The following is a 72,089-nucleotide window of genomic DNA, read 5'->3' on the forward strand; positions in this document are numbered from 1 at the left end:
GGAGAAGGACATGGCAACCCACTCCAGTGTTCTTGCCTGGAGAATCCCAGGGACGGGGGAGCCTGGTGGGCTGCTGTCTATGGGGTCGCACAGAGTCGGACACGACTGAAGCGACTTAGCAGCAGCAGCAGCAACCGAGTTGTGGTGAGGAGTGAAAATCATATCTGTAAAACGTTTAACACTGTGCCTGGCCCCCAGGAGGTGCTCAGTGAGGGGCAGCGTTCATGAAAGGGTAAAGAGCACAGGTTTAAGAAAATATTTTTCTTCTCAGATGCTCCCTCTGCCTACAGAAATTCCTCCTCTCCCTCCCAGAGGGTAAGACTGAACTTCCTCCTCCAGCTGACATTAGGAGTGGCCGTGTGACAGACTCTGGCCAACAAAATGAGCAGAAGGAACACGTGTCGCCAGAGAGCACTCTGCCACATTCTCTACTCCCATCTGCCGCAATAACCAGCCGCTCCCATGGAGGGGCTGCTCTGTCTGCCCGAACCCCAGAGTGAGGAGAAGCAGAGCCTCCAAGCCACTCCACAGACATGGAGCCTGAGTGAGGATAAACCTTTCTTGTTGTCAGCCACTACAACTTGGGTGCTGTTTGTCACAAAGCCTGGTTTAACTCATGCTGATTGACAGAGCCACTGACTGGCTTGTTTCCGGACCTTAGGAAAGTTAGTTAACCTCTCTAGGCTTCCATTTTTAGCTCTGTAAAATGTGAATGTTAGTACTTCCACTGCATAAAGTGGTTGAGAAAACGAGTTAATGTCTAAACCCTTGGCCCCTGGGCCTGGCACCTGGGAGGCACACATGCAACGAAGGGGCTGTTGTCTCACCAGGAGGGCTTATCATCCGCAGCTACGAAACGGGATCGGGCCTCTGTGCCAAGGGAATCAGTTGACACTTGGCACGTGGCCTTTCTAGCATTGGATATGCTCTTACTGTAGCCATACAAATAAAGATACGCATAAATAAGAGATAGAGCCGGTGCAGGTAAGAAAACTCACTCAGATGTTATTGGTAACCTCCTTTCCATCCTTGGAAGACATGCCAAATGGTAAGTCTTAGTAGTCAGCAGCCACATCGCCACTAAATCACTCTCCCATGACAGTCAAGAGAGTCCTTTGGGGCTTAGGAACACTGAAAGGGTCCAGTGACCCTCAGGGTCACAGGTAGTGAGTGACTCATGTGAATGTGACTTAGAGGAATGGCTATAAGGATAGTGACCGCCCCCAGTGTCTTATCCTCTCAGAGTCTTAAAAACACAGTAGTCTCTAATGCAAGAGAGAAAAAAAGAAAGCTATGTGTCTGGATTGTTTTAATGCTCTGCGTTCTTCCCAGCTTCGACTGGGAAGTGAGAAGAGCATGTGGCCATAAAAAATATTTGCTTTTCAGAGCATAGAAAAGCTTTGTTTCCATTGCTACACAATCAGGAAGGCTTACGGTTCTGACCGAAAGTGAACAGTCCTCTGAGGCATGTTTGGGCAGGAGGCCAGTCACCTCAGAGGGCCAGGCGGAATGTGAAGAGTGGCTCTTCTCCCCCAGGGGCTCAGCGGGGGTTCTGGGAGCACCTTCCCACTTTGGAAAGGGATGTGAGTCCGGTAAAATTCTCAGGCAGCACACAACGGAGCCTCTATTACCTGGATTTCAGTTCCCCAAGGCTACTGTGAATGAGGCACTCAGAAACCTCTCCACTCTCTAAGGAAGAGTAGTGAGCCACAATAGAGTAATGAGGAATGAAGAGTCTTGTCTCCCCATCTGCTTTATATTTAACCAAGTGGTTCCCCATCCATTTGCTCATTCCGTGCTTACAATGAAAGGATCAGCCGAACAATAGGGAAGTGTCACTCCCATTGTACCTCTAGTTGAACAACAGAAAAGCATAATGTCTTTCTGGACATTAAGTATTCCACCAACACAGGAGGCGAGGCAGAGTTACTTCTGGGACTTAGCGGCCCACCTGAAAAGAAGGCCGTTGAGCAGTTGGCACACAATTTAACTATAATACAGGACTGAGATTTCTGTGTCCTTCACAACCAACAAGCAGCTGCCTCTCCATTTCCAAAGCCGTTACACTGATGTACTCATTAACAACCATGCCCTTGGATGACTTCCTGCTTCCTAAATTCTGCAAACAGCCTCCCATCCTCTGTGTTGACACCCAACTAATCTTCCTAAGCATCACTTTCATCATGTCACTAGCTCACGTAAGAGTCTCCATTGCCTAAGAACAAGCTCCTAGACCCATAAGTACAGGTCCTGTGTAGGCTGGGTCCACCCGACTGAGTCGTTAGTTCAGTTGGAAGTCCATTCCCCAGGTGCGTCCACTCTGGCTAGAATGCCCTTCCTTCTCCTTTCCACAAATCAAAATTCTATGCACAAGACCAGCAGATGTCATAGCCTTCATGAAAATGTCATCAGCACCTCCGGCTGACAAAAGTTTTTCCACATCGCTGAATTTCAGTAGGTTTTCTACAGTTCAGCACAGTCATCTTCAAAGTAGGCACACTTACTCCTCTGGGGCTGAATAAGGCTTTCCAAAGAAACTCGCGGACAAGAATATTATGAAGGAAACAGCCTACCGATCTGAAATGCAGTATATGCTTTTTATTAAATAGCCCTGCCTCACTTCTTGCAATGGTCCTTCCCTCAGTTTACAAGAGAAAGGGGGCCCTCTCATTATTAACAGTCTTTCTAGGGTGCTTTGCTCTTGAGTTTAACCTCCTGCCCCAGGAAAGGAAAAAGTGAAAATGTTGGTGTTGGTGTAAGTGTAGGGGAGGTGAATGGGTCTAGGAACTATGTATCAGTTTGTTAGCCTCACTGTGACAAAGTCCCACAAACCAGTGGTGTGAACAACAGAAAGGTAAATCCAAAATCTAGGTGTGGACAGGGCTCCTTCCCTCTGAGGGCTGCGAGGGAAGCTTCCCTCCCAGGCCTTTCTACTTGGCTGGCGGCCTGCCGGCTTCTCCCCAGTGTCTTTACATCCTCCTCCCTCTGTCTCTGTGCCCTGGTTTCCCCTTTGTATAAGGCACAGTCCTAGTGGACGAGGGTCCATTCAGGACCTCACCTGAACTACTTGTATCTGCAACAACATTGTTTCCAAACACAATCACCTTTGGAGGTACCAGTGGTTGGGATTTCAACATGTGAACTTTGGTGGGTACACAGCTCAACCCATAGAGACTGGATAACAAATCTTCTGCACGTCAGGTGGTTTTTCAAAAAAAACTGAAGGAAAAAATGTGAAGACGTCAGGTCATTAAAACCATCATTTGATAATGGATTACCATGTGATCTGGGGCAAATGAACCAGGAGTTTCAAAAATTGAAGGACATTTATATAACAAAACTCCATTTCCAACTCTTTAAGAACAAGGACTTTTCATCTCTAAAAAATGAAAAACAGAATGGCTGCTAAACACTTTGTCTTTCTAGTGATAAGTACTATTTATCCATACTACATACAATGTTTAAAAAAGGACAGCATCATCTATTGCATTAAGTGCAAGCTTCCAATAAGACTTTAATTTTCATGTTAGTGTGTATCAAAATGTTCTGTTCCTTTAGGTTGTTTTGAGCAGTTGTGTAATCCTACTAGTCAATGCAATGATAGCCTGATCCAGAAATCACTTAGACCCTATGGTTGCAGGAATTTTTAAAATGTATGAATTTAAACTTTTACACAAATGTTTGATAGATTAAAAATATGATGGGATATTCAGTAAAAGATGTTCAATCATAAACATGACACTAGCGTAAAATGTTGACGGGGAAGTAGAATGGTAATAAAATTTCAAACATGGAAGGCATGGCAGAGATAGAGGGAAGGCAGGAAGTTACATATAGTTTTTGCTTGCTAAAGAGAAGCTTGTGGGTTTATTTCTTAAATGGATGATAGTGGATAGCAAACCGTTACAAGATTTAAATTCCATTTGGATACATTTAAAACTGATGTAACCATTTAATTTTAAAATGTCAATGTTTACAATATGCTGCAAATTATATTCTTTGCACCTGTTTAAATTATGATAAAATTATAAATATCAAATTTTAAATATGCAAAGAAGAGCATAGTTTTCTGAACCATTTCAGGCTCTTTGAGCCAAGACTTTAACTCTTCTAAAGTGCCAAATTCTGTGCTGTTCTTTAGGTGTCTGGGTGATTCAGAACGTGTTCTGCTGCAGCTCGCTGTTAATCCAGAGACGTTTACTGAGTTTGGGTCTTAACCTGGTGCTATCACCGTTTCCAGCCACAAACGGAAAGGTGGAATTGGATGCATGCCGGCCATCTTGAGTTCCTCTATGACTGAGAGACAGCATGGCAGCTTGAAAAGTTGCCACAGTCTTCAAACCACAATGGGATACCACTGGACACCTGTTAGGATGGCTGTATCAGAGAGAATGAAAAGAAAGAAAGAGAAGGAAGGAAGCAAGGGAAGGAGGAAGAAGGGAGTGAGGGAGGGAAAGCAAAGAGAAGGAAAGGAAAGTGCTGGTGAGGATGCGGAGAAATGAGAGCCCTTGGGCAGCGCTGTTGGGAATGTAAAATGGTGCAACCACTGCGAGAGACAGGATGGCAGTTCCTCAAAAAACTAAAAATAGAATTTCCATGTGATCTAGCAATTCCATTTCCAGGTATACACTCAAAAGGATTGAAAGCAGGAGTTCAAACAGGGATTTGTATACCAGTATTCCTAGCATCATTCACAATAGCCAGGAAGTGGAAACAACACATATGCCTATCAACAGAAGAGCAGATAGACAAATGCAGTAGATGCAGACGTAGGCGTGTTTTCAGGCTGAAAAAAGAAGGAAATCCCGACATGTTACCACATGGATGAACTGTGAAATCTTTATGATAAGTAAGCTAGTCACAAAATGAAAAATATTGTGTTGATTCTACATATATGAGGTACTTTGAATAGTCAAATTTACAGAACAGGAAGTAGAATGGTTTCCAGGGGCTGGAGAGAGAAAAATGGGAAGTAATGGCTTAATATCAATATTATTGTTACAGCATCTTATGGTTTAATAGGTAGAGAGCTTCAGATTTGCATGATGGAAAGACTTCTAGAGATGGATGGTGTAATGGTTATATAATATTAATGTACTAAAGGCCACTTTTAAAATTGCACATTTAAAAATGGCTAAAATGATCAGTTTTATGTCCTGTGGATTTTACCACATTTTTTAAAAGTACATGTTCTCTGAACTCAGAGGGACCTAAAGTCAAATCCAACATCTGCTAGGTGTGTGACCTTGAACAAGTTTCTTAAACTCCCTGAGTCTCAGAAAGGACACAAAAATGCCCAAGTTGGGGAATTGTTACGAGAATTAAAACACGAACAGATCTGTGGTGACCCTGAGGTGTGCCGCAGAGATGGTGCATGACCGTGACCCTTCAGGGGTCCTTCAGGGGTGACCGTGCCAGTGTCACTGAGGCGTCACTGTTCCGATGCGATGGTGGTGACTGCGGGTGGCCCACAGACGCAAGCCTCTTCAAGCACCGCCCGCAGTGGAGCTGCCTCGCCCAGAGTTCGTAGCCCCTCTTGGGAGGCAGCAACTGATGCTGGCTTACAGGGTCCAGGCCTTCGCCTCAGTCTGGGAGCACACTGAAGGGCCATCCCAACCCCACAGCTCCCAGCAGGACCCGCGAAGTAAACACACGTCTGCCTCTCCCCAGGCCTGCTTCTCTCACCTGCTCACAGTCACGGGACAATAAGTCTCCAGCATGTAGAGCTCCACCTCGGGCTCTGTTTCCAGGTGGCCCTCCTTGGCCCAGAGTTTCCTAAGAGCTTCCCCTTGTCCTCAGAGTGAAGCCCGAAACGCTCATCGTTGCGTGTCTGTCCCGCTGCTTCTGCCCCTCCTTCTCCTTCAGCCCATCCCAACCACCCTGGGCCTGCAGTCTGCGTGCCGTGCTCCACTCAGTCCGGCCCCTGTATGCTTGCTCTTCTCTCTACCTGGGACACCCATCCTCACAGCCGTGCACAGCTCATTCCACTCCTCTAGCTCACATCTTCAGAGCTGCTTCCCCTAAAACATCCCCTCAGTTCAGTTCAGTTGCCCAGTCGTGTCCAACTCTTTGCAACCCTATGAATCGCAGCATGCCAGGCCTCCCTGTCCATCACCAACTCCCGGAGTTCACCCAAACTCATGACCATCGAGGCAGTGATGCCATCCAGCCATCTCATCCTCTGTCGTCCCCTTCTCCTCCTGCCATCAATCCCTCCCAGCATCAGAGTCCTTTCCAATGAGTCAACTCTTCACATGAGGTGGCCAAAGTACTCTCAAATCCCTCTCTGTCCCGTTACCTGCTTTCCTGGTCTTCACCACACGTAGCATAATGTGAAGTGATTTTGTATACCCACATGCTCATAAGCACCAGAATGTAGGTTCCCCAAAGGCGGGAACCTCTCCCTCCTTCAGCCTGAGGTGTTCCCAGCAACCAGGATGCCTGGCACAGAATCGGCACTTTGTGAAAAGCATTCATGAATTAGATGATGTACTATAAACACATCAGTCCTAAAGGAGATCAACCCTGAATATTCACGGGAAGGACTGATGCTGAAGCTGAAACTCCAATACTTTGGCCACCTGTTGTGAACATTGGAAAAGATCCTGATGCTGGGAAAGGTTGACAGCAGGAGGAGAAGGGGACGACAGAGGATGAGATGGTTGGATGGCATCACCGACTCAATGGACAGGAGTCTGAGCAAACTCCGGGAGATGAAGGACAGGGAAGTCTGGTGTGCTGCAGTCCAGAGTCAGACAACTGAGTGACTGAACAACAACGGGAGTGCACAGTGCAAGTCAGGGGCTCGACAGGTGGTGTCTGGAGTTCTTCTTTTTGTATTCCTTTTTATAGTACTAGCACAAAATCACTCAATAAATAAATACTTTTCAGCTGGACTTGACTTGTTCTAAAGCCCACAGTGAGGGGGAACTGAGGTGATTCTTGTCCAAGCTGGCTGGCTGGCTCCACGTTGTTTGAATGGCCAAGATTCTAGCACATCGTGTCAGGTCTTCATTAAAATTAATTATAGTCAGACTCCACCCATCACTTCCAAGGGAGAGAAGAAAGCAGCTTCCCACAAAAGTCATCCTGGCCACTGTTGGGGGCAGAGGGTCACTATGAGGCCTATGTGACATCCCTTCACGCTAATCATCGAATACCGTAAATATGAGATCATCTTCTAGAAACTACAAGAAAGGGGGTAATAGATAGGATCTCTGCCCCGAAATCGCTTAAAACCCAAACTTATCAGAGCATTAGGGAGGCCCCCTTACTTCTCCCTGTTCCCTACCAGGTCTCCACCGCCTTTGACAATGTCCCCTCTCCCCTCAAGACTGGCGGGAACATACTTCCTGGCATTCCTACGTGGCTGACATCCGTGTTCTTGCCTGCAATATGACAGTGCATTTTACAGATTATCTGGGACACAGTGTCTCCTGCTTTGCCACAGCCAGGGAGACGCACATATGTGCTTTAAAAATGCCTGTTTCCTTACTGTAGTTATCATGTATCTCTGTACCGCAAAGCCAGCCCTCAGGATGCTGTGTAGAAACTGGTGATAATTCTTGGCTCTTCTTTTTGCAGATGCAAGAAAATCTAAGAAAGGGAAGCTATGTCCACTACCACTAGGAATGCATACGAAGGAGGACTGCCTGCCAGCACGGCATTAGGGAAATCCATCTCATTTTGTAATTTAATCCCCAGCACAACACTCTGAGGTAGTGGTGGTATTGTCCATTTACAGATGAAGAAAGAAGGTTAGAGGTTAAGTAATGTATGCTGGGTCACCCAGATGGTAAGTAACAAATCAGGATTTAAACTAAGCTTTCTCTGTTTAAGAAGATGCTTCTAAGCCTATGCCATACCACTGTGTGCCCTCAGGCTGGTTACTTAACTTTTTTTGGGCCCAAGCTTGGTTAACGACCTTAATAGCTCCCGCTCTACCCTGGATACCATTAAAAAAAAAAAAAAAAACATAAAAAGTTGCCCAACCAAATTACAAATATTACAAAGCTACAATAGTCATAAAGTTAAAAGAGAATGGTAAGGAAAGGAACAGTAGAGTTCAGAAATAAAGTCAGGTATATGATGAAGGGACCATTTAGAATCATTTCAAATGGAAGAAAAATGGATTATTCTATAAATGGTGTTGGGAAACCTGGTTAGTAAAACAATTAGTTGGCGCCCAATAAGTGATTGTAATCTGTACATTGAGCAGTTATGATCTAACACATGTTGTCCAGCTCCTCTGTGACTGTGGAGACAAAAGTTTGGGGATCACTGTTTGAGTTCTGGACTCTCTAAGTATCTTGTCTATACAGCACTCTGATCTTAATCTGTCACGCGATCTCACAAAATACTTCCAATTTACCAAGTGTTTTCACTACCCTATTAGTGCAGGGTGGGTGCTGTTATTTCCATTTTCTATGTAAAGTCACTGAGGCTTGGAGAGGTTAGGTTCACAGCCGGCGTGCAGGGAGAAACTTCAACACCGGTTTACTGATTCCTTGTCTATTATTCCTTGTGTCACTGTCTTACTATCAGAGTCAGTGTATAATCTCTCCCTCACTTTCACACCCACACAATTTAAACCCTGGAAAACAAATAACATCACTTCATTAACACAACAACTATGTTAATTTCTCTGGATTCCTGATCAGTTGTTATCCATAACACACATATTTAACATAATTGCAGTCATAGTTTAATTACAAGTTAGTGGCCCATTTTCCCACTTAACACTGTTATCCTAAGTCGTCAGCGCTGTTTACAGTTTTGAGTAAGTGACTGATGCCCATCTTGACGGTCTCTCACACGCTCCCCTCCATTAAACCCATCCATGTAAATCTCCATTTCTAACCCAATTGCGTTTAAATGAATTTCTTTCACAGGAGTGAGTGCGTGCAGTAGTGTTCCTCAAACAGGCAGCCGTTTATCTCCCTTCCCTCAAGGACAAGTCCTGTTTCTTTTCCCAGTCCCTGGGTCACTCCACATGCTCAGTGTGTCTGGTTCCCTCTGCTTTCAGAGTTTCTCTCCAGGAACTCCTCTTCTGCAGACTCTCGTCTGGGTATAAGCAGCGGAAGGGGGCGTCTGTTTGCCTTCTGGGAGTTGATGACCGTTGTTCACTCCTGTTAAGGATTCTCTCGCCATTCCTTTTTTAACCTGTGGCTTCCCAGTTTAGCTTCCTCAGGACAGTCATCACCAAAACTGTGATTCACCCGCATGGTTTCCTCCCTGGCCAGGGAGAAATTTCACACTGAACATTTTCATCACCATTATGTATACAGTATGATTCATGGAGAACAGACTCTGCTTAGAGTATTAAATAAATCATTGTTTTCAATCAGCCACGCTGGTTGTTTAAAGATAGACACATTTCTCATACTTAATGCTCTATTCTCCCCATTTCAAGAGATGAAAATGGCCTCATGGAAACATACCCTGAGTTGACTGGTCTCTGTTTAAAAACAAGTATATACAGAGAGACATGGGGAAAAACACATTTTTTGATCAGTGCCTGTCCTAAATATTCATAAGGTCAAGTTCAGTCTACTTAAGGAGTTATAAGGTCTCAACTAGGCACTATTTAAATAGGTTGTCATCAAATACCTATGGAATGTCTGTGCAAAAGTCTTTTAGATCTTGAAAGGACATATACAGTCTCTGCTCTCAAGAAGTCGAATCTCTACCACCAGTTGTCTGGCAGACACACACACTGGCAAAAATCTGCCAAAAGAGGGTGAGATAAAAAGAAGGTTGTAACATTTTTACAAAATGTTGATTTAGACCAGGGTTGTAGCTGTGAAGTGCTTTTACTCAATTGAAATGGAGATAATTAAGCTACAGAATAATAATAACAACAATAATAACTGGGACAGATGCTGTTGTGATTTGGTTTTGCTTTCGGACAGTTAGTTGTAAAACATTTGTGCAAGACGAATAGTCAGAATTGTTTTTTTTCCTTTTTTGTCCTAAGAACATATGCAGTCAACAAAAGCAACTATTTTCCTTTTCACCATTATGGAGCCTTTCCTGGAGAAAGGAGCTCTAATTCCATTTCAGGAGCAAAGAAGGAAGATGTATGATTTAGTATACCCCAGACTGATTGTAACTTTTCATGACTCAGCAAAGATGGGTTAGGAATGTCCAAGTATATTGGAATGTTATGCTTCTGTGAGGCATGAGCATTGCCAGTAGTTGAAAGTTATGGTAGCTGTGATTCAACAGGGGAGCAGCAGCCTCGACCTGAGAAAAATGTAGCACTATAGTAACAAGCCAAATTGCTGGCATTGTCAGTAGCTGTGATTTCACTTTATTGATTGTCTCCTGTGAAACATGAGGCTCTTTATTTGAATCATTTGTATAGGTGTCATATCAGGTTAATTGCAAAGCAATTGGATTTAATAATAATATAACTGTGTATCCATGTACATCGATTCCTAGAATCATGAGATGTGAATTACACTTGATCATGAGGTATTGTGATCCAATGTGGTGGGATGAGCCAGTCCCAGGCAGATCGTGTAAATGTAAGCAGCCCAGAGTGAGCTTTAACTTCTATGCCAGCTTGGATTGTTGCTGCAAATATTTTATAGGTCTGGAACATGATTAGTTATAAATGGGATGCCCTTGAACTTGAATTGTTTTAAAAAGCATAGCTTTAGGTTGAGTTAACGGTGTTCTGTTAAGATTGGTACCAGCATAAACACAGAGAATGAAGGCTTTCTGTTGGCCACACTTTCTTACACATTTTCAAGGTTGTTGAAATTATTTTGCTCTTAGTTGGGCTGCTTGGTCCTTGTTAGTCCACTGAGTAAGGAATGTAAGGTGGTTCTCAAAGTGGACAGAAGTTCTCTGAAAAGCAAGGTCACATACCAAATAAACATAGCAATGACCAAGCTCACCATTTCATCACAGCTAAAGAAACAGCATCATTATAGATTTGCATGATTATATTTATGTTTAAAATTAGTGGGTATTTTCCACTTTTTCAGTTGAAGGACATTCCTTTCCAAGAGGGTTGAAAGAGAGGAAAAAATAGATTTTGTGGGAAAACTTCACATTCATATGTTGAAAACAAAGCTTGAGGGAAAAAATTAAGACAAATCTAAGTAGGAAAGTTTAAGAGGTCTCGAGATAGAAGGAAAAGGAGGAGGAGGAGAATGAGGAAAGAATACGTCAGAAAGCAGCATGCAGCGGCACAGAATACATGACCTGTCACGGTGTCGGCACTCAGCCAATGGTTTTGAATCAGTGACCTGATTAAACCAAGATATTTTAAAAGTTGTGAGGAAAGTTAGTAATGAATCTCAATATATTGCCTAGATTGCTGTCTTTAATGCACTTAAACAGGAGCAAGAAACATTTTTGTCTAGGCCAAACTTCGCTATGTGAAAAGTGGAAGTATTAGTCGCTCAGTTATGTCTGACTCTTTACAACTCCGTGAACTGTAACCCTCCAGGCTCCTCTGTCCATGGGATTTCCCAGGCGAAAATACTAGAGTGGGTTGCCATGCCCTCCTCCAGGGGACCTTTCCGACCCAGGGATCAAACCCAGGTCTCCTGCATTGCAGGCAGAGTCTTTACCATCTGAGACAACAAGGAAGCCCTCGGTACGTGAATTTACATTAAATTATTGTCTTCAGCAGTTATATTCACTTTGTCTATTGTTTTAGCTGGCACACTTGCCACAACCTTTTTTTCCTGTCATTTGGCATTTTGTGGCTCAGCTGGTAAAGAATCCACCTGCAATGTGGGAGACCTGGGTTCAATCCCCGGGTTGGGAAGATCCCCTGGAGAAGGGAAAGGCTACCCACTCCAGTATTCTGGCCTGGAGAATTCCATGGACTGTACAGTCCATGGGGTTGCAAAGAGTCGGACACAACTGAGTGACTCTCACTTCACTGGCATTTTGGAGAGATCACTGACTGCTGCAGTTCATCCAAACCAGAATGTAGAACCATTCCCCTAAACCTAAATACATCCCATTTCCCTTCTGCTTCGGCGAAGCCAACTTTCTCACCAGCTTAAAGACAATTTAGGGGAGGGTGGTACCAAATCAAAAACAAAACTAAATATATTTAATAAGTGTATTTATCTAAGATATAACTATGTTTATTAGTCCCCACAGGTTGCTCTATGAGCACAAACCCTACAAAGTGGTTTTTAACCATTTTTCAGAAACAGGTTTGAATGAGTGTGTGAATTGGCTGAGACACAGGTCCTGTCTAAACACTAATGAATTATATGACCATGTGTTCAGAGCTGCTGTGACCCACAGTCGAAAGCTGAGTCCACTGAAACGAACAGCAGCAACAGGAGACGAGAAAAGAAGCCACTTTTAGCTGTCACAGATCGCTATTTGGTATGAAGATAGTGATAATACTGCAGACTTAGGAGGACTCAAAGAACTGAAAGTGAAAGTCGCTGAGTCGTGTCCGATTCTCTGCAACCCCACGGACTATCCAGTCCATGGAATTCTCCAGGCCAGAATACTGGAGTGGGTGGCCTTTCCCTTCTCCAGGGGACCTTCCCAACCCAGGGATTGAACCCAGGTCTCCCACAATGCAGGTGGATTCTTTACCAGCTGAACCACAAGGAAAGCCCAAGAATACTGGAGTGGGTAGCCTACCCCTTCTCCAGTGGATCTTCCAACCCAAGAATTGAACCAGGGTCTCTTGCATTGAAGGAGGATTCTTTACCAACTGAGCCATCAGGGAAGCCCTAAGGAAGGAACATAGACAATTCTAACAGTGAAGTGTGAGATTACACACACTATCAAGAGGAAGACTTCATATTTAGGAATAAAATTCAGTGCATGGTATTTTTTGGCGTAATGAGGATAACAGGAATCAGAATCCTTCTGTCATGCCCACAGTCGCATCTCTTTGGCCTGTGATTTCACCATGTCGTTGCCAGATGCTGGATTTTCTTAATTAAAGCGAGACTCTTGTTGAATGAAAACAATAAAATGAAGAGATTCAAGTAAGAATCAACAAAAGAAAAATAACACTAAAGCAATGAGTCTTGCCTTACTGTTCACATTTTCATGTAGCTCCTCCTAAATGCTCCCATATAGTACAGCAGTTTTTAACTGTTATGATGAATTTTGGACCCAAGAAAAGTTAAAAGTGATCAAATGTTTTCCTTCTATGGAGATGCTTCCTCTGAATGAATTCATGGTTTTACATTCTATGTATTCCATAGGCACCTTTTTATTTGTTCACAAACATTTTATTCATAGCCTAGAAACACACACACACAAAAAAAAAACCCTGAAAATCTAATTTGCTTTTAGTTCTTGCTGGGAAAATCCCATGGACAGGGGAGCCGGGTGGGCTACAGTCCACAGGGCCACAAAAAATAGGACATGACCGAGCAACTGAACACACACACACTCTCTCAGTCCCCACTCCCTTTTTCTACCTTATTTCTAGTGCCTTGTCATAGGAGTAGAGAGAAACAAGGAGTCTACAGTTTGAGCAAAATCTCACTGAACTGCTCTACCCTCCAAAACCTGTGTCCTGTGCCCGAGGGGTAGACACCAGCTGGAAAGATGAGGCTGGGGAGGTGGAAGGGGGAGGGGAGGGGGCACCACGTGACCTGGCAGCCTTAAGCTAGAGTTTCTATCTTATGAAAGATTTACAATTTTTATCCTGTCCAGAACAAGTAGTACCATGACTGTTTCACAATCTATGCAGCTGATTGCACGTACTGATTGCGTGTTTCTTGTTCTATCACATTTCCAACTGTTGCAAACGTTTTTTCCCCTGGGACGTCAGGATGTCATATGAGTTTACCATGGGGCTGGGGGGTAAGGAAGGATCTGACACCGTGGACAGATAGCCGTCTATCGGACGATGGGAGGTGACGCTTACTTGCTGCTCTGCCCCAGTCCCAATGCCTGCTCTGATTAAGCACTGATCCACTTGACTCATTGCTTAGCCATCCCCTATTTCACTTCCATGCATTCGTTCATGTCCACAGTGACCGTATTTCAAACCCACCAGCTCTAGCAATTATGAACATACTTGGAGGATCATGCTCATATTTGAAATCAAAACTGACTCAGAAGATCTAGAACATGATAGTCATATACACTGCATTTCTTCCTGCTCATCCATCCATAAAAACCTACCCCATTTCTAGGGACTCACTTAAGTGCTCCTCCTTCAAGAAAACTCCTTTTGACTATTCCAGTGTCACCTGATTCCTGAACTAATAGTCTGTAAAATGTTGCCTTATATTACAATGGTGATTTATATCTACTGAATGTATTACAATGTTATAACCTCATCCACTCTTTTTTTAAACCATGTAATATAAGCCATGCACCTGTTATTCTGATAAAAACGTAAAAGAGGGAAGTTTTTAAAAGTATGCTACATGTATGTCATATGTATGTATATATATAAAAAACAGCTTTTGAAAATGAAATTAACACATAGCTTTCATGGTATGTATAACTGTTTGCTATTATTTAAGCACTATTCAGCATGGCATGATATATAGTGTTGTAGTTTTTCATAATCTAAGGCAGTTTCTGTTCATAAATTATTTTGCCTACCCGCTTGGCACTCCAAAAAAGACACATCTGTAATCAATTTATTTAAGCAATTATAGATGAAGGCATAGATTAGGGAGGATCTACCTGAAGATCCTCTGTGTCAGTTAGAAATTTCAAACCCAGATGAGAACATTTATATGGTGCCTATTTCCTGTGCCACTCTAGAGGCACAGTTATATTACCTGATAATCAGTGCCCTATATTTTTCTTGCCTCCTTGTTTATGATCTCTGTTTTCTAATAGCATTATGCCACTTTGGAGTTTGGGGATCAAGTATTACCTTCCATTACCATCTAGATGGTAGAATGTCTTTTACGATGTCCATTATGATCTAGAATGTCTTTTGACATTTTCTACTTGAACAAATACAAAGAACAAAGAATTTCTAATATCAATACTCACTTTATCAAAAAGTTCATTTTTACTGTGAACTGAAATCTGATCCATTGCCTCTAACTTCTTTCTTTTTTATACTGGAGTATAGTTGATTTAGAATGTTGTGTTAGTTTTGGGTATATAGCATACTGATTCAGTTGTGTGTGTGTATTATATTCTTTTCCAGATTCTTTTCCATTATAAGTTATGACAAGATATTGATTACAGTTCCCTGTGCTATACAGTAGGTCCTTGTTTATCTATTTTGTATATAGCACTGTGTATATATTAACTCCATGCTCCTAGTTTACCCTTCTCCCCCTTTCCCCTTTGGTGACCATAAGTTTGTTTTCTATGTCTATGAGTCTGTTTCTGTTTTGTAAATAAGTTCAGTTGTATCTTTTTAAATATTCCACATATAAGTGATATCAAATGATACTTGTCTTTCTCTGTCAGACTTACTTCATATACTATGATAACCTCTAGATCCATCATCTATGTTGCTGCAGATGACATTATTTCATTCATTTTTATGGCTGAGTTAATATATATATTACTCAGGCATAAAAAGGCAATGGCACCCCACTCCAGTACTCTTGCCTGGAAAATCCATGGACAGAGGAGCCTGGTAGGCTGCAGTCCATGAGGTCACTAAGAGTTGGGTACAACTGAGCGACTTCACTTTCACTTTTCACTTTCATGCATTGGAGAAGGAAATGGCAACCCACTCCAGTGTTCTTGCCTAGGGAATCCCAAGGGCGGGGAAGTCTGGTGGGCTGCCGTCTATGGGGTCCCACAGAGTCAGACACAACTGAAGCGACTTAGCAGTAGCAGCAATGTATATATATATATATATGAAAGTGAAGTGAAAATGAGTCGCTCAGTCGTGTCTGATCCTTTGCAACCTCATGGACTATACAGTCCATGGAATTCTCCAGGCAAGAATACTGGAGTAGGCAGCCTTTCCCTTCTCCAGGAGGTCTTCCCAACCCAGGGATCAAACCCAGGTCTCCCACATTGCAGGCAGATTCTTTACCAGCTGAGCCACAAGGGAAGCCCAATATATATATATATATATATTTATATATATACACACACACAAACACACACAGTCTTCTTTATCCATTCGCATGTCAGTGGATATTTAGGTTGCTTCCATGATTTGCATTTTCCCTAACTTCTACACTTTGGACCTAGATATGCTCTCTGAAGGAATAAAAATAAATGTACTCCCACTTTCCCATGAAGCCCTTCACCTTCATACATGTGTAGCTTTTAGCCTGTTCCACAGGAGTATTCTCGTCTCCAAGCTAAACATACTCAACTCTTCTTGTGGTTCTTCTAAGCATTTCAGCTTCCTTCTCCTTCATTCATTCAATCAAGTGTCATTGAAGATCTACCATGTTTAAAGCATCATGTTGGGTGCTGTCTACAATGATGAGCAAAACAGACAGAGTTCTCTTTTGGAACCGACATGGATCTCGGAGTCAGGACCAGGAAGACAGACATTCATCACCTAATCACACCAGTGGGTTGATAATTAAAAGTTCAGATTAGTGCTCTGAAGGAAAAGAATACAGTTCTCTGCATGCATAGGACAAAGGAAGCCGACCTAGGCTGGGGGGGGGGAGGGGCCAGGAAAATTTCTGGGTAGAAGTGACAACCTAGCTGAGACATGAAGAAATAGTCTTCATGGAAGACGGGTTGAGAACAGATAGAAGGATCCGCATGTTCAAGGACCCTGAAAAACAGAGTGTGTGGCCTGTTCAAAGAATGGAAGAATAATGTGTTAGAGTACAGGCAGTGAGCGGTAGGGAGGTGAGAGTTCAGACATCACCAGGACTCTTGTAGGCCTGCTAAGTTTTTTATCCTCAGAACAATAGGAAGTGAATGAAGAGTGTGGTAATTTGCATTCTTGGTCACCAAATATTCCGGCTTCACCTCCTCCAGCATTTCTCCCTGAGAAAAGATATAGCATCCCTCCCTACTGAACTCAGAAGAGACTTTGTGGGACTTCCCTGGTGGTCCAGCGGAAAAAAACTACCTTCCAGTGTAGGGAACACGGGCTCGATTCCCGGTCTGGGAAGATCCCACATGCCGTGGAGCGACTAAGCCCACAAACCACAACTACGAAGCCCACATACCCAGAACCTGTGCTGCACGGGAGAAGCCAGCGCACCATGAAGAAGAGGAGCCCCCGCTGGAGAAATGCCAAGCACCGTGACAAAGACCCAGTGCAGCCAAAAATGAAAAATAAATAAAATTATTTTTAAAAAATAAAAAGAAGAGACTTTGTGACCTGCCTGCCAGTGAAATGCGGGCAGCGGTGACATGTGTCCCTTTCAGACAGAAGCTTTAAGAGCCGGCAGCAGATCACACTTTCTCTTTGGTCGCTGTCATTGCCATAGTGACCAGCAATGTCCACACAGAGCCTGCATCCTCAGCTTGAATCCCAACGTGGGATTTCCACGGAGCAAAGCCACAGATATGTTGTGAATGAGCAGTAAGCTGCTGCTGTTGAAAGCTAACGAGATTTCTGTGGTTGTTACTACAGTATTACCTAATTTATCCTGACAGATACAAAGGATTTTGTGAGGCCCAAGGGAACGTGACCAAACTTGTGTCTGGAAAAGATGGACAACTACTATTCAGAAAGCCCAATAGATTATTTAAAAGAAACAAAAATAGGTTCTGGAAAACAAATCAGGCATTTATTACATTAAGCCAAGTAATTGCACAATGGTGAACACAGAGATACAAAAATGTAGATATAGCCGAAAGCTATTTAGGAGGTAAAATTTTGAGGGTTTGGGGATAGATTTGGATCCTTGGCAGAAAAGCAGAATGGAGAGATGAGGGTATTGGGGAGGATGCCGAAGTTTCTGGCTAGGTTTCCGATGAACACTGGTGACTTACGATGAAAATGGGCAAAGCTGAAAGAGGACAATACTCGAGGGAAAAGACCGCGTGGTTTAGAACGTGCTGAATCTGTGGCGCCTTTGAGACGGCAAAGGTTGTTGAGTGAGCAGTTGGCTCCACGTTTGGGATTCAAAGGAAAGGTCAGGCTGGAGAGAGAACTTTAGGAATCACTGGCATAGAGGTGGTAACCATGGGAAGCAGTGAGTTTGCCAGGTGGAGAGTCAACAATAACAACAGAAAGAGAGAGAGAGCACAAAGAGAAAAGGATTTAGGAATAAGTGTTGAGAGTGCCAACATTTAACATCCGGGTGATAAACTTATCAAAAAGGATTAGCCAGAGAGCAGGGAAGAGAATCAGAAGGATATGGTGCCCCACGAGGTAAAAGGAAAGAGTGTTTCTTACAACAGAGAGAGTGATCCAATGTCCAGGCTGCTCAGAACTCAGCAAAGATGGGGGCCAAGGACTCTCCACTGGGTGGAGCAGCGTAAAGGTCCCCAGAGGCCTTCGCCACAGTCAGCTGTTGCCAGAATGGTGGGGTGCCACACACACCCCAGTGTCGCTGATTGCTGTTGCTCAGGACGCGAGCGGGGCCGGGCAAGCATTCCACACACAGCCTCCCCGCAGCAGGGCCAACCTCTAGCATCAGTCCTGCTGACAGGCAGGCACAAACATTCACTAACACACTCCTGTGCTACCCAGTTTCGTGTCCCCTTTCTCCACCCTCTGCAAAGGTTAAGAAAAAAATTCTAGCTCCAAACCATGATAAAACCATTATTTAACATCATATTGTGGGTATTTAGGAAAATAAGATTAACTACACATGCCATGACATTCAGTTACAAAACTCAACAAACACTCAAAAACTTTATTCCTATTAACTTAATCTAATTAAAAGTAAATACCAAAACCCGCATGGAATGTTTTAAAAAAAACTTTCTGCTGATTAAAATATACATTTAAATTAGAATAGTTTTGTTTGCTGGGGGAGGATCTAGGAGGTAGGGATAAAGAAAGAATCTCCCTTATTTTTTTAAATTTAAGTAATAGTTAATTTACAATGTTATGTTAGTTTCAGGTATACCGCAAAGTGATCCAGTTTTATGTGTGTATCTATTCTTTGTCAGGTTCTTTTCCACTTTAGGTTATTACAGGACATTAAACAGTTTCTTGTGCTATACAGTAGCACCTGTTAACCTCAAATTCTTAATTTATCCTTCCCCCGCCCCTCTTCTCCTTTGGTAACCATTTCTTATTTTTCTTAATTCCTGGTCCAGATTACTCCTCCAAGTGTCATGACTACATATTTCTGGCTTAATCACTTATAAAATAATCTTTTTCTTTTTGTCTCTTGAACTGCCTCTCAGATCCTTTCTCCCCTATTTCTGCCACCTCTTGCTTCTGTCTTTGCCCCCTCTCCAATGCATTTTGCCTAAGTGCCTGCCTGCCAGAATCCTATTCTTAAAAATTCCACTTTAATAATTTCTCCACCCCTTCAAGAACTTAGAGTGGCTCCCTTAGTTCCCATCACGTGAAATTTAAAGTTCTCTGCTTAGAACACTGGACTCGATACAATCTATCCTCATCCGCTACCCTATCCCCCCCACACAGTACAGTTTCTGCTCCATTCAGGCTAGCATCAGAACCAGGGCCCACACTCCGATTTGCCTCTTCTCTGTGCTTTGGGACCCGCCTCCCCTTTGGCTGAAATGCCCTCTTTCAGTCCCTTCACATAACCAGACAAACCCATCTTTCAAGGCCTTGTAGGAAAATCTGCATGTAGAAATTGCTTTCCTTCTTTAAGAAATTTGGCAGTTTTACCACATTTTATGGAGACTTCACGTGAATCATGTCATGGAATACTCAGAATAGCCCCTTCAGGAGACAGCATTTTGCATATGATGAAAGTAAGGATTAAGTTCATCTGTGGAAAAGCACCCAGCATAGTGTCTACCCATGATAAGGAGTTGGTAAATGCTGACTGTCGTTACGCTTACTAGAGAGATTTAGTCATTCTTCCAGGTCACACAGCTGTAAGTGAAAGAGCTAGAACTCAAACTCTGGCTTCAGAGCCCACTCTTGCACTTTGACAAGTGCAGCAATGCTCTGTCTGCCCTGCTGCTACCTTGCCAGCCTTCCTCAGCTGTTACAGTCAACAATGATTCCTGCTGTCTGAATTCCTTAGCATTTGGAGTGTCTGGTTTGTACTTGATGGCTATCTTGCTTGGAATTCTTTTTCTTCAGTATATGTCTTATGTTACTAAAGACTGGTGGTGTACAGACAAACGTCTACCAACCAGCTCTCAGAGAGGTGAAGGGGCTGATTCATAGTATTTGCTGATTTCAGTGGTATAAATACCACTACCATGGTCAATTTCAAGATGTCAAAGCAAAGTCAACCAAGTCATAAAATTCTTTCAATTTTATCCATTGGCTCTTGCGACTTGGTGAAAGCTGGCTACAGCACACCGCTGGTGCTAAGGATTAGGTATTATACTGTATTCTCTTGTTTCACTTAGTGCCAGGCTTAGTGCTGAGCAAATAGGATACATGACCATTATATTTGGAGATTCAAGGTTGCAAATCGTCTATAAACATTTCCTCAGTCTACTTCCCAAAATCAAGTTGAAATGATGATACACAAAAACTAGTTATTTCCATAACAGTGCTTAAGCAAGAAAAAGTGCCAACAGTCAATTAGAAAATTTGACAAATTTATGAAGGACAAGAAAGGAGACGGAAGCCTATTGACAGATAAGCCAGAGGAAACCACACACTGAAGCTAGCACCAGTGACGCTGCCGTGGAGATGGGAACCGTTCTCAGCAGGGCTCTAAGCTCAGCAGTTACGGAGTGCTGAAGTGGACAGTGGAACAAATGACCAGGATAACTGATTAAAGGTTAAGCAATACCTGAACCAGTCTGCCCACTGCCTCCTGTACAGATTTTAAGCATTGTGTCCCTAGTTACAGGTATCAGAATTGCTTTTAAAACCAAGTATAGGGCTTCCCCAGTGACTCAGCGGTAAAGAATCCACCTGCCAAAGCAGGAGATGCAGGTTCCATCCTTGGGCCGGGAAGATCCCACATGCCAGGCCGCAACCACTGAGCCTGTACTCTGGGGCCCGGGAACCGCAACAACAGATGCCACAGGCTGCAGCTACGGAAGCTTCTGCGCTCTGGAGTCGGTGCTCCACAACAGGAGAAGCCACCACAACGAGAAGCTCAGGCACCGCAACCAGGAGTAGCCCCTGCCCGTTGCAACTAGAGAAAAACCTGCACAGCATTGAAGACCCAGCACAGCCAAGAAATAAATAAAAACTACTTAAAAAAAAAAAACCAGTACAATGTTTTTCTGAGAAGGACTATCCCAACCCTAACCTCACAATGTGGATATCTGAGGCTGAAGAAATAAGAGCAGAGCCTGTGAGATCTCAGACCTTTGAAAGGACTCAGAGGGGGAAAAAACTGGATAGAATGAATTAAAATGTGTTTTAGGAGCCAAGTTGTAGAGGAAGGCAAAGGAAATCTTCAGTGGCACAAATGAAGAGAAACATCAAAGGCAAGGCCTTATGTGGAAGCTGAATGGCTACATCCTTGCAGCTGGGGGTGACCACGTGATACAGTTCCAGCCAATGAGATGTAAGCAGAGTGGGCTAGGGATTTCAGGGAGAGTTTGGTTTTCTTGATCTGGAAGCCATTCCTTCTTTCCTGTTGCTTTCTTCTCCCTTTTCCCACCTGGACTGTGGCCATGAGGCTGGAAGCGGAATAGGCCAGTTGGTCACCATGAAACAAGCAGAATGGTAAAAGCCATTCCTTAAGGATAAAGAGGTAGGAAGATACAAGGAGCTTGAGGAAAAGGACATGGATGATAGTATTTCTTCCCTGCTCTTGCTATTTCCAACCTTCTTATTATGTTAGAAAAATGAAACTCTTCCAAATGAGGCCACTATAGAAAAGTTTGGTTGCATTGCTAAATAGTGTCTTGTATGTCTGGGATCTTGGATGGGAGAAAAAAAACCTTTGAGAAATGGCAACTCCAGGCCTGAGTGCACGGTGGCTGAATTTATACTACATGCTTGACTCAGGAATCCTAAGTTGAGAAATAAAATTTAAAAATCAAGCCAGGATATTTGAAACCTTATCTGTAAGCAGTAAAAATGTACATGCACTCCATGGGAATGTGTTCATATCTCCTGGGAAGGAAACATAATTAAAGATAAGTTCATAGTCAAAAATTACAAGGTCTATGAAAGAATAAACTACCATGGGTGAGTCAACAGATAAAGCAGGGAGGAGAATCAGCACTCAGAGAATTGCATATAAAAGAACATTCTGAGAGACTATGAAATGCCTACAACATGACTAAAGATATAAACCAAGGCATAGAAGACAGTGAAAAAAAGAAGACAACATAAAAATAGAATAAACAACTCTGAAAAAGAACAAAATTGAGTCTCTATAAATGAAAATCATAGTCACTGAAATTAAAAATTCAATGGAAAGGGGAATGAATAGTTAAGACAAAAATGAAGAAAGAATCCACAAACCAGAAGATAGACTGGAAGAAATTTCTCAGAATGTGGGACAGAAAAACTATGAAATTGTGGCCAAGAGCCATAAAAAACAGATCAAGAAGTTTCAATATATATCAAGTGAAATTTCAGACAAAAAAAAAAGAGAAAGTGAGAAAGAGATAATATTTAAGAAAATTATACCCGAGAATTTTCTAGATATAAAGCAAAACATAAATGAGTCTTCAGATTTCAGAAGCATGCACACATCCCAGCAGTATAATTTTTAAAATTCACAATTTGATACACTCTGGTACAACTTTGGAATGTCAATGATAGAAAAATAAAAATTCTTAAAAGCAACCAGATACTCTAAAAACAAAAAGCAAAAAAGTGTACAATTAGACCATCATCAAACTTGTCTTCAGTCACTATAGATGTCTACGGGAAGCAAATGGCCTCTTTATGTTGCTAAGAGGAATAATACTCATCCTAGAATTCTATACCCAACTAAATTTTTATTTCAGACTGAGTGAAGCAGAAATTTCAAACCAACAATGTCTGGGAGTTTCCCACTCTTCCTAAAAGATCTACCATAAGGTTTGCTTCAGTAAGAAAAACAATTGAATTCAGAAGAAAGAGGTAGAGACCATAAGGATGAATAAAGAAATTGGTAAACACATTGTCAAAATTAAATAATGAATTACTGTAAATAATAAAACTGATACTAATCTGAGAGGACTTTAAAAATAAGGTAATACTAATACACCAGTCTAATACTAATTAGTCTAATACATTAATACATGATTAATACATCTAATACATGAACCGTAAACTTCCAGATGTTCAAGCTGGATTGTGAAAAGCCAGAGGAACGAGAGATCAAATTGCCAACATCTATTGGATCATTGAAAAAGAAAGAGTTCCAGAAAAATATCTACTTCTGCTTTATTGACTACACCAAAGCCTTTGTGTGGATCACAACAACTGTGGAAAATTCTTCAAGAGATGGGAATACCAGACCACCTCACCTGCCTCCTGAGAAATCTGTATACAGGTCAAGAAGCAACAGTTAGAACTGGACGTGAAACAACAGACTGGTTCCAAATCGGGAAAGGAGTACGTTCAAGGCTGTATATTGTCACCCCACTTATTTAACTTATATGCAGAGTATATCATGAGAAATACCAGGCTGGATGAAGCGAAAGCTGGAATCAAGATTGCCGGGAGAAATATCAATAACCTCAGATACGCAGATGACACCACCCTCATGGCAGAAAGTGAAGAAGAACTAAAGAGCCTCTTGATGAAAGTGAAAGAGGAGAGTGAAAAAGTTGGCTTAAAACTCAACATTCAGAAAACTAAGATCATGGCATCTGGTCCCATCACTTCATGGCAAATAGATGGGGAAACAATGAAAACAGTGAGACTTTTATTTTGGGAGGTTCCAAAATCCCTGCAGATGGTGACTGCAGCCATGAAATTAAAAGACGCTTACTCCTTGGAAGGAACGTTATGACCAAACTATGTCTAGTTATGACTAGACAGCATATTAAAAAGCAGAGACATTACTTTGCCAACAAAGGTCCATCTAGTCAAAGCCATGGTTTTTCCAGTAGTCATGTATGGATGTGAGAGTTGAACTATAAAGAAAGCTGAGTGCCGAAGAATTGATGCTTTTGAACTGTGGTGTTGGAGAAGACTCTTGAGAGTCCCTTGGACTGCAAGGAGGTCAATCCTAAAGGAAATCAGTCCTGAATATTCTCTGGAAGGACTGATGCTGAAGCTCCAATACTTTGACCACTGATGTGAAGAACTGACTCATTTGAAAAGACCCTGATGCTGGGAAAGATTGAAGGCAGGAGGAGAAGGGGACAATAGAGGATGAGATGGTTGGATGGCATCACCAACTCAATGGACATGACTTTGAGCAAGCTCCAGGAGTTGGTGATGGACAGGGAAGCCTGGCGTGCTGTATTCCATGGGGTTGCAAAAAGTCGGACATGACTGAGCGACTGAACTGAACTGAATACACTAGTCAACAATCACACAAATCACTGTAAAGGAAGATCTGAGTTTAAACAGTCATAAAACCCAGTATTAGTTTGGAGGAGAAGACATATTGATTAACTTCATATTCTATTAACAATTTCTAAGAATAAACATTAAAAGAATAGAAATAATAACTTTTAAATGAAAAGAAGAAAAAAGGAAATTTAAAAAAGGGAACTTGAGATATTGACAGTTGAATAAAAGGTGAAAAATGAAGCAGATGTAAAAAAGCAAAAGTACAAAACCTAAATAAATTCTAAAATAGAAAATCCAAAAACATAATCTTGAGTGAGACATAACATACATTATACAAATATGAATGTATATGTTAAAACATGAATCAATATAAAATTGTTAATGGACAGATGAACGTGAAAAGTAGAAGTATTAGTCCCTCAGTTGTGTTCAACTCTTTGTAACCCCATGGACTATAATTCTCTTGTCCATAGAGTTTTCCAGGCCAGAATACTGGAGTGGGTAGCCATTCCCTTCTGCAGGAGATCTTCCCGACCCAGGGATTGAATGTGGGTCTCCTGCACTGCAGGCAGATTCTTTACCATCTGAGCCAACATGGTGAAAAAAATATGAAAACAAGGATAGGAAAGAGCACCAGTTTCAGAATAGTGGCTACCTGTGGAGGGAAAGGAATGAAACTGGACTGAATACAAGTACAAAGGCTTTAATGTATGTTCACATTCTTTCCCTATACTGTGAAACAGAAAGAAAGAAAGAAAGGGAGGGAGGGAGGGAGGGATAGATGGAGAGAAAGGGAGAATAAAAAGAGGGAAGGAGGAAAAATGATGAGTCATTCACCCTAAGGGTAATTCTACACAAATAGGCAACACACGAAAACTGCCCCCTTAACAAATCAAAATGTACAGAGAACATAGCATGAATAAACAGGAAACAAAACTTAGGGAGGTTGATTTGATAACAGTTTATCTTCAGTTACTGGTAGTGGCATTAGCGTTCTATGTGCAGAGTTTTCTGAGAAAGAAAATGAATTTCATTTGCAAAAGAAAAGATTGATATTAGAGTGAATGAATCAGGATTATGTGACTCTAAGGATGTTTCAAGCTTTAATAGAGGTTAGTATAGACATTTTAGAAGAGTCTTGTTTCTGTAAAATATTTACATATAAGAATGATTTAACTAATAAAAATCTCTTTCTGAAGGCAAAATGGTACACTAGATGGCTGTTCTCCAACGTGTTGGCATGCAGACATCTGGGTAAAAGAACCACAAGTGGTAAAAGCCCTCCATGGGATGCCTCCAATTCAGAAAGTCACGAACTAAGGAAGCCCCGGCACCCACCGCTGTTCACCACAATTTTGATGAGAACAGAGGGAAGGGGATGGGGAGGAGGAGGGGAGAGCCCAGGGAAAACTGCATAAACCACTCACCTACTTTTACCTGCTGCTGCTGCTGCCGCCGCTAAGTCGCTTCAGTCGTGTCCGACTCTGTGCGACCCCATAGACGGCAGCCCACCAGGCTCCCCCGTCCCTGGGATTCTCCAGGCAAAAACACTGGAGTGGGTTGCCATTGCCTTCTCCAATGCAGGAAAGTGCAAAGTGAAAGTGAAGTCACTGAGTCCTGCCCAACTCTTAGCGGCCCCGTGGACTGCAGCCCACCAGGCTCCTCCATCCATGGGATTTTCCAGGCAAGAGTACTGGAGTGGGGTGCCATACTTGTTCCCTTTTTCTCACTCAGGCAAAGGGTTGGATGCAAAAAGAGAACTGGAACAAGCTTTTTGAAAAACAATTTTTATTGTATTTATTTTTGGTTGCGCTGGGTCTTCATTGCTGTGTGCAGGCTTTCTCTAGTTGTGGCAAGTGAGGGCTAGTCTCTAGTTGTGGTGCATGTTGCAGAGGCCAGGCCCTAGGGTGCACAGGCTTAGTTGCTCTGCAACAAGTGGGATCTTCCCAGATCAGGGACCAAACCTGTGTCTCCACTGGCAGGCAAGATTCTTGACCACTGAGCCACCAGGGAAGATCCTGGAATAAACTTCTAATGCAATCGCTTTCTATTGTACATTTCCTCTTCCTACAATCTTCCAGACAGCTGGCCTCCTGAACCTCCACCAGAGTGCAGAGAAAGTGGGGTCTAATTACATTCCTTCCAACTCAAGCTGGCCGTGGGGACAGTATCAGTGGGAACATTTGCTCATGGGTTTTATTGTTAAGCCTCATGGCAGCTAGAAAGGCAGCCCTGCCCTTTGTCTTTTGTCACAGTGATGGCACAGATTTCCACCCAGACACAAGGACCACCAGACAGGACAACCTGGGCCGGCCCTGCACTCCCTCCCAGCTTCCCGAGCGGCCCCGTGACTACTTTGAGGACCATTCTGCCACCCATTCTGAAACGTCATTTCCCCAACAATTCTCTTTTTTTCATTGAGGTATAATTTATATATTACAAAATACACACATTTTAACTTAATTCTATTAACTTTGATAAAATTATACTCCCATCTCCATCAGGGTACAGCATAAAATCACTTTTAAAGGAAAATTATTTTCTGGATGGACCCAATAGCAATGAAACACAATGGCTTCTATTTCTAAATCTTATACTTGCAATTTTAGAAACAGTATCCAAGACTTGAGGATAATGAGCTACAGAGTAGTAAATAGTACATTTTGCCCCATCTGTAAGAATAGTTCTATTTTCCATAGTCATTTAGATAAGAAACAGAAATGTTATAAATCACTGTAAAGTGACTTGTACTTTAAAATACAAATCTTAACATTTGTCTGCTGAAAAGTGATTAATCATACTTTATTTTCTTTTTCATATTTTCTTATAATGCCACATGAATAAGCTGATATACCTTATCTTCTTTCCTATCTGAAAAAAATCTGGATTAACAGTCCAGACTGAATTCCATGCTAGCAACAGGGGTCAGTCAGTTCAATTCAGTCACTCAGTCATGTCCGACTCTTTGCGACCCCATGAATCACAGCATGCCAGGCCTCCCTGTCCATCACCAACTCCCGGAGTTCACTCAGACTCACGTCCATGGAGTCGGTGATGCCATCCAGCCATCTCATCCTCTGTAGTCCCCTTCTCCTCCTGCCCCCAATCCCTCCCAGCATCAGAGTCTTTTCCAATGAGTCAACTCTTTGCATGAGGTGGCCAAAGTACTGGAGTTTCAGCTTTACCATCATTCCTTCCAAAGAACACCTAGGACTGATCTCCTTCAGAATGGACTTGTTGGATCTCCCAGCAACAGGGGTATGGAGCTACAAATGGTTCTCTTTAAATCAAACAAAATAACAAGTATGGGAACACCTTACTCTGAAGTTTCTCTATTTGGGTTTAAACCTCTCTTCACAGGCTTTTTTCAAGTCTCTGAAGCATTATTAAATGATCCTACTATTGACTTTCCATGACTCAGTCCTGGTGAAAATGGAGTGACTTGGACCACTAATGACTAAAGTTCACTCATCGTCTGAAGGACAGTCACAAAGCCTGGGGTTCATTCCCACAAGCATCCTTATAATTTAGATTTCGACTCCTGGAAATAGGAGAGGTGGGAAATAGGACACAGAATTCAACTCATCTATCTTACTTAAATATAGCACTGCTGCTGTTTCTGTTGCTTATCTTGGGGAATTTTGTTAAGTATTGGTATGTTTTGCTATTCAGCATTAAGTTGTATGCCTCATTTCTACCTTTGAAATCCAAATTTCCAAGTAATCACTTTTAGGAAAAAATCCTCTATTTTCAGCTTCATTCTCCATGGGCCATTTATTCATGATGCCGAGCCATTGAGTAACTTGAAGTTAGAGTCAGAATTTGTCATGCCAGTTTCCATCTTAACAAGGAAGGCTTTTAAGACAAACAAACCAATTTTTGTTAAATGGATAAAAGAAATGAACAAGCGTTTCACGTAAGAGTGGGAAAAGAATGGTCTCATAACTTCAACCTTGTAAATAATTGGAAAAATGCAAATTAAAATCACAATGAGACACCATTTCAGCACCCCATCAGATTAGCAAAAATTTGTAGTCTGACAATACCAAGTGTTGATGATGATGAAAAACTATAGAAATTCTCACACAAACTGGTAAGCCTACGCAGATTATAATTTATATTATGTGGGTTTTAAATGACTATATGTCATGTGACTATGTTAGGTGATATTAAATTACTGTTAATTTTCTTAAGTGTTAATTCTGAAGTATTTGGGAGTGAAATGTCAAGATGTCTACAACTTTATAAAATGGTTCAGGATAAAGAATGTGGAGAGAGAAGGAAAGAGAGAAAACAAGTGTGATTAAATGCCTTTTTAAAAGTAGAGGGCAAACTATGGAGGCAGAATCTGTAAGTCTGAATTGTGACCTAGCCATTTATTGATTGTAATCTGGGTAATTAAGCTCTCTCTACCTCAGTTTAGTTATCTGTGAAATGGGATCGATGGTGGTATGTACTCAATAGAGTTGTAAGCATTACATGAGGTAAGTCATGTAAAGTACTTAGAGCAGTTGCTGCTTTGTCATAAGCCTTCAGTGAATGTTATTACCTCTGTTGGCTTCATTCTGCAGATGATGTCAGTTGAGACTCAGAAAAATGATGTAACTCGTTCATTCCCAAAACTGCTACTGGAGGTTGGAGCTGGAAGAGCTGGAACCGTCAGGAAGCTCTTCTGCAAGTCAGCAGCAACACACACAGCAGCCCTCTTTATACCAGCAAAAACCTGAAACACCCAAGTGCCCATCCACTGGAGAATGGATTACTAAGTTGTGTTACACTTCTGTACTAGAACCCTATACAGCCAAGGAAAGGAATAAGACAAGTTAATGTGAAAGGGAAAGTGAAAGTCGCTCAGTTGTGTCTGACTCTTGCTACCCCATGGACTATATAGTCCATGGAATTCTCCAGGCCAGAATACAGGAGTGGATAGCTTTTCCCTTCTCCAGGGGATCTTTCCAGCCCAGGGATTGAACCCAGGTGTCCCACATTACAGGCAGATTCTTTACCAGCTGAGCCACAAGGAAAGAGTATCAAAAAATTGAAATAAGTTAAAAGCTGTTATTTTATCCTTAAAGATTTTAGCTGCTTGAGAAACAGAAGGACTGATTAAGCCACTAAAACTACCATGAAGAAGACAAGTAAAAAAAATGTTTGGGTTCATAAACACTTTGTACTTCATCACAGCATTTTCCATAAGAGTGAGAAATTACTATCTAAATGTTTAACAGATGAGTCGTTATATAAACCAAAGAATTATTCCTACAGTGAACTAATTTGTAACCATTAAAGTTGCATCTTTAATGAATATTTAGTGATATGGTAGAATGCCCACTATATAATGTTGAATTTTAAAATATAGAATGTATTTTATTTTATCCCCAAACATTAAATACAAATATACAATTGACCCTTAAACAACTCAGGGGTTAGGGGACATGACCGCACCCCAGCCCTCCTGCAGTTGAAAATCCATATAATTTTATAGTCGGCCCTCTGTATTCTCAGTTCCACATTCATGGATTCAACCAACCACTGATCAAGTAGCACTATAGTATTTATTGAAAAAAAATATCGCATGTAAGTGGACACAAGCATGTGTGTTCAAACTTGTGTTTTACAAGGGTCAACTGCATACACATATATATTTGTATGTGTACATGTATACCCATATAATAACATGTATATACCTATACCATATAATGTACTTATATATATTCACATACGATACATAAAAATACATACATCTCATAGAAGAAAAAACTTGGAAGATTATGGTGGTGGTGGTGTTGTCACTAAGTCGTGTCCAACTCTTGTGACCCCATGGACTGTAGCCTGCCAGGCTTCTCTGACCATGGGATTCTCCAGGCAAGAATACTGGAGTGGATTGCCATTTCCTTCTCCAGGGGATCTTCCCAACCCAGGAATTGAACCCAGGTCTCCTGCATTGCAGGCAGATTCTTTACCAACTGAGTTATGAGGGAAGATTACACACAAAAACAAATTTTTAAAAGTGAGTTTCTTTGGATGGAGAGATGGGAATGACTTTTCCTTTTTATTCTCATCGGTAATTTGGATTTTCTTTTATTTCTACAGTGAAAATGTAAAACTGGCAACTCTCAAGAGTAAGTAGACAGGGTCTAATTAAGTCATGGATTGTGCACCTAGAATCCTGACACATGTCCTGTCCTGGGTGAAATTCTTCACATGTGTCTATAAGAAACATCTACAAGAAGGTCCACAGCAGCATTGTTTACAATGGGGGAAAGTAGGAACCACCACCATCTCTCAACAGAAGCACATCCGTCCAGACAGTGGATATCTAGGCAGCAGTTAAGAGGAGGGAAGCAGAGCTACTGTAATCAAGGTTATCACAACAGGGCTTCCCAGGTGGCTCAGCGATAAAGAACCTGCCCGCCAATGCAAGAGATGTAGGTTCAATCTCTGGGTGGGGAAGATCTCCTGGAGAAGGAAACGGCAACCCACTCCAGTATTCTTGCCGGGGAAATTCCACGGACAGAGGAGCCTGGAGGGTTACAGTCCATGGTATGGTGAAGAGTCAGACACAACTCAGCAACTAAAAATAAAAACAATCAATACATACATAACAAAAATATTTTTAATGTGTGACCATGATAAACATCAATTCATAAGAGGGATGTGAGGAAAGGCAATAAGATTAGGAAGGGGACACATGGTGTGGTGGGGGCGTCAATGACACTTGAAAAGCTTCATCTCTTGGGCTGAGTAGTAGATGTTTGTTATATATTAATAATTCTCTGTGGGGCTTTTGGTATGCCTGAAATGTTTCACAATAAAAGTTATATAATGAAATAAAAATTCAAATGTATCTCTAGAAATGAAATTCATTTTCATTTCTAGAAGGTGCAATCATGGACTTCTGGACTACTTAAAATATTTTTACATCTTCATTTTTGGCATAAACAACAATTCCAAACAAGAATAATTATTTTCTGCAAAAATAGAAATGACTTTAAATAAGTATATTTGATTACAATTACTACCCAATTTTGTTCAAAACTCGAACTATCTTCACAGGGGAACAAAGTTAATACATATGACACCCTCTCTAAAAAAATGCATATTTAAAAGAGGGAGTTTAAAGAAAGGCATTGAATCTGGAAAAAGTAGTAGTTCTTCTATTTTTCCATATATTCTAAATGTAGAGGGAATCTGTGCTGGGAGCACCCCATGGTGTTGAAGCTGCGCTTCCAGCCTTGGCATGGCCGGTGATCCCAACCCTGGCCAATGTGTCAGGAGGCAGAATTACACATTTGCACATGGTTAAACAGTTTCGTCAGTGAAATAGATTTAAACTAGCTTTCAAAGAAGGAAAAGAAAACATTCGATGCATTCCACGTTTTCCCTAAAGTATACTGTACCTTCAAGTTATGCTGCATTTTGCATTCCTTAGAGCCCCCCAAAACTATTTAAATTGTGCACATAAATCATTCTATCCCTTGTGAAATATAGCTGCCTCCTCCAGGAGAAGTAAGGGGCGCCCTGTCCCAAGTGGCTACACCCGGGGGTGAGGAGCCCAGCTCGAAGAGAATCAAAGGCAGGTGAGGTGAAGGGACACGCATTCCGCCTTGAAGGCAGAGTGGAGAGCTTGGGGGACGTTCTCATGGTTTCTGTGCCCCATCCACCACAGGCTTTGGGCTAAAAGCCCATGTTTTTAAAGCTGGTAAATTCTGCCTCCTGATGACATGCTTCTCAGCCATTCCAGTAGGTGGGAAGTGGAGGGTTACAAGGGCAGAAAAGATCATCCAAAAAGAGGACCGAAGAGAGAAACTCAGAGCTAAGCTGGAAAAGGTGACGACCACCTGAAATCAACGATATAAATGGCGGGGGAGTATTCTCCCAGCAAAGAGGCTTTCCTTTCACCAAAGAATCCACCGCGCGGTGCCTGTAACTCTCCTACGCGACGTGATTGACAGCAATTCTGTTTACACACCACCCGCTCCGCGGTCCAGCGTTCACAAGCCGGTGCCTGCGTTCTGTTCTAGACGCTTCCTCTGGGAAGGAGCGGCCTTCGCGGGGTGAGGCGGGGCTTCCGGGCCTCCCCACCCGGCCCCCACTCGCTGGGGAGGAGGGAAACCGGTTCTCGAGCCAGCCTACCCGGGATCTGGCAGAGGAGGGCCCAGGCGGGGCTCGCAGGAGGCTGTGAAAACACCAGGCATCTGGCTGGCACATCCCAGGGCCTCCCTCCCAGCGCCCCGACTCTTCTGTCTGCCTTACTGATGAGGGCCTCTGAGGATAGACCCCAACCCTGCCCCACGCCCAGCACACGCACGCGCGCACACACACACACACACACACACACACTCACCTGCAAGCGCACCCACACACGCATCCACTGCGTGGCGTCTCCAGTAGGTGCCCCTCTTTCTCTGAAGGTGCTCAGTAGCCGAATTGATCGGTGTTCCAGGCCCTCCCTGAAGAGGTCAGAATTCGGCGTCTAGAAACCCTGGCCCAGGCCGAGGGAGGGAAGTCCACCTTGCCTTCGGTTGGCCCCAAATCGCCCCTTTCCTTTGGGGGCCTGGCTTTTCTGTAACTAAAAGAGCTACGTCCCACGTGAACCACCACTCAGCTGCTTTCCGTGGAGTAAGGGTGGGCTCTTAGGTTCAGAGTCAAGTTCATCCCCTATCAGGACATGGGCATCATGCTAGGCACCTGCACGAAAATCAGCTCACCTTGTCCTCATGCAAGGTTATGGGACTGTAACTCACTTCTGCCTAGAAAGGTGAGGGGAAAGGGTTTCGTAGGTCCTGCCGCGTGTGTCAAGTCGTACAGACTAGCTCAGGCTTGCCGGCCTAGCTTTTTAAAACTCCCGAGTTTCAATACTAAGGAACCTAGACGTGACTTCACCTTGACCTAGCCTTTTTCCCTCCAACCATTTCTCTCTGAGCAGTCTTCCTGTCCTCCGCCGCCGCCTTTCCTCGTCCTTTTTCTTTCTGCTCCCTTCCTCCACGCAGCCACTTTTTTTTCCTACACGCAGGATGGCCGGAGAGCGGAAGATGAAAGGGCGGCACGCGGGGGAAATCTTATCCCATCAGGAAAGGATGAGGGCAGAGCCGGGGACTTCTGCTCCTGCTGCCAAGTTAATCTGGTACGAGAACCAGCCGGGTCGGGTCTGGACATGCTTTTCTGTTCTGCAGCTCAGAGAGGTGTGGGTTTTGTTTTTTTGTTTGTTTGTTTGTTTTTCGCTTTAACTTCAGTGATCTTCGGTGCCCCTGAAGGCAAGTAGCGCACCTGAATCATAAAGCTTCAGATGAGTCGAGTTCAAAGTTTATTTTCCCCTTTTAAAGCCCTCAATAAATTAGGCCAAAGGTAGATCGGAATCCAGCCTCTTGCCCGGCCGTTCCTCTGGGATTATTAAGGTTGGCTGAGCAATCTGCTCTTGAGAAACCAGGTGTAACGAAACCTGGGCGGAGAGATCTGGGAGTTGTTTGTGGAACTTTCTCTCTCTGTCTGTCTCTTTCTCTCTCTCTCTGTGGCCGATGCAGGAGTCTTTCTGGAGCAGTCCTGCGGGCAGGCCGCCAAGGCTCTGTGGTGTAGTCCTGGCGGACACACCAGTGAGGGGATCACTGAATCCAAGGCTGCAGGCTCAGGACATCTCTGTGCCCTCCGCCTGCTTACCTTCAGCCTCATCACCTTTAGAAGCCCCTTTGCTTATATTCAGAAAGTAATGCTTCAGAGCTCTGCCACCAACTTGAGTTGTTAGGATTAAAGGGATGTAGAACAGTCAAAATGAACTTTGTGCACGAAGCTAAGTTGATCCTAAAGAAAGCAATTAATTCTCACTGTTCTCTGTTTCCCTTATCTTTATATGGAATCTTTTTTTTCTCCTCACTCTCTAATGTTTTTACACTGCCAGCCAAATAGTTGTTTCTTTCTAAGACTCTTAAAAATTATAGTGTCAGGGATAGGCAGCCATTCCTCTTTTTTGCCCCCTCTGAGCATGTGTATCTGCAAACCTTCTCCTGCTATAGCAACTAACGTGCTTTTTGAAACCAAGCTGCAGAGATGCCGTTTGCTCTAATTTTCCAGGTTGTACTGCTTCCCCGGGGAGCGCTCAGAGACCCTGGGACACGTGTGTGTGTGAGTGTGTTAAGGGACAGGAACTCAGAGCAGCAGAAGGAAGATGGCACAAGGTGGCTTCATTCCAAACCTCTGCAATGCCCTGCTCAATCAGACCAAAATCCTGTTCTGGAAGATCCACCCACTCAAATCCGGTTCCCAACAAAACAACTGAGAGAAGTAGGTGGGAGTGGGAACTATGGAAGGATCAGCCCCCCCATGGAACGGGCTGGCCCTGCTTACCAATGCCTTCCTTTTGAACAGAGTGGAACTCAGAAAAAAGAGGCTTTCTCACATGAAGAAAACAAAAGAGAAAGGAAAGTACTTATCAAAGATAAAGGAAATCTTTTTCACTCCGCTTTGTACTGTGATCTAAACCTACTGGAAGTCAGAGCCAAAAGAGCTGCAAACCCAAATTGACAAGAATATCATGCTGTCTTCTCCATGGGGTTTGAAAAAAGTTGAGAAATGACTTCATTCCTCACGACCCTCCAGGACATTCTCCAGTGATCTTCATGGTGGTGCCAGCTGTTTATGTACCTCCAGTTATTTACTAGAGGCTGTTCTGCATAGAGAAAAAGGATCCCTTTCTACTTTATTCCAATATAGTGGTCATTTTTTATGGCCCTTTATCTCAGTGGTCCCCAAAGCATTTTACAGAGGAATCTAAATCTATCCATTATTAAGGGGAAAATACAGATTTTTAGGGAACTGAAATGAGAAAACCCTTTGGCTGGAATAACTTATCCTTTATTTCACAAGGCTCTCAGTAACATGGAACCTATCTAAGCGGCAAATAGATTCAAAGTCATACAGAAAATGACCCAAAGATTACATTTTGTTTTTACTATTCCATTAGGTTGTTTGAGTTAATTTAGAAAGTGAATAATATTCAAAATGGGGTAGTCTTTCACTTATACCTTTACAAATCAACATTGACACATGTCCTTAAATAAAATTAAAAACCGACTCCTAATCATTTAAACCATGGTGAAAAAAAAAAAAAGCATTTGTTATAACCAGCAAACCAAAGGGCCATTCACAGAGTAAGAGGTAGATGAATTAGACTGAAGGGGAAGAATGGGGATTAATCTAAATCACTGATTGTTCCTTTTCTCAAAATTCTCTTTTGGTAAAAATTAAGTTGCACCAAATATCAATCAGTTTTTTTGATGATAAGACTATCAAGCTTGTTTCATTAAACACTCTCCCATCTCTTAGAGCTATCTAAACAGGATTTTCCCATTTAGGCCCCTATCAATCCAGATTTATGAATATGCTGTAACTTGGGAGATCCTTGTATCAAATATTAATATTTGTATAGTTATTAAAGTATTTGATGATTTGCACAGGGACTCTCAAATATAGCATGTCATTTATAGTCTTTTCAAAGACTATAAATGGAAAATTATTTTCTAACCTTTGGTCTTTGCTGGAGCAACTTGCAGGATGATTTACATTTTAAGCAGTATATATAATAATGAAACATTGTTTAAAAGTACAGCATTTAAGCAAAATCTTTTACATTATATAGTGCAGTCGTTTTTCAGACTGCGTTTATCCAAGGACTCTTTTCTAAAAAAATTAAGTAGAAGCCAAATAAATAAAACAGATAAAAAACAGTGTTGGGGGGAGTGGGCAGTGGGGAAACAGGTTTTAGTATTGATATTTTTAACCTTTACAAGGGCTACAGAAGCACCTTTGAGGAACATCGGAGTTCTGGGAAGTGTGAAAGCCAGTGTAGTATTGTAAAACTTATTAAAAAGAAAAAAATAAAGGGCGTGTTGGAGATGATATACCTCTTCCTTACAACTGTATGTGTCTATTTGTGAAATCTGACTCAGATAATATCTGACTACTGTCTTTATCCTTCTTGCTCTCAGGTTGCAAATTTTGTGGCATTTTATGATAGTGCAAATGGATTCCGTGTTATAAGTTTCGAATTCTTTTAAAAAAAATCTTAACAAGAGGTCAGAGGGCATGTTAGGGCATGTTAAGGCATGTGACCTCCATGAAATTATATAGATAAATATTTCTACTTTGTAGAATAACAGTAACATCTCAAGAAATGGTTGTCAAATTATGATTAGGACTTTAGAGACTATTTCACCCCAAGATTCTGATCTTTTTTTCAGTTAAAAATGCTGGAAGTTGAGGGACCTAAACACGGTTACAGGAGTGAATTCCAGACAGTAACACAATTATCTTGCCCTGAGTCACACACTTTCCCACTCTTCTGTGTGTTGCATTGTGTAAATATCAATATGAGACTTTTACAACTTGAAAATATCAGAATTAACTATTGACTGAAATCAGTTTAATATTTCTACGTTTGTCTAGCCTAATCCAGTCTGGTTCATGTTCAGTCACAGGCAAGAAACACAGCTTGTGTTAGATCGAAGATCATGGAAACATCCTTAAGCAACACATGTCTCCTGCAAAAGGATTTCAGGAAGTCATCCAGGGAGACAGAGAATACTAAAATACAAAAAACTTCCATGCCTTCCTTGGAAAGTAGAGGTTGCATAAGCATGCTACGGAGACAAATTAGCAAATCCAAGGCTGAGATTAGAAGGCTGAAACTTTGGTTTGGAAGAGTCTGGTCCTTTCCCTTCCACTGAGAGCTCTTCTCACACCTAATTCCTTGAGCAGAAAGTGGGGAAAGACTGATCCGGAGGCTGCCCTTCTCATAAACCCAGGGCAAGAAATTTGGGGCTGGATGCAAAGGTCTGTGATTGTTGATGTATGTTTTGTGTATGTACTATCAAAATAAGGGAGGTTTACATGGTTTTTAACTAGTCTGGGGTATTTGTGCCTATGCCACATACATTTTCAAAATTATGTTAATTGGATATTTTATTTATAAGTCACATTTCTTTAAATATACCATTCTCTGCTCCAGGCTAAGTCAGAATTGTTTGTTTAGGTTCCTTTTGAGCTTTCAAGAGAAATAGTAGAGAAGGATTTGCTATGAACCAAATTAATACTTTGGATTCCATTCTTGGTTTTTGGCAGCTTTGTTTCTGCCGGGGAATATTAGCTCCTGTAACACTAGCTGTTGTGTGCCTAATTGTATATACAATTATATTACATGTGTTTCAATATTTATAAATGCAAATGCTTTAGAGCGAACAACTACCATAGGCTTCAATGAGGCAGCAGAACAAGGGGGCAGGTCTGTAGGTGAGGCTGTTCAGCCAAGTCTACAGACAGTGAGCCACAGTGGGTCTCCAGCTGGGGGCTTACCTGTTGTTCAGAATGGTTTGGTAATTGAAAGATAATTGTCTTCTCAAAAGCATCTGGGGTACTTAAGGCAATGATAATGTTTGTTATCCAGGTTATTCAGATTACATTATCCAAGTTGGCCTTGATTTTTAAATTATATGCTGTATTCAGCGTATAAAGTTTCCTCAGAGTAAAGCTGAAAGGAAAAAGAAAAATGCTTATTGTCTATGATTCACCTGTGCACCCTATTTCACAGGACTGGTGTGAAAAGCAAGTAAATTTGAAAATTGTAAGGGATGTTGAAAACTGTAAATGTTGGTGTAGATACTTGTCTGAATTATATTTCAGCACTGAAGTCAAGAGAAAAAGTTCAGACGACCACTTCGACCCACTCCAGGAAAAACATACACAACTTATTGGGCTTTCCTTTAACAATTTTACTGATGTATAATTTACATACTGTAGAATCCACTCATTGTAAGTAGTAAACAACTTACTGACTTTCAGTAAATGGATGCAGTTGTGCAGCCATCACCAGAACCCAATTTTAGAACATTTCCGTGACCCCAGAAAGTTGCCTCCTGCCCATTAGCAGTTAATCCCTTTTCTTACTCCCAGCCCCAGTCACTGGTGTGCTTACTGTCCTGTAAATTGCCTTTCTTGGGTATTTATATAAAGAGAGTCATACAGCTGTTGTCTTTTCCATCTGGCTTCTTTCATTTAGCATACATTTTTGAGATTCTCCCATGTTGTAGCATGTATCAGTACTTGGGTCCTTTTATTGCTGAGTAGAATTCCATTGTATGGGGAAACCATGTTTTGTTTACCCATTCATCAGCTGACAGACATTTGGGTTTCAAGTTCTGGGCTGTTATGAAAAATTCCACTATGAATATTCACATATATATCTTTGGACATATGTTTTCATTTCTCTTGATTAGTGCATAGAAGTGAATTGTTGTATTTCGTGGTAAGTTTATATTTAACTTTTTAGGAAAATGCCAGTCTGTTATCCAAAGTGGCTAAATCATTTTTTTCCCCCATCAGCAATATATGGAGGTTCCAGGTTCTCCACATTCTTGCCAGCACTGTATATTGTCTATCTGTCTTTTTTATTATAGTCATCCTAGCAGATGCGTAATGATTTCTCACTGCACTTTGGATTTGCATTTCCCTAATGACTAGTGATCTATTTCTGCGTTATTGACTATGCCAAAGCCTTTGACTGTGTGGATCACAATAAACTGTGGAAAATTCTGAAAGAGATGGGAGTACCAGACCACCTGATCTGCCTCTTGAGAAACCTTTATGCAGGTCAGGAAGCAACAGTTAGAAGTGGACGTGGAACAGACTGGTTCCAAATAGGAAAAGGAGTACGTCAAGGCTGTATATTGTCACCCTGCTTATTTAACTTCTATGCAGAGTACATCATGAGAAACACTGGGCTGGAAGAAGCACAAGCTGGAATCAAGATTGCCAGGAGAAATATCAGTAACCTCAGATATGCAGATGACACCACCCTTATGGCAGAAAGTGAAGAGGAACTCAAAAGCCTCTTGATGAAAGTGAAAGAGGAGAGTGAAAAAGTTGGCTTAAAGCTCAACATTCAGAAAACTAAGATCATGGCATCTGGGAAATAGCTGGGGAAACAGTGGAAACAGTGTCAGACTTTATTTTTTGGGCTCCAAAATCACTGCAGATGGTGACTGCAACCATGACATTAAAAGACGCTTACTCCTTGGAAGGAAAGTTATGACCAAACTAGATAGTATATTCAAAAGCAGAGACATTACTTTGCCAACAAAGGTCCGTCTAGTCAAGGCTATGGTTTTTCCTGTGGTCATGTGTGGATGTGAGAGTTGGACTGTGAAGAAGGCTGAGTGCCGAAGAATTGATGCTTTTGAACTGTGGTGTTGGAGAAGACTCTTGAGAGTCCCTTGGACTGCAAGGAGATCCAACCAGTCCATTCTGAAGGAGATCAGCCCTGGGATTTCTTTGGAGGGAATGATGCTGAAGCTGAAACTCCAGTACTTTGGCCACCTCATGCGAAGAGTTGACTCATTGGAAAAGACTCTGATGCTGGGAGGGATTGGGGGCAGGAGGAGAAGGGGACGACAGAGGATGAGATGGCTGGATGGCATCACTGACTCGATGGACATGAGTCTGAGTGAACTCCGGGAGTTGGTGATGGATAGGGAGGTCTGGCGTGCTTCGATTCATGGGGTCACAAAGAGTCGGACACGACTGAGCGACTGAACTGAATGATTAATGATATTGAACATCTTTGTGTGTGCTTATTAGACATTAGTGTATCTTCCTTGTTGAAATGTCTATTCAAATCTTTTGCCCATTTAAAAAAAACTGGATTGAATGCCTTATTATTATTTGCCTTATGTTGCTTGTGGGTTTTTTTACTGTTAATTACCAGTTCATTTTACAGTACCTGTGGCTCTTGTATTCTGCTTCCACTATTACTAAACCCCTATACTGCTGTTTACCTTTTAGTAAATGCATTTTCTTTCCCCAGACCTGTTTATTTTAAAATTTTTAAATTGAGGTGTAATTGACATGTAACATCATTTTAGTTTCAGATGTACAGCATAATTCAATATGTGTATATATTGCAAAATGGTCATCACAATAAGTCTAGTTAACATCCATTGCCATAAATAGTTATAAAATTATTTTTCCTGTGATGAGAACTTTTAAGATTTACTCTCTTAGCAACTTTCAAATATGTAATACAGTATTATTAATTGTAGCCATCATACTATATATTATATCCCCAGGGCTGACTTATTTTATACGTGGAAATTTGTACCTCCTTTTGACCTCCTTCAATTTAACAGTCCTCACCCCAGCCTCTAGCCACACCAATCTATTCATCATATGAATGAGTTGTTTTTTTTAGCGTCCACATATAAGTGAGATCATATGGTATTTGTCTTTCTCTGACTTATTTCACTTAGCATAATGCCCTCAAAGTCCATGCATGTTATCACAAATGGCAAGAGTTCCTTTTTATGGCTGAATAGTACTCCATTGTATCGTAACATGTACCACATTTTCTTTACTCATCCATCAATGGACGCTTTCTCCAAACTTGATTTTTAAATTACCTCAAGAGAATGAGCACTTGCACTTTCTGTACTTTATTTTTTACAAACTAGGCCTACAATATAAAATTATCACATAAATGATAAAAAGCTCATGATCTTTATGGTCATACTTTCAACACACCTGTTATCATAATTTAGTGAACTGAATTGAATTTTGTTTCTTTATTACTTATTTTGTACATCAGAGTTTTCAGGTTTAAAACCATTTTTGAGAGGAAGGAATACTTCAGAGTATAAAGTTGGACAAACAGATTTAATTATCAAGAAAAATTAAAAGAGATTCTGAGGAAATATTAATATTTTATGGTAATTAATACATTTAAACAAAATTAAAAATTTAGGTATTTTTTTATGCAAATGTCCCTAAGTCCCTTAACAAAAATAGCAAAACACAAAACATAATTAATCACAAATAGTCAATGCTCTCAAGTATACCTACAAGTGAGTAGAAAGTGAGGAGAAAGCAAACTATCATCAGTACTCTGGACCCAAAATAAAAGATTTCAAATTATCAATACAGATTTACTTATGTATAAGCCTGAGTGTAAAACAAAAACAACTTTTCCTATAACTGGTAAATAATAGGGGGAAAAAAAAAACTTTTAAGCCTTGCCTGGAAGGATGCCAAAGATATACACTTGAGAATATTTTAAGGTAATTAGCATTTTTGTCTCTGTGTCAGTAAAAATAGGCTTTTGCCTGCTACTAATTTTCTTTGGGTTAGTGAGACCATTGTATGAATGAAGGGCTGTTAAAGGCCATTTATATTGTGCAAACAGAGGCACAAATTAGAGGGCATGTTAATAAGGAGAGGGGGCTTATGAGTGCTCAATTATGAGCCCAGAACCTGTTTCTATTTTAGGGGGATAGAAAACACATCAATCTTGCTTTTAGAATATTTTCAATTAAAATGAACAGCACATGGCACACTAAGAACCAGCAAAGGCTGCAGCCATGTGGATTTTGAATAATTCTTACAAACCATCTTAGTATCAAAACTGAATACGTATAATGGGCTGAAATATAATTTGGGATCCCAGAAGACCGAAGTCCCTGAGCTGCATAAGAAATTCTAAAGGAAGAGAAGTATAAAACTGGACCATCTGTTTCACTCTTTAGCATACAACCTTTGGAGTAGAATATTTGGAGGAGGATGCTGTTTAAAACCTGAATAGGGATGAAATATAGTGCCTGCACTCCCAACATGTCACTAACGTCCTCTCTCCTAAGTATAATCAATAGCGTCTGCAAGCCTAGTTCCCCATGTGAAAAGCAAAGCACAACGGTAGCCGAGCAGAGGTTCATGTCTCCCTCCACCAAGACAATAGTGAGTAGATTACTCTCTGGCCCTAGGCAGTGCCTCCTGCCTAACTGGGGGAGCAGAGGGAGGCGTCCACTCTGCACAATTTGCATGTACAACTATATGTACCAGCGGCATATCCAGTTTGCCCCATTTTAGCCACTACTTCCAATCATGTAAAAATATGTAATTTTATATGTACTTATAAAAACATTTCAAGATGCCCCCAAAGCTGCGTTTTCCCCTATATAAAATACCTATTTTAGAATTACAGCTAACAGGTAACCAGCATTCACATGGTGTTCATGGAGTGGAAAACCACTAAATAAAGCAGCAAAGGATGACAAGAAGGAACGCCTTTGGTCTCAAAGCAGAAAAGCCATCACCCCCCAAGGCTATTCAGTAAGTCCAGTGCTGAACTTCTGCAAACCATGATTGTATTGGGTTTTTGGCCTTTCTTTTTCAGGTGGTGCTAGTCCTCTCTTGAAATCTTTGTAACTATTACGGCTGAAGTGCCATTTAAAGAAAAAGAAAGGCAAAGAAATGAGCTAAAGGAAGCCATGGTGAGTCGTTTGTCAATGTATCCTTTCTTGAGCTCATGGGGGAATCAGGCTTCACGGTGGTGGGATCACAGGCTTTATTTTGAATTTGTCTGTTATAACCTTAAAGCTTTCTTCAAGGGAGATACACAGGGCTCATGCCTGATATACAGTGTCTGTTGCTATGGAAAGTTTTGTGCTTAACCATATTACAGTGTTCTGTTAGGAGCAGGGAAATCGGGGTATCAGTTCATCTCTTTTTAAAACCATACCTTTTATGGGATAAAACAAAATAAAACAAAAATGTGTACAGCACATACTTCTGACATTGGAAAACAATTTTAAGGGCCTTTTTGTATTGTGTGTATCAAGAAGTTATTCTGCACCCTAAGATTCACAATAAGTAATGCCATACATGGCAATTACTCAGAGTGTATTAGCTAATCTCCTCTGATGTTTTCATCTCTAAATTCATTTTCTTGTGACATTTCTCATTTCTACCTGAATATCTGCTGTTGGCTCCACAAGACAGCTACTCCTTTGGGCAGGTTGCCTAGTGCCCCGTTCTTAGTGAACAGTTTCATTGTAAGATGGCACCATGAGTGTTCACTGACCCTGAGTCCTCTGTTCAAAGATGGAAAAGTGGAGGCTGTCCTACCATGAAAACCTTGGCTTTTCTGGGAAAATAAACCATTGCTTAATCCAAAAATGTTCAGCTTTCACATCTTTCTTTGTATCCAAGATGGCAACATATTGTTTGTTTCGTGTTTCAAGAGGAATATATGTATGGTGCTAACTCCTACCTTTGTAGGAACATTTACTGGTTCGGAGCATGGAGCCTCGAGTCTGACCACCAGGATGTGCATTTGGATATACCATGTGTAGCCTGTGTGATCCTGGGCAGGCTCCTGAACCTCTCTTCGCCTGTTTCTGCATCTATGGCACTGGGTTAATAATAGTATCTATTTCGTGTAGTTGAAGTGGAACTAAATGAAATAGTTCTGGTAAAGCACTGAAAATAGTGCCCGGCACATAGTAGGTATGCAGTGTTTGTGTATTATGATGTTGAATGTCTTCATCATCCTGCAATTTTTAATCTTGATTTTCCCACAGATATGCAACCATTTCTGTTAATTCAAAAGAATTTTAAATGGTAGAATCTGGAGCAGGGTGGCAGGATGCTTGAAAAACATGGGGATGAGGGGCTTTGCTGTTTCCCCAAAATAATACTAAGAGTATAATTGAAGGCTTCCCCATACCTGTAAGGACCACTTTGCCTTTCAGTCTGCAATAACGATGATTCCCGCTTTGCCCATTGTCCTGCTGAAAGCTCCTTTTTGGTTCCAGATAATATAAATGTAAAAATAGTTTGTCTAGAGGTATATGTGTTACATATGCACACTCAGTAGTGTCCAACTCTGCAACCCTATGAAATGTAGCCCACCAGACTCCTCTGTCCATAGATCTTTACAGGCAAGAATACTGAAGTAGGTTGCCATTTCCCCCTCCAATCTTCCCAACCCAGAGAGTGAACCCATGTCTATTGTGTCTCCTGCATTGTAGGCAGATTCTTTACTGCTTGAGCCATCAGGGAAGTCCATATGTGTTACATATATCCTTACAAATATACAATACATATATCCTCACATCACTGCTTTGTTAACAATCTTTATATGTTATTAAAGGTAGAAATAGGTTTAAAATAACTTTGATAATTTAACCCAGTACATGCAAGGTTTTACCAGTGTCCCAAGTAGAGTAAATGTAGATATATAGAAAAAAGACAAAGGGCTCATTTTGTGCCTATTCAAACTGATGCCTGAGCTTTCAGCCCAGACCTGGAATTCATTGTCAGTATTTGGCATTTATCCACAACCAGCGGAACCACTATTAGTAGGCCTGTTTTCTTTTCTCAGAACATAATTTGGTACTGTCAAGCCAGTCTAGCTAGAACTGAATGGAATTTTTTTTCTTTAAATTTTTTTTTTTTTTTTTTGCATTTTGTTTATATACTATCTCTAGTGAGGTCAAATCCCCCTGTAAATACTATCTAATTTATTCTCATAACATCTCTAAGAGATAGGGTGCATTTGTCTTTATTATTAGCATCTGGAGAGTCACACTCACTTTGTTGGGAATCACCAGGAATAAATCTCATGTAGACACTAATGGAAAATATAATAGGAGATAAATATAGGTATGACTGCAAATGAAGATATTTTCCCACCTTTGAAATCTGTTGACTAAAAAGATAAAAAGTGGAACAACTTATGATGATTGAATAGTAATAAAAAGCAGCATTTAATCTAAATCTCTCCTTCCCATGATTACCGCATGCTAAATATTACTCAATACTAGAGAGTCTGCTGATGAGCTCTGTAAATGTTTTCCAATAAAATTAAATAGATTAGATTTGGAAAGTGAATGCTAATGTTTCTAAGGATGTAAAAGAGTCTTCTTTTAAAACTTCCCTGAAAAATCCAGCTTAGGACTGCGTCACAGCGTCATCAGCCTGAGCAGTCGTTATTTCCACGAGGACATGCTAGGCAGAGGCAACCAACATGTTCGAGAACTTCTTGTCATCTCTGACCCGATGTTGCTAATTCTCTCCGTGTATTTCGCCTGCTGCTTTGTTTTGGTTGTCAAAGTTTGTTACTGAGACAAGACTAAGATCATCCCACTCTGACAGCCTGAGATTGAGTTGGCATGATGCACCATGAGGTGAGTCTAATTGCTGTTAATATTGGAAGGATGAATAATCCTATTAAAAAGAAGAACAGTTACAAAAAAGTAAATAAGGGGAAGCAAGTCTAGATTACATGAAAGAAGGACAGCTTGATGAGGAGGAACCCATTAACCTGAATGGAAACAGTGCTTTGCTTTCAATTTAGCAAGCCTGAGCCAGACTGCATTCATACTAAATCGAAATGGAAACAATTTTTCTGATTCATTTATAGACTTAAATACTAGGTTTCCTTATATGTGAAAAAAGAGACCCCACTGTGATTCAAAATTGTTAATAGAAGACAAAATGCCAAGTTAGGTAGGTTTATGGGAAACCTTCATCTTGTTCCTTAGGTATGACTAATGGTTAAAAGAGGTAACTATTAGGTGGAGAGGGCAATGCTCCACATCAGTTTGTTTTCCAGACATGATGTGCATGTGCGTCACCTGGGATCTCGATCAAGTGCAGATTCTGACTCAGCAGCTCTGGGATAGGGCCCGAGATGCTGCACTGGAGAGGCTCCCAGGGGGCTGCCATGGAGCACAATCAGGACCACTCTTGCAGAAGTCAGGCTCCAGACAACTATTTTAAAAAGAAATCTGTGCAAGTACAGTGTGACTTGCCTTATCATTTCAGGAACTTGAGGGCATTGGGATAACAAACCCCAAACCACCAGCTTTGTTAAATGGAGAGAATGCGCCAACTCGGAGCGTCAAGGACTCTCTTAAGGACACCTTGAATTGCTGGGAGAGGTAAAGCTATAATGGAACAGTGTGGAAAGGTAGAATGTCTCCTGGTTCCCGTTGGAGCTTCACTCGTGACCCCCTCCAGTCCCTCCTCCTCTGTGGCCATCATCTTTAGACAGCCACAGAAGTGCTGAAGTAGTCCCTCTATATGATAGACTTCATACTTGAATTCATGAGGCCTTAGCAAGACAGAGCATTATGCATCTCTTCCTTCATCCTCCTGCAAGCCAAGTTGTTAAGAGAACGCTGCAGTGGTCTCAAGCATGCACATTTCACCCATGCTGTCTGTGCCCAGGACATGCAGTTTATCGCTGGTTACATACTGGTAAGATCACCTGATACCCCCAGCACGAAGTCTAGTGTCATGGGCTCTTGAATACATTAATCTTTAAAAAGAATTTTTTTTAATTGATGTATAGTTGAATTACAATGTTGTGTTAATGACTGCTTTATAACAAAGTGACTGAGTTATACATATGTACATTCTTTTCCACATTATTTTCCGTTATGGTTTATCACGGGATATTGAATACAGTTCTTTGTGCTCTACAGTAGGATCTTGTTGTTTATCCATTCTTTGTATACCAGTTTGCATTGACTAGTCCCAAACTCCCACCTTTATTCATCTCACCTCCCTCCCCCTTGGCAACGACCAGTCTATTCTCTATGTCCCGGATTTTGTTTCTGTTTCACAGACAGGCTCATTTGTGTCATATTTTACATTCCACATATAAGTGATATTATATGGTATTTGTCTTTGTGTTTCTGACTTACTTCACTTAGCTTGATAATCTCTAGTGCATCCATGTTGCTGCAAATGACACTGTTTTTTCTTTTTTATGGCCAAGTCGTATTCCATTGTGTACGTGCACCACATCCTGTTTATCCAATAAATGCATTAATCTTAACCAAACCCCAGATAGCTGAATAAGAGGGAGAACATAGAAATACTTGAATAACTAAGAGTACATTTGAGTCAGGAGAGCTTTAAATGGGGAAAATATGTTTCTAAACCTTGACTGCATGTTAATTATGCTAAATTTTGAGTGGTCAAAAACTATCATTTAATACTTATCTAGTAAGTACGTAGTGAAAGTGAAGTTGCTCAGTCGTGTCTGACTCTTTGCGACCCCATGGACTGTAGCCTACCAGGCTTCTCTGTCCCAGGAATTTTCCAGGCAAGAGCGCTGGAGTGGGTTGCCATTTCCTTCTCCAGGGGATCTTTCCGACTCAGCAATCGAACCTGGATCTCCCGCACTGCAGGCAGACGCTTTACCGTCTGAGCCACCAGGGAAGCCACAGAAACTACATAGGGACAGCATAAACCTGAAAAACAGATGGTAGGAAAGCTGATTACAGCTATTATATATGAACAGTATGTGCATGTATGAGTCTGCTCAGGCTGCTGTAACAAAATACCACAAACTACAGACATTTAGTCTAAAATCAAGGTGCTGCCAACTCAGTTCCTGGTGTGCAGACAGTTACTAATCCCATCATGAGTAACCTCACAAAGTGCTTTTGCATTTGCTTCTATTAGATTCCTAGGGGCCCTGATTCATCACTTCATCTAACCTCAATTATCTCCTGAAGGCCCCATCTTCAAATACCATCACATTAGAATAGAGCTTCAACATATAAGTTTAGAAGACACATTTCCATTTCAGTCCACAGCAGTGCATTGAACGTTGATGAAGATATCAGTTACTTTGCAATTATAATACAAGTACAAAGATGCTTGTATTATTCTTGCTTTTCAACTTATATTTGTTCCTTACATTTGCTGGCTTTAAAGTCATAAGTCTGGGGCTGCTGGGCCCACGACGCGGAAAGCGCCGCTGCGGCAGCGGCCACCGAGGCTCCCCGGGGCTCCGGCGGCCCGACCCGTACGGGCGGGAGGCTCGGGCGGGCGCCCTGGCGCGGGAGTCGGGTGCAGGCGACCAGGAGGGGTCGGCCGCGGCGTTCGGACCCGGTAACTTACAAGATTAAAATTAAATTTGGTTGACGACGATTCTGAACAAATACGCTGTTTATTTGAGGAATATGAATCCTGAAGCTGAATTACCTAAGGGGCCTCTACAGCGAAGTGAAATAGATGTTGGTGGAAGCATTTACACCCAGTCAGCTTGAAGAGTCTCAAATGGACCCTACCACTGAGAAATCAAGATGGCAGTCCACTATGGGGAATTGAGAAAAATGGATTAATACAAGAGTGCTGTGATAATATACAACCAAGACAGGGTTCTTTTAACATGGATTTCATGAAATGAATGAAGATATAGGTTTCTTAACAGCACAAATGGACAGTAAATTTGACTTTCTAGAGACTTTTTGTATCATTAAGAATATTTTTGACATTTGGAGAAAAAGATGGCACATTAACAGATGATAGTTTGTATGCCTGGAATTTTTTCAGTTTGATTTGTATGAGTATGACCTTGTGGAATGTTAACTTTAATAAAATTTCTAACACTTTAAAAAAAAAAAAGTCATAAGTCTATATGTATATCATCCTGATATCAAGTCTGGAAATAAAGTTCCTTCTGATGGTTTCATTGTATTATTGAAACTTATTTGTTCTAGAATGAATTTATTCTTCCTACTCACATAGAACCTTTTAAAAATAGAGTTGTGACAAATTTACTGACTACTAACTCATGTAATCCTTGTAATCCTACCCTGCAGGGACAAATTTGGTCCAACTCTATGAAGACAAATGTACTTCTAGTGTGTTAGAAAATATATTTTCATTTTCTTGTATATACAACTAGAGAGTGAGCCTGGTGGACAAATGGACATGGAAAGCCTGCCTTCCTAGTACAAATTCATGGAAGTGATGGATAGAATGAAGCAACAAAACTCCCTGAATGTCAGAAATAAAACAAGAAACCAAAGCCAAAGAAATAAGTATAAGCTGATGCTACAAGGCCCCATGGGGGTTTTAGTCCTGGATAAAGATTTGTGGAGATGAGGATGGGATGGGAATTAAGGCCTCAAACACATTGGGTAGGGAAGCTGAGGCCAGTCCCCTGCGGAAAGTCTAGAGCCTCAGAAGGCGAGTTAGAGAAACACCACTTGGCCTGTGGAAGGAGCAAGGAAGTTTGCTGTTACTGATCCCTAGAGTGAGCACAGGTCAGGGAAGAGACATCTGCTGAGAGAAACTATTAATAACACCAGCCTGGTCACATATGGAGAAGTCTGAATTTATACTATTTGCTTAGAACACTAACCCTAAGTCCATTTTCTTGGAATGGACCCCTAAGTCAGTAAAGTAACATAAAACAGGGCCAGAGCCTTGAACCCCTAGGAATCTGATTGTAGCAAATGCAGAAAGGTTACTTTCACAACCTAGGGTTCAGAAACTGTCTTAGTCTGCTCAGGCTGCCGTAACAAATATCACAGATTGGGTGATTTACCTAACAGAATTTATTTTCTCATAGTTCTGGAGACTGGAATTACAAGATTGAGGTGTTGGCAGGTTTGGTTTCTCCTGAGGCCTTTCGCCTTGGCTTGCAAACAGCTGCCTTCTTGCTGTATTTTCTCATGGCCTTTACTCTATGTATGAGAGCCTTGATATCTCTTCCACTTATAAGAAAAATAGTCATATTGAATCAGGACCCATCCTTATGACCTTAATTAATGTTAATTAGCTCTTCATAGGCCCTATGTCCAAATACAATCCCACTGGGGGTTAGAGCTATAATGTATGAATTTAAAGAGAGTACACAATTCAGTTCATAACAGAAGTCTCATGAAAAACAACTGAACCCACTGAAGATGAATTCACAACAACAACAAAATGTTATAATGTACACAAGGATTACGACCCTAAAGGAGAGCAATCAGAGGCAAAAATAAGGAGAAGGACCAAAATAACTATAGATTGCAGATCAAAACCAAAGACACTCTAAAGTAAATAAGAGCAAAAAGATTTTTTAAAAAAGACTTGAAAACATCATGAAACAATAGGACACCATGAAAATGAATAGGCAGATTTGTAAAGAAACAGAATGTCTAGAAATGGAAATTGTAGTCATTAAAATCTCACTAGATAAGCTAAATAGCATATTATGTGTATGTGTGTGCTCAGTCCTGTTTGACTCTTTGCAACCCCATGGACTGTAGTCCACCAGGCTCCTCTGTCCATGGGATTCTCCAGGCAAGAATACTGGAGTGGGTTGCCATATCCTCCTTCAGGGGATCTTTCCAACCCACAGATCAAACTCTCATCTCTGGCATCTCCTGCATTGGCAGGTGAATTCTTTACCACTGTACCACCTTGGAATATTAGTCACATCCAAAAAGAAAATTAACAAACTGAAGGATACATTTGAGGAAATCACTTAGAATGAGGTATAGAGAGAAAGAGATGAGTGGTTCAGAAATGTAGAAGATACAATGAGAAGGTCCAATGAACATGTCTCATGGAGACAGAGAGAGTAAAAAATGGGAGACAGGCAACTTTCAGAAGAAAGTCAGTAAAAATTTTCATAGTGAAATGCCGGAGTCCAAAAGTGGAAATACACTGATTCTCAAGCAACAAAAACAAAAGTTAGTGTATATCTAGCTGGAGAAAAATTCAGCAATTCTAATGTTTCCCACAAAGGGAATTTCAATAAATAACAGAAAAACTGGATTCATATGTAACATATTATCTGATCATAATGCAGTAAAATTAGAAATTAGTAACAAAACAATAGCTGCTAAGAAAATGAAAATTGCCATAGTATCAGTAAAAAGGGTCTGGATAACACAAACCATATTAAAACATGAACTGAATCTTTTAAGCTATCTTATCACCTCAATACATACAAGAAAACAAAACTTTAAGGTTTTTGGTATACAAAAAATTATTTTTTACAGTTGTTTGTAATTGATTATTTACAATTCTGGTTTCATGAGCAAGTACTTTTCCTTTGCCTCATGGCTATTCCTGAGACTATTTTGTTAGTCTCTGTCTGACCTTGATATTAAAGGACTGTATTTTACTGGAACTTTACAAACGTACTTTCACACACATCCTATCAGCATCTAGTCTCTGCCTCTTGGTGAGACAACTTAGATGTACTTGCAACGCCCTTAACTAGCTCGCAAATCGCTTAACAGTATGTGAACGCACAAATACTACTGGAGTCGAAATTTCTTGCCAAGTGATTGTACTTTCTCTGATAGCATACAGAGACCTCATCAAGTATGCCCAGTGAGTAGAGCTGTACAGAGGAAAATTACTGACATTAAGGATGGACTTGAAGACAGTATTTTTCCCCCAACAGTAAGTATTAGATACGTGTTATAATAGATTTGTTGTTTAATTGACCTAATTCTGAGTAGCCTTAAAATATGGTATAATGGAGCAGAAACAGCATACATAGAAAAGCTTATTTTTCATCTAATACCTGACTGAAAATTAAATAGACTTAAGAATGTGTACCATTTGGAGGAAAAAAAATATTTAACTGACTTTTAAAACATGATCCTTTTGAATTTAGGTTCCCTTAAGACCTAAAATTCTGTTGAAGATTATGTTCATGTAATTTCTTTACTACATCACCGAGAGAGGCCTGCTTTGGGAGGTTTTTGTCTCTGAACGTGTTTCTAGTGAATTCTGCTTGCTGTTCCAGGGGGGCAGGCCCCTGCGTCTTGAGAAATGTCGCATAGGCCCAGTAGCACACCAACCCCAGATGCAGCCGAATGGCAGAGCATTTGACATAAAACTCTCTCAGTGCTTGTTTATTTATTTCTGGAGTATTCCTAAGGTGTCTGCTCTCCTTTTCATCCTTGTTGTGCTGTTTCTGCCCGGAGCCACATTGGTATGAACTCTTTCCCTCCACAGGCTTCCACTAGAAATCCAATCAGGCCAGTATTAAATTTAGTGCACCTGATGGCTCAGAGGGTAAAGCGTCTGCCTGCAATGCGGGAGACCTGGGTTTGATCCCTGGGTCGGAAGATCCCCTGGAGAAGGAAATGGCAACCCACTCCAGTACTCTTCCCTGGAAAATCCCATGGATGGACAAGCCTGGTAGGCTACAGTCCATGGGGTTGCAAAGAGTCGGACACGACTGAGCGACTTCACTTTCACTTTCTTGATGAGTTACATCCCACACTCCCTTTCACCCCACAGCCCGTCTCTTACCCCATCCCTGACCCCAGGTCCCCAGCCATCTCTCACCCCATCCCTGACCCCGGGTCCCCAGCCAACAGGAGTCCCAACTTCTCACACACTCACCAGCCCAGCCTGCACTGGAACTTCGCTCTTTCCTCCAGGATTTTCTCAATTTAAACCTGTTTGCCACTTCCCTCTACTCCCGCCTATTAACCAGGGTAATTTAGTCAACAAGCCCAAGTCCTCTAGCTTATCCAGAATCTAGTAAACTGACAGCCCTCCAGGTTCAAGAATTTATCCTCAGAAAGCAAGGAGAGGTACAACCAGCAAGAATTCCGTATAAATGTTTTATTAAACTAGAGATAGGGACATTTTGCCCCCAAACCATGTTTGTCTTATGAATAAATTAAAATGCAATATAAAGTAATTTTAAAAGAAATACAGTAATCTGACAGCAGGCTTGTTATATTTCCACACTATTACTAATATACCTTAACTTAAATTTGAGTTTATTTTGGGATAGACAGACACTTCTGGATTAAAACCCCATGGATCTGGCTTTCACAAAGTCCAGATAGCACCTGACTCAGACTTAAAATGCTTTTAATTCAGTTTTCATCCAAATTAACCTCAACAAGTGCTCAGGAAATATCAGTTTAATGAATGGAAGGGTCAGTAAATGCTACAACTTCCATATTCCTTGGGTCGAAAGTCTGCCTGTCTTCTGATATATCTTTTATTTTTTTCATTTACTTAGTCAAAGACAAAAATACACTAGTGTCCCTTGCCCAAACCAAAAAAAGAAAAACAAGGAAAATAAATATAATAAAATAAAATAAATAGAATATTATAACATTTTTTCAAATAGAGTGTGTGTGTGTGTGGGTTTGTGTTAGTCACTCAGTCATGTCTGACTCTTTGTGACCTCATGGACTGTAGCCCACCAGGCACCTCTGCCCATGGGATTCTCCAGGCACAAATACTGGAGTGGGTTGCCATTCCCTTCTCAGGGGATCTTCCTGATGCAAGGATAGAACCTAGGTCTCCCTCATTGAAGGCGGATTCTTTACCATCTGAGCCACCAGGGAAGCCAGCTAGGGTAAAATAAATAGGAAATGAAATAATATTTTAAATAACCCTTACTTCATTCATATTTAAAAGTAAACTAAAAATGCTTACCTTCCAACATATTTTAATTATCAGATTTTAATTTAGTCACTTCATTACAATGCCTGCAAGTTTATATAGACTCCGTGGTGGTGGATTAGTCACTAAGTCATGTCGGACTCTTGCGACCCCATGAACTGTAGTCCACCAGGCTCCTCTGTCCATGGGATTCTCCAGGCAAGAATACTGGAGTGGGTTGCCATTCCCTTCTCCAGGGAATCTTCCTGACTCAGGGGTCGAATCCATGTCTCCTGCATCGCAAGCAGATTCTTTACTGCTGAGACACCAGGGAAGCCCTATAGACTCTGTACTCCAAGGGATAATTCATTTCTTAAGATTATTCAATTGATTAAAAAAATAAACCATCAGAAATAATCTGAACCTGAAACCATGTTTTGTAAACACAAGTAAACAGTTACTTCCACATAAAATTCTAGAATTGTTAAGTTCATAGAATTTTAGAGTTTAAAGCATGGAATAATATGATTCTTAGAGATTTAGAAAAATTAAAGAATTTCATTTTTCATAAACCCACCTTTTGCATTTAGGTTACTTCATCCAGCATCAATGTTCTAATTTTCCAGCAATAACAGTTTGATGAGTATTAGTTAAATCAAGTGGGTGAAAACACTGTTACCGATAACCATATGCCCAGTGATTTGAGCTTTAAACAATGATAAAATTGTGTACGAAATCTAACAGTGATTAACTTTTAAATCAAGTCTATTTCCCTCAAAATATATAAAATTTCAGAAGATGTGTGAGATAATTTGGGAAAGTATGGATTAAAAAGAGGGAGTGTGAAATATGTCCCCCAAAGAGAGAATTACAACTGATAAAGAAAAAATTTGGCAAAGTAATTAAGGAGAAAGTTCTGAGTGAGGCTTGAAATCCTCATGAATGTTCTATGCTTTATACTCTTAATTTATTTTTTCTTAAAGATTTCATAAGAATGAAGATGGTCATCATTATTCTTTGGTTTCTCATTGTTCTTTCCTAATTTTTTCCTTCTTTCTGAAACATAAATCTATCCTTGAGATAGGGACGGTGTATTAAAGTTACATCAAACAACTATCTTAAGATTAAATCAAATAGAGGAATGCATTTTCTTTGGGAAATTGATTAAATCAAGGTTCCCTAGTGAGAGATAAAAATAGAAATGATTTTAAATCAAATTCACTCTGGATAAGGGATCTACTGGTAAGATTAGAAATATCCTTTTAAAGCAAAATGTTTATTACATATTCTTGGAAAAACATTTTTAATACATATGACAAGGTGTTAATTTCTTTAATATTCATATATTCTTACATGTCAACAAAAAGGTAAACAACTTTAAAATAATAGTTTTCCATGTTTGCAGGGAAAAAACTGGTAAGCAAATAAAAGTTCAAGTTCAGTTACAGTTGAAGAAATGACAATTTCTAAAATTGAAAGTGAATTTTCTTCTTTCATATTGCCAGGGATGAAAATATTTGTTGTGGGTGAAGAATTCTGCAGTCTCAGATTCATCAGTAGGAGTGTAAACTGATACAACCTTTTTAGAGCTCAATTTGGCAGGATGTGTTAAATTTTAACATAGGAATTTTATTTTTAAATTTAAATAACATATCCTTTGATCTTACGATTCCATTTAGAAATTTTCCTTATAGATTTTTTTTACACACATGAACAAGAGTAATCATTGCAATATATTTGTAAATAATTAAAAAAAAGAACCCAGCTGAATATCCATGAATGAGGATCTGGTTCTCTTAAAGATTATGGCACATCTGTGCTTATATGCAGATGTTTAAAGGAAGGAAATAGAGCTATATATGCTACTAGAAAGAAGTCCAAGATAAAATGTTTCATGTAAAAAAAAAAGCAAGTTGGAGAACATATATTCTAATCCCATTTGTCTGAATAAATATTTTATGAATATTCTCTGGAAAAAAAAAAAAACATTGCAAGTGGGATGGTTAGAAGCCCTTTGCTTTGTACATTATTCTGTCCTGCACCACGTCCTTTATTTTCTCTCTCTTTCATTTTCTTGTTGTTCTGTTTTATTTCTTTGTTTGCTTGGTTGTTGCAATGAGCATCTATTTTTTTATAAAAATGTAATAGCTAATGGTGAAAGTCATTTTTACCCATCATAACTATTTTGTTTCAATGTCCCTAAACTGGCTGGGAGCCACAACATCTGGACTTTTTCCAACAACAGGAACAAGACTAGGAATATTGTCAGTTCCTATTTCTCTTGTCCCCCTCATAATATCCCTGGTGGACTCTTCTTTAATTGTTGCCTATAGAGAAAAAGATGCCTCCGAGGCCAGAAGATGCTTAGGAACTTGTGTACACCAGGTCAGAGGGGAAAGTGGGCTTTAAAACCAGAGTAAAGAGTGCTTTGGCAAAGAACATACACTTATGTATGGCCCCTTTTCGCCTCCTCTCATATTGTCTCACATAGCAGCCACTAAATATGAGTAAGCGAAAATGGAGAGGAATTAAAGGCATGAAATGAAGCTAATATTTTGAAGCTATCTTTGGTAGGATAGATTCAATTCCAAATAACTCTTCCAATTCTAAATAGCAGCACCAACAAGAAACAGGATTGCTTCACATCATGTAGACATCAGTTATGCGTGGAGAGAAAAATAAAATATTCGTGCTGCAGGAAAGTGACTCTTACAGACTGAAAAGCAACTGTGATTCACTTACAAATGCTTATTTCAGTGAGATATTCTGCCATTGGACTCAATGCACTGGGGAGAAAAAATAAAGGAGAGAAACAGGTAGTCCTAATCGCTATTTTTATTTTTCTTTTCTTTTTTTTCTAATAGTTCTTTCTTATTTTCTAATAAAAATTGTTATTTTCTAATAGCTGTTTTTATTTCTCTTATTTTCTTATTTTATCAAATTCTCTTGCAAACGCCTTTGTAGGTAAAAGTCTATTTCAGGAGACAGTACCTTGGTAGAAGCTGCTTTTCAATAAAGAGGAGGATGGATTAATCTGTCCTCTTCCTAATTGCTTTGTGAAGCCTTCCCTTCTCCCTAATCTCACTGTAGTTTCTCAAGAAATGAGGCACTTACATATCCCAAGGGGTTAAATGGAGATTTCTGCTGCAGAGGGTAAAGTAGGGAGTTTGCTGCATTAATCATTGAATAACATCAATCAAGCATCCGCTTGGGCAGTTAAATTTCTGTTGAACAAAGTACAGAAGTACCTGGGGAGTGTCTCCCTCTTTGTAAGTGGTGTCATTAGACATCTCTCATGAAGGCCTTGTAAAAATAGATTTGGGGATGCAAACAAAGTCATTTCAATGCTAACACAATTGTAGGCACATCCTGAGCAATATTCTATAAAAATCATTGAATTAATAAATAAAACTGTAAAATAAATTATTGTACCAATTTCCTAAAGAAATTCTTAATTACGTTCTTACTCCAAATACGTGTGCTCATTGCAACAAGAATTATCTTCCTTAAGCACTATTTTGATCTTTCAGACTCATTTTCAGAAACTAACAGGTCCAAATTTTTGCTCTCATAAAACCCATACTGCTGGTCCATGTTGAAATGTTTTTTGACAATTGGTTATCGTCTCCCTAAATCCCCTTTTTAAAAATCATTGTATATTTATGTTATCTTTGCTAGCCTAGAACACATGTAAATCTGCCTCATTATTTGCTTCCTCCAGTCCAAATGCTCCTTTTGCCATCTGCAGTGCCTTTTACCCTCCCCTTTACCATTCCAGATCAATCCTCTTATTGACACTTGTATTGCAGCCAGATTTGCAGGGTTTAAGTACAGGGCAGTGTATGTACAATAATAAAGTTATGGAGCATTTTATTTCTGTTTTACACAGCTTCACGTCAACTCAGGCATGAGCACGTCGGAGGCAAACGCTGCTTTCATGACTTTCTTAATTCTTCTCAAAATGTTTAACCTGTGCAAGAGGCCTGTTAGCCAACTTAATGTCAAGGAACTGATAACATCTCAGAAAAAGGTCAAAATGACTTCATATGAAAATAAAAAGAAATAATGTATTGATGCTACTGCTAAGTCATTTCAGTCGTGTCTGACTCTGTGCGACCCCATAGACAGCAGCCCACCAGGCTTCCCCGTCCCTGGGATTCTCCAGGCAAGAGCACTGGAGTGGGCTGCCATTTCCTTCTCCAATGCATGACAGTGAAAAGTGAAAGTGAATTCGCTCAGTCGTGTCCGACTCTGTGTGTCAAATATTTACAAATCCACCTAAAATTCTAGTGAACTTCCAATTTAAGTGCCAACTGTGGGATTTCCCTAGTGATATAGTGGCTAAGTCTCCATGCTCCCAGTGCAGGAGGCCCGGGTTTGAGTCCTGCAGGGAACTAGATCCCACAACTAAAGGATCTTGCATGCTGCCATGAAGACTGAAGATCCCCTATGCTTCAACTATGTCCCAGTTGCAGTAGATCTATGGGTTTTTTTGTTTTGTTGGAATATATTTTTTAAAGCACAATTCACTATGAGAAAATTTTTAAAAAACTGTTAGGAAGAATACAGCACATCAGTTATTATGCAAATACATAAAAGCTAGAATAATTAAGGCTATGGCACTGGTGGAGGAATAGATATGTAGATCAAATAGAACACAACTGGGATTTTAAGATGATTCATGTACATACAGGGAATTTAATTTTTCCTGGAGATAACATCTTGTATCAGGGGATAAAGGATGACTTATTCCACAAATGTTGAAATATCTGGTTAAACTCTTGGAAGAGTAAAAATTTAGATCTCTTCCTTAGAACAAAATAAATACCAGATGGATTAACAGTTTCAAAGTAAGTCAAAGAAAACCGAAACAACACACAAAAATATTAGTGGATATTGTAGGCAAATATTTCTAAACTTGTAAGAAAATAGAACTTTCTGAAAAATGATACCAAAGAAAAAATCAAAAGAGAAAATCCTGATAAAGTTTTAAAATTCTGCATAAAAACACCATAAACAATGTTTATCGATAATGAACTGCCTGAAAAAAATATTAAAGCTATGTAAAGCAGACAAAGGGTTAAATACTCTCTCTTTCTCTCTCTCTCTCTCTCTATATATATATAGTCTTTTAAAATCAATGTGAAAAAGACTACCTTGATAGAAAAAAGATCAAGGAACTTAAAAATAGTAACATATAAAAGAAAAAACACAAATAGCAAACAAATTTTTAAAAATCTCTAACCCATCCTAGAAATAAAAAAATACAATCATATTCTTGGCCTATCTTATTGGCAAGGATTGGAAAGAATGATACTTAATGTTGGAATGGGTATGGAATAACGGAGCACTTTTATACCTGGTTAGTGGAAGAGTAAAGCTGTACAATCTTACAGAGTAAAATTTGGCGGTATTTCTCAAAAGCCTTTAAAGAATATATCACATGACTTACACATTCCAGTAGAAGAAATGGGGAAATACATGCAGAAAAGGATGCTTATATCAGCTGATCATTACAGCAAAATACATAGGAAAACATGTTATTCAAAAAATTCCAAATAGTAGTAGCTTAGATAAGGTAGAAGTGTGTTTCCCTGCCCTGTAAGTAAAGTCCTGAGATAAGCAATCCATGATCAACAATGACCCAGTTTCTGTCTATCTTGTGTCTACAGTTTTTTCTCTATAAGGATTCTACCTTGAGGTCTAAGATAGTTATTTGATTTCCAAGTATCTCATCCATACACATCAGAAATCATATCTGAAGATACACTAGGAAAAAATAAGGGCAGAAAAGACACAGGTCTCCTCTTCAAGAATATTTCCTGGCAGTTGAATGGACATGCCACTTCCATTTGGTCACACAGCCACCACAAATTGCAAAGGAAGCTGGGACATAAGCCTTTATTCCAAACAGTACCTTCCAGCTAAAAAACTAGAAGTTTTGTTGCTAAGGAAGAAGGGAAGAAGAGATGTTAGGAGATAACCTGCAGTCTCTGCCAAAGAGCCAGAGTGCTGACTCACAAATGGTTCAACAACAAATAAAGCATGGTACATTCAGACAATGGATTATTTATCTGTTTATCTCGTACTTATCTATCTAGTCATATATGTTTTCAGTGTTAAAGTGCTTTTGGTTTCTAAAATATTAGAGTATTTAAATTACCTTATTGTTTTTTTAGCTTCTGACCATATTGCATTGTGATATGAAGTGTGCTCTGTGTGAAATGAATCCTTTGGTATTTGTGTGACTGGACTGTGGTCACTCTCTGCTAATTACCTGTTTTCTTTCATTATTGGGAGCAAGATTCTGTATATGTCCATTATAACAAGCATATTGTGTTGTTCAAGACATTTTATACTTCCCAATTATTAGTGGACTCTCTATATATCAGTTTCTGAGATGTGTTTAAAAATACCCACCATGATGGTGGAATTTAAGTTATTTTAAAATGTAATGTTATTTGTCTTTACATATTTTTGAGGCTAGGGTTTGGGGTGCATGCAGGTTCAGGATTATATTCTCTTGGTAATTGCTTTTTTATGATTATGATTTTTTTCACCTAATATTGTTGCCTTAAATTCTGTTTCATCTAATTAATATTGCTTTCCTCCCTTTATTTGTTTACTATTTACACGGAATATTTTCCCCATAATTTTATTTCATACTTTGAGGGTCATTGTCTTTCATGCTTGCAAAAGACATACATATAGTATTTGTATTTCACTTCAGATCAGTTCAGTTCAGTTGATCAGTCGTGTCTGACTCTTTGTGACCCCAGGGACTGCAGCACACCAGGCTTCCCTGTCCATCACCAATTCCCAGAGCTTGCTCAAACTCATGTTCTTTGAGTTGACGATGCCATCCAACCATCTCATCCTCTGTTGTCCCCTTCTCCTCCTGCCTTCATCTTTCCCAGCATCAGGGTCTTTTCCAATGAGTCAGTTCTTCCCATCAGGTGGCCAAAGTACTGGAGTTTCAGCTTCAGCCAATTCATATAATTCCTGCTTTTTAACAGATGAAGTTAATGTTTACATTTTTAGTATTGCTGTAGTTGGATTTATTTATACCATCTTATTTTGTGTTTTCTATTTACCATATTTTTTTACTATTTGATTTTTTCCCTCATTTCCTATTGAATTGATTGAGTTCGTTCCCTTTTCCCCCCTCCAGTGTTTTGGAAGATATATATTCTATTTCTTTCAGAGGTTACCCTTGAATTTTGAATATGCTGCACTTGACTTAAAGGCCAAAGTTAATCAATAGCTCTGATCTCTCTTCTCCTATATTATTGCTGTTTAGCTTATTAGTTTCACCTGTTTTTAAAAATCTCTCCAAATTAGCCATTATTATTAAGGTTGTAGGGTATACCATACATGTGCTGTACTCAGCTATGGCCGCCGACTCTTTGTGACCCTGTCGACTGTAAACCCCCGGCTCCTTCTGTCCATAGGATTTTTCAGCAAGAATACTGGAGCAGGTTGCCATTTCCTTCTCTAGGGAATCTTCCCAACCCAGGAATGGAACCTGCCTTTTCCTACATCTCCTGCATTGCAGGTGGATTCTTTACCGCTGAGCCATCAGGGAAGGCCCATCCCATACGTTGTACTTCTCTGGAATTCAGAATCAATTTGGAGAAAGAAGGGAGGGGAGAGGTAGGAGTAACAGATAGAAAATCAAGATACAATATTGGCTTTATTTCAGATAAAGCTGATGGGAGAAAGTGGTTTTAGATCAGTGGCCAGATGGGTTTGCTGATACTTTACTCCTGAAATAGATGGACTGAGCCCCTGATGGCGCAGTGCAACACCAGAAGGTTTCCCTAACAAGGCTGGTCGCTCACCACCTGGACACAGGCGGACTAGAGCTTTCCTTCAGTGGGGCAGGCAGTTCTGAAGGAGAGAGAACAGCAGGGGGGTGAGGCAAGCATCTTACTTGGATCTTCCTCCTCAAGCGTCCAATCCCCCTGCCTTCCAAGAGAAATGGTTAAGGCGGAAGAGAGAAGTTGAGAGTGTTCCTGTATTATTCCTTATGGAGACTGGGGTGGAACTGTCCCCTTGTCTATGGGTGTATAAGCGGGAAGTAGTTGTTCTTGTCAATAGTGTTTGCTGTAGTCCCCACTTAAGGCCGATTTACCCTGAAGCTAGTGGTTGTGCTTCAGGGCCCTTAATGTGATAGCCCCTCTGGAGGCCCTGGTACCAGGAAGAAGCAGCAACTCCAAGAGATTTGGCGGAATGAAGTCCTGACAGCCTGGAGGTCATTCTTCTTTCCCGGGGGGTGGTCTTGGAACTGCAGGAGATGGGGCAGGCGATGGGCACGTCTCCAGTGACAATCTACACTCGATGGACCCTGTGAAGCGTCAGCATCTTCCCCAAGGAGAAGAATCCAACTGAGACACTGCTCCACTCTCAGCTTGAGGGCCATGTGACTTGGCTTTGTGGTCACCTTGGCACACCCCACTGCTGAGAACTGCCCTGCCAAGGTAGCGGGTAGGAGAGATACTGGGCGTGGTGAAACCCAGCCAACTTTGGTCAGCCTGCTGTGACCTAGGATGAAAGGACTGGACTTAACTGATACTCCCCGACCACCAATAATGAGGCTAAAGTAAACTTTCCTAAACTATGACTGATGAAAAAAAAAAGAACACATTTTGACTATGTTAGAAGACTGGTTTATCTTTTTACTTTATATAAGTGATATTTAAAAGTAATTATCACATTAAGAGGTGGGCAAAGAGTATGCAAGGCTTGGAGGCTCAGTGGTAAAGAATTCACCTGCCAATTCAGAAGACATGGGTTTTATCCCTGGGTTGGGAAGATCCCCTGGAGAAGGAAATGGCACTCCACTCCAGTATTCTTGCCTGGAAAATCCGATGGACCGAGGAACCTGGGGGTCTCCAGTCCATAGGGTCACAAAGAGTTGAACACAACTGAGCAACTAAACAATAAAAGTATGTAGCCAAGAAACAGAAACCAATTTTCACTTCCATAAAGGAAATAAAATTATGATGAAAAGAACTAAAGATTATATTACATTCCTGGATATTGTGAGGTTTTGTGGCATTTAGCGACAGTTTAGATTTTTATCTGTTGTGATTTATATTTTCATTTTAAGGTAATATAAATGTTTGCACCAAATTTTCTATTCATACTTTGAAATTCTTTTCTTAAAAAGCCCAGAAAATGTGGATTCACCCCTGTTTTTTCCAGTTTTCACTTTTTTTTTCCCTTTGGACTAAGCAACTTTTCAAGAGTCTGTTCTTAATTCAACCTCTTAATTCCAGATATTCAGCTTGGGTAGACCCAAAGTCATGTCTCTTGTTTCTGTGTAAGGTTTATTATACTCTATTTCTGTGTAAGGTTTATACCCTATTTCTCCATGGGCTTCCCAGATGGCGCTAGTGGTAAATGTAGGAGACATAAGAGATGCAGGTTTGATTCCTGGGTTGGGAAGATCCAGGACATGGAAGAAGGCATGGAAACCCACTCCAATATTCTTGCCTGGAGAATGCCATGGACAGAGAAGCCCGGCAGGCTACAGTCTATGGGTCATACAGACTCAGACACGACTGAAGGGAATCAGCATGCACGCATGACCATGACCCCATTCCCTAAGTGCTGGTTTTATCAGGCTAGCCTTACAGCTCGAGCTACCAGAGGATTTCTATTTCTTCCTTCCTAGCTCAATTGTCTGCTTACTTAGAAACACAATTATCAGTAATTTATTTTATTGATTATAGTGGTGGTGCTTTAGTCACCAAGTCGTGTCTGACTCTTGAGACTCCGTCCATGGGATTTTCCAGGCAAGAATACTGGAGTGGGTTGCCATTTCCTTCTCCAGGGGATTTTCCCCACCCAGGGATTAAACCCACAGACCCATGTCTCCTGCATTGCAGGCAGATTCTTTACTGCTGAGACACGAGGGAAGCCCTTTATTGATTATATTTTACTCCCCAAAGCTATGTGTTTATTATGAGTGTGTCTGTATCTGTCCCTCATGTTGCTGAACCAGTAGTAACAAAAAAAAGTCTTGATTTACACCCAAATTTACATCATATTTAAATAAATAGTCCCCATTGAGTGGGATTACAGGTGCTTTGGATTTTCTATTAAAACTTTATTTTATTGTTCACACTTTATACAGTGACTATGAAACACATTAGTTGAAAATATTATTAAATTTTTTTCAATTTTGAAAAGAAAGTTTAATGAAAACTACATTAGGATATCATATTACCATATAGTTCAGAAATTATTTTACCCAACTGTCTGTGTGAATCAGGGAGAGAAATCAAACAAAGTTTTTAAATTATTTTACACTTGACTTTAAAATGCATTACAATTGGTTACAAACATCACCAGTTCAGACTAAATGAGGAAGATGAATCTAAGTTAGTCTAAAGTCTGAATATTTTTAATGTTTTTAAAATTTCTTCAAGTAAATGCAATAAATGGAACAAGAAATGGAGTCCATTAAGCAAGGTTCTATGTTCTACAATAAAAAATATTGTTTTATGTTTCTAAATAGATAAATATTCTGCACTCCCATTTCTACTCCTCAGTCCTTGTATTTACTAGTCGTTACCATTAAGTTCAAGCAAGCATCCTTGAGATGGTTGGACAGATAACCTTAAAAACTATGCATTTATTTGTCTGGCTGTGTCAGGTCTTAGTTGCAGCGTGTGGGATCTTCAATCTTCATGGCAGCATTTGGGATTTTTAGTCGTGCTATGTGGGACCTTCACTTGCAGTATGCAAACTCTTAGTTGTGGCGGGTGGGATCTAGTTCCCTGTTGTTCAATTACTCAGTTGTGTCCAACTCTTTGCAACCCCATGGACTGCAGCACACCAGGCTTCCCTGCCCTTCACCATCTCCCAGAGCTTGCTCAAACTCATGTCCATTGAGTCAGTGATGCTGTCCAACCATCTCATCCTCTGTCGCCCCCTTCTCCTCCCACCTTCAATCTTTCTCAGCATTAGGGTCTTTTCAAATGAGTCAGTTCTTCCCATCCAGAGGCCAAAGTATTGGAGTTTCAGCTTCAGCATCAGTCCTTCCAATGAACACCCAGGACTGATCTCCTTTATGATAGACTGGTTTGATCTCCTTGCAGTCCAAGGGACTCTCAAGAGTCTTCTCCAACACCACAGTTCAAAAGCATCAATTCTTTGGTGCTCAGCTTTCTTTATGGTCCAACTCTCACATCCATACATGACTACTGGAAAAACCATAGCTTTGACCAGATGGACCTTTGTTGGCAAAATAATGTCTCTGCTTTTTAATATGCTGTCTAGAACTGTGGTGTTGGATAAGACTCCTGAGAGTCCCTTGGACTGCAAGGAGATCCAACCAGTCCATTCTAAAGGAGATAAGTCCTGGGTGTTCTTTGGAAGGAATGATGCTAAAGCTGAAACTCCAGTACTTTGGCCACCTCATGTGAAGAGTTGACTCATTGGAAAAGACTCTGATGCTGGGAGGAATTGGGGGCAGGAGGAGAAGGGGACGACAGAGGATGAGATGGCTGGATAGCATCACCGACTCGATGGATGTGAGTTTGAGTGAACTCCGGGAGCTGGTGATGAACAGGGAGGCCTGGCGTGCCACGATTCATGGGGTCGCAAAGAGTCGGACACGACTGAGCGACTGAACTGAACTGAACTGAGGTTTGTCATAGGTTTTCTTCCAAGGAGCAAGCGTCTTTTAATGTCATGGCTACAGTCACCATCTGCAGTAATTTTGGAGCTGAAGAAAATAAAATCTCTCACTGTTTCCATTGTTTCCACATCTATTTGCCATGAAGTGATGAGACTGGATGCCATGATCTTCATTTTTTTAATGTTGAGTTTTAAGCCATATTTTTCACTCTCCTCTTTCACTTTCATTGAGGCTCTTTAGTTCCTCTTAGCTTTCTACCATAAGGGTGGTGTCATCTGCATATCTGAGGTTATTGATATTTCTCCCAGCAATCTGTATTCTGGCTTGTGCTTCATCCAACCCAGCATTTCACATGATGTACTCTGCATATAAGTTAAATAAGCAGGGTGACAATATACAGCCTTGATATACTCCTTTCCCAGTTTTGAACCAGTCCATTGTTCTGTGTCCGGTTCTAACTGTCGCTTCTTGATCTGCATATAGGTTTCTCAGGAGGCAGGTAAGGTGGTCTGGTATTCCCATTTCTTGAAGCATTTTCCACACTTTGTTGTGATCCACACAGTCAAAGGCTTTAGCATAGTCAATGAAGCAGAAGTAGATGTTTTTCTGGAATTCTCTTGCTTTTTCTATGATTCAACAGATGTTGACAATTTGAGCTCTGGTTCCTCTGCCTTTTGTAAATTCACCTTGAACCTCTGGAACTTCTCCATTCGTGTATGTTTGAACCCTATTTTGGAGAATTTTGCTAGCATTATTTTGCTAGCATGTGAAATGAGTAAAATTGTGTGGTAGTTTGAACATTCTTTGGCATTGCCTTTGTTTAGGGTTGGAACAAAACTGACCTTTTCCAGTCCTGTGGCCACTGCTGAGTTTTCCAAGTTTGCTGGCATTTGAGTTGCAGCACATTCACAGCATCATCTTTTAGGATTTGAAATAGCTCTTCTGGAATTCCATCACCTCCACAAGCTTTGTTTGTAGTGATGCGTCCTAAGGCCCACTTGACTTTACACTCCAGGATGTCTGGCTTTAGGTGAGTGACCACACCATACTGCCCATTCCAAATTATTGGTGGTCCCAAGTTAGAAGAAGTAAGGAAAATGGTGCCTGTGTTGCGGGTTAGGTGTGCATGAACTAGCCACAGGAGGCTAGAACAGCTTGGCAGGGTCCAACCCTGGAATATGGCTCATCTATTAAGTTGAACGGAAATGACAGAACCAAATTCAGCCCAGGAAACTGGGAGAGGTGCAGCAGTTCAGGCTTCTCCTAATTTCAGAGAGCATAGCCACTGGCCACAGGACTTCCCTAACTAGCTAAAAGCAGCTGAAGATGCCTCCCGTTTAGAGTCACACTTAACTTGTGTCCATTCCCAGATTCTTCATTTACTGGTTTCATGAGGTTAAGTAATTTCAGTTCACCTTTTTTCATGATTCTTATCCCTATACCTGGGTTTCCCTGGTGGCTCAACTGGTAAAGAACCTTCCCTCTAATGCAGAAGATGCAAGAAACGTGGGTTTGATCCCTGGGTCAGGAAGATCCCCTGGAGAAGGAAATGGCAACCCACTCCAGTAATTCTTGCCTGGAAAATTCCATGGACAGAGGAACCTAGTGGGCTACAGTCCATGGAGTTGCAAAAAGTCAGACATGACTGAGCACTCATTCAGGCACACACACCCTATACCTGCCTCCTAGGATCTTCATGAAGATCAAATGAGACAATGCATGTGGAGACCTTGGCCCCGCACCGTGTCCCCATCCCACAGCAAACACTCATCGTCATTGTACAGTTACTCTAGTACTTCCGGTAAGCAGTAGGCATCAGGGAGTGTTCAGTAAGGAGGAAGATGATGTTTGGCAATCCAGGCAGTCAGGCAGCATCAGATACAGCTGTCAACAGATACCAAGGCCACAGCCATGAGCCAAGAGTGGACGGACCAGTCTCCAGTGCCAAGGGAGGATGGGAAGTTAAACTGCTGTAGTGTAGGAGCAAGGCAGTACTCCCAGCTCAGGATAGAATAACAAGCAGGATTCAATGGCTGGGACCCAAGCCCAGGAAACAAGAAAAGGATGTGTAACCAGCAAACCTCATGGAGAAAATGAAGACTGACCTCGGCTACAAGCCACAGCATAGCCCTGGGCCACCAGCAGTAAAGTGGAGTGGATGTCCAGTGTAAAACTTCTGGCCATAGCTTTTGAAATCTGCCATATGCCTCACCCCACTCCAGTTAATTCATGACTGGTCCTTGAGCCAGAAAGGGCTCTACCTGCTGGAGAAGATTAATGGATTTTTTTTTTTCAGCTTTAGTTTGATTTATTTTTGAACATGTATGATTCAGAAGTGAAAGCTATACAGAAAGGTACACATGGGAAGTCTTGCTTACAGTGTCCTCTCCACTCTCCTCTCCTCCACTTCCTACAGATAACCAGCCATGACAGAGAGTTATCCTTTCTGTGTTTCTTTTTATAAATACAAACATATATGTGTACATATTCTTACTCCCCTTACCTCTTATACAAAAGGTAGCACGCTATATATACCTTCAGTTTTTTACTTAGCAAAACACCTTGTAGACTTCTCCACACTGGAAGATGGAAATCTTTGTTCTGTTTCACAGCTGCATAGAACTCCACCGTATGGATACATCACAGTTTTAAATTATTTATTCATTTATTTGGCTGCCCCGGGTCTTGGTTGCTCCACGTGGGATCTTCGGTCTTCACTGTGACGTGTGAGATTGTTAGCGGTGTGCAAATTCCTAGTTGCAGCCTGTGGGATCTAGTTCCCTGATCAGGGATCGAACCCGGGCCCCCCACATTGAGAGCATGGAGTCTTTAGCCATTGGACCACCAGGGAAGTCCCACACCACAGTCATTTTGAACAAATTTCCTATTATTGCTGAGCACTTGGGTTGTTTCTCATCTTTTGCTATTAGAAACAACGGCACAAAGCATGATCCTGGCTAGATACTATTTTGTACTTTTAGAAGGTATCAGTAGGAGAGATGCTTAGAAGGGCAGTGGCTGGTCAGAGGGAAGCTCATTGAAAATTCTGCTCATTATTACCAAACGTTTCGAAAGGAACTGTTCCATTTATACTAGTAGTATATGAGAGTTCCTGCTCCTCCACAGCCTCACCAACAATCAGGTCAAACTTTTCAATTATCACCAAGCTGGTGGGAAGGTTATAATTCTGGAGTCTAACGAAAGGTGACGGAGAAGGCAATGGCACTCCACTCCAGTACCTTTGCCTGGAAAATCCCATGGATGGAGGAGCCTGGTGGACTGCAGTCCATGGGGTCGCTAGAGTCGGGCACGACTGAGCGACTTCACTTTCACTTTTCACTTTCATGCATTGGAGAAGGAAATGGCAACCCACTCCAGTGTTCTTGCCTGGAGAATCCCAGGGACAGGGAAGCCTAGTGGGCTGCCGTCTATGGGGTCGCACAGAGTCGGACACGACTGAATCGACTTAGCAGCAGCAGCAACGAAAGGTGAACTGTACTTTCATAAAAGCCACACTAAGTAATGTTTTATTATTTAGAGTGGTCCTTCTTTCCTTCTTTTCTTTCTTCCTTTAAATGCCATCGATCCAACTATTTTGTGGTTAGTTATGTGGGTTTAGTTATGTATCCAAAAACCTAAGGCGTTCTGGCTATGGTGAATTAGACTGGCTTGTGTAGGTAAGAAAGATGAAGAATTGAAAGTCCTGACTGATGGCTGGGTTCTGGACTTCTCCTCCCCTGGGGCCATCTTGGCTCCTAGCCACCCTCTAGCCTCTGCACCAATACATGCTGGGTCTCCTCCACACTGGGCTGATCTCCAGTGTCTGAGCAGCATCTCCATATTCATTCTCTAACCGCCGGTAGCCCTCTGGCTGCCACCTTCCCTGTGGCATGTGGGATGCAGTGGGAAGAGTTTTGGAAGACATGCATGTTAGTACAATAATTAGCAGACTAAGAACAAAATCACCTTGAGAGTTGTCACACAGAGGCCCCAGCCAGGGTGACAAGTTTGTGGAAGAGCACATGTTATTTCCAATAAGTTTAATTTTCAATGAATGGGGTCTAGAAGGATACATCTTCTTCTACCTTATATTTTTCTCATTTGGACTCCAGTCATCGAACATGGTTTTGAGTAAACTCCAGGAGGAGGCCTAAGGGTTTTTATGGACAAAGGGGAGGCTCCTGGTGCTCAGGACTGGAAGAACAGATGCCAGCAGGGAGTCCTGGGTGTGCTGGCATGTCCACTTCTCCATCCTGGAGACGATGCTCCCACTCGTGCGAGGCCCCTGCTGCCAATCATGTGGCCACCTTCACTGGGGAATTTTCATATGGAGGCTGCCACAAGCCAGACTAACACTTTTTGAGACTGTGAAATAAATATATTTCCCCCAACTTTGAAATGTAAAAATTTTCAAAACAAAGAAATAAAATCAGATCCTGACAGATTAAAACAAGGCCGAGATGGCACACATATCACACTAGCATCTTAAACTGGGATGAAAAAAAATTAGAAGTTAAACTAAAGTATCTGGAAAGTTTAGTCGCTCAGTCATGTCCAACTCTTTGCGACCCTAAGGACTGTAGCCTACCAGGTTCCCCTGTCCATGGGATTTTCCAGGCAAGAGTACTGGACTGGGTTATATCAACTCAGCTATGACTAGACTAGTTTTAGATCAATCACACTAATAATTTTATTCTTTGTAGTACAAAGAATATTTAGTATATGTATCTATTTATTTTAATTATCTTGGGACAATGGGCTTCCCTGGTGGCTCAGATAGTAAAGAATCTGGCTGCAGGAGACACAGGTTCAATCCCTGGGTCAGGAAGATCTCCTGGAGAAGGGAAAGGCAACCTACTCCAGAGCTCTCTGAAATTATAGTGAGAAAGATTTTGCAACAGAATATTTTAGTTATAGCACCTTAAAAAAAATCCTAATTCTATAAAGTGGCCAAAAAGTCGTTTTTGCTAGTTAGAGGCTATACGTATTTCTTCCTCTCCACAGAAATCTTATTTTCATGTTGTTCTAGGCATCTCTGATACTACCAGCTGAAAATTACTGAAACATCCATGATAGCTGTTCTTCTGTCTTTGACTCTTGTTACATGGAGCGGAGAACTTTTTTTCATATTGTGCCAAGGCAAAATTCCCCATTTGTGAATTCCCCATTAGGGACCCCAAGGAGGTCGTGCTCTGGGACATTCTCCAGCTCCAAGAGAGAATGCTGATGCTCCGTCTTGCTGCAGGAGGGAGGCTGGCTCACTTTCCTGTGCCCGCACCAACCACCACAAAGTGCATTCAGATGAGCAATGATATGGTTCCACTGAGCGATCTTCTCAAATCACCACCTACATCCTGCCATGTGGAGGACTCTGCTTAATTTCCTTAGAATAACGTATTGATTACTAAGAATGCAGTCTCATGAACAGGGACTCTTTGGCACCTCAGAAACTGTCAGAGGAGCTCAAGTATATCAGTCACATTGGTACCATGCTGGAGGTAGGGAGGGGATGTTGATGTTGCCCTATGGCCACTCTGACAGGTTCAGAGGTCATTCATTCACTCAACAAACGCTAATGGAGGACCAGGTCCTACATCGGGCCCTGGATATTGTAAAAATGTGGGGTGCCCTCCTGGAGCACTCAGTCTAGGGGTGGAGACATAAAAAATCACAAAATTTACAATATAATAAAATAAGGGCCCAAACAGTGATATCCACAGTTGGTTTCATAGCTCACAGGTGTCTGTTCCTCTTGTTGTTCTTCAGTCACTAAGTCATGTCTGACTCTTTTCGATGCCAGGGACTACAGCATGCCAGGCTTCTCTGTCCTTCACTATCTCCTGGAGTGTGCTCAAACTCATGTCCATTGATGATGCCATCCAACCATCTCATCCTCTGTCGCCCCCTTCTCCTCCTGCCCTCAGTCTTTCCCAGCATCAGGGTCTTTTCCAATATGTTGGCTCTTCGCATCAAGTGGCCAAAGTATTGGAGCGTCACCTTCAGCATCAGTCCTTCCAATGAACATTCAGGGTCGATTTCCTTTAGAATTGACTGGCTTGATCTCCTTGCTGTCCAAGGGACTCTCCCCCTAGGTATGCAGGAATTGTGATCAGAAGACTTCACAAAGGGAAGTCTTTTGAGCTGAACTTCAAAAGACCAAAGCTCTTGACCAAACAGTGGTAAAGAAAATAGAAAGCAGCAAATGTAGAGGCAGGGAGGTATGAGGGAGTCTGGTGGGGCAAGTAATCAAAAATGTAACTCACAAGGGACGACATCTCAGAGCAGGTGAGCAGTGAGCCAGACCCTGGAGGAAGTGGCTGGACATGCAGCAGAATGAAGTGCATGGAAGGAGGAACCAGCCACCGTGTATCAGGGCAGAGAGGGCGCCATCTCGGCCAGGCTAAGGCTGTCCCCAGGGTCACCAGGGTGAGCTGGCTGGCTTCAGGGAAGCGGCCCTGAGAGAACAGGAGCAGGTACATCCTCGGGGTCGGGGGCTGGTGGCTCAGAGGAAAAGGTGGTGAAGGGAGAAGAGAAAGCACAGAAGCTTTGGGCTAGACTGGCCTCAGGAAGTCAGAGGATGAAAAAAACAATTCAGAGACTTGAGAGTAGGCACCAGCTGGCTCATTCGTCTCCTTTTGCACATCAGGAAGTTGGAATCTCTACCAGTCTCTGTTTTATGCCCTTGAAACTTTCATTCCATCCATGCCCTCCTGGTGTTTCATCCCTACTTGTCACTTAGAAGAGCTTAGGTAATCTGAATAGACCACCCCCAACTTTAACAAGCTTTTTAAAATGGACTTCCCTGGTGGCTCAGTGGTAAAGAACCCGCCTGCCAATGCAGGAGATGCAGGTTTGATCCCTGGGTGGGGAAGATGCCCTGGGGAAGGAAATGGCAACCCACTCCAGCTTTCTTGCTTGGGAAATGCCATGGACAGAGGAGCCTGGCGGGCTACAGTCCATGGGGTTGCAAAGAGTTGGAAATGACTGAGCAACTAAACAACAACAAACTTTAATAAAACAGGAGTAGAATGAAAATCACAGAACACTGTGCTTCAGGTTTCA

The 72,089-nt window shown here is 41.1% G+C and overlaps 3 long non-coding RNA genes across 4 annotated transcripts; 1 reads left to right on the forward strand and 2 right to left on the reverse strand.

Moving 5' to 3' along the window:
* Positions 1–8,516: 8,516 nt before the first annotated feature.
* Positions 8,517–31,977, reverse strand: LOC129620195 (uncharacterized). Its single transcript, XR_008698434.1, has 3 exons — positions 31,798–31,977; positions 28,947–30,971; positions 8,517–9,234 (listed from the first exon to the last, which is right to left on the reverse strand). It is a non-coding gene; the product is annotated as an uncharacterized LOC129620195 (long non-coding RNA).
* Positions 31,978–32,242: 265 nt separating this feature from the next.
* On the forward strand, positions 32,243–36,840 carry LOC129620194 (uncharacterized). 2 transcript variants are annotated; one of them, XR_008698432.1, is made up of 3 exons: positions 32,243–32,454; positions 33,414–33,524; positions 34,466–36,840. It is a non-coding gene; the product is annotated as an uncharacterized LOC129620194 (long non-coding RNA). The 2 variants fall into 2 exon arrangements; XR_008698433.1 differs by lacking the exon at positions 32,243–32,454 and adding an exon at positions 32,972–33,158.
* An 8,104-nt stretch (positions 36,841–44,944) lies between these two features.
* On the reverse strand, positions 44,945–52,994 carry LOC129619484 (uncharacterized). The gene is made up of 4 exons (XR_008697898.1): positions 52,376–52,994; positions 47,393–47,475; positions 46,924–47,072; positions 44,945–45,439 (listed from the first exon to the last, which is right to left on the reverse strand). It is a non-coding gene; the product is annotated as an uncharacterized LOC129619484 (long non-coding RNA).
* Between the last annotated feature and the right edge of the window lie 19,095 nt (positions 52,995–72,089).

This window comes from Bubalus kerabau, chromosome 9 (genome assembly GCF_029407905.1).
Source record: "Bubalus kerabau isolate K-KA32 ecotype Philippines breed swamp buffalo chromosome 9, PCC_UOA_SB_1v2, whole genome shotgun sequence".
Classification (NCBI taxonomy): Eukaryota; Metazoa; Chordata; class Mammalia; order Artiodactyla; family Bovidae; genus Bubalus; species Bubalus kerabau.